Source organism: Zootoca vivipara, chromosome 2 (assembly GCF_965207765.1).
Source record: "Zootoca vivipara chromosome 2, rZooViv2.hap1.1, whole genome shotgun sequence".
NCBI classification, from domain to species: domain Eukaryota; kingdom Metazoa; phylum Chordata; class Lepidosauria; order Squamata; family Lacertidae; genus Zootoca; species Zootoca vivipara.
Genome location: NC_142584.1, coordinates 25487737 through 25549057, shown reverse-complemented (window position 1 = coordinate 25549057; position 61321 = coordinate 25487737). Strand labels below are relative to the sequence as shown.

General features: G+C 48.6%; 1 pseudogene; it reads left to right on the top strand.

Moving 5' to 3' along the window:
• Nucleotides 1–21080: 21080 nt before the first annotated feature.
• On the top strand, nucleotides 21081–21349 carry LOC118081468 (acyl-CoA-binding protein pseudogene; annotated as a pseudogene).
• Nucleotides 21350–61321: the final 39972 nt, after the last annotated feature.

Sequence of the window (61321 nt, the reverse complement as noted above, 5' to 3'; positions counted from 1 at the left end):
GAGATTGGCTTTAACGCTTACTTTAGGGCAGGGGTCCCCAGACTTACCGTGCGGCGGGCCGGTGCCCGCCGTGCCGACCGCACGGTGGGCCGGAGGGTAGGGGAGTGCGCGCGCAGCGGGCCGGAGGGCGGGGGAGTGCGCGCCCGTGCGCATGCGCACACGCACACGGGCGGGAAAAAAATCGCCGAAAATCGCTTGTGCGCATGCGTATGGGCCTCCCCCGACCCGGAAGTGCACCAGAAATGACCTCTTCCGGGTCGGGAGAGGCCCATACGCATGCGCACAAGCGATTTTTTGCCGATTTTTTAGATCGTCGCTGCGCCGCGCGCTGTGAGAGCGGGCGGCGGCAGCGGGCGGCGGGGGTCGTCGCGGGCCGGATTGGAAGGCCGATTGGGCCGCATCCGGCCCGGGGGCCGTAGTTTGGGGACCCCTGCTTTAGGGCCTCTTGGCATTTCAAAGTCCCCCAGGCCACAAGGGGCAGATGTTTTGCCTGCAAACTGCACAGCCTAGCAAACAAGGCATTTCACATTCTTATAGGGAGTGAGGGAATGAATAAAGAAAAGCAAGTTGGGGGTTGGATAAAAAGGCAGGCTACTACTGTAATACTGGGCCAGTTATTGCCAGCAATAAATATTTTCCATTTCTTCCAGAATGTATCTGTCCACGGATGGTAATTAACGTTTCACAGGCTCTCCCACACGTTTTGCTCCAAGGCCTGCGTCTTTAAGCCCACCCCCACCCCAATACCGAGCTGCAGGTTTTATTGCCAGAGGTCAGGGTGCTCTGCCCTGTTTTATTCCTTGTTTGTTTGAAATTATTACGTTGCTTCCTCAGCCCTATCTCCACCCCCTTCCCCCAACTGGGTGGCAGAGTGCGAAGGACCCTTATTGCGTGTGCAGACATTTCTGTGGATATTCCTCATATCCCTTCCATAAAGGGCTTGCTTATTGAGCTCATAAAAAAAGAAGACACGGCAAAACCTCTGGAGCCTTTCTTAAGGGTTGCATTAAACCTCTGAACAACACCCGGTCTTTGGGGCAGATAGGGTAGCTTCGTACCTCTCCCGTGAGCGAGGTTTGTGAGAGACAAGAACTCTTTGCTAGGGCCTTTTTCTGTGTGGTTTGGGAAGGAGGAGTCTCAACTGCAGGGGTCTTCAGAGTATCTTAAAGTCAAAAAAAGAGATGGATGGCAGAGCAGCAAGAAGAATCTGAAAGGGACAATACATGACTGGTCTTGCACATGGATTTGTTGCTTACCCTGAAAGGGGAGGGCTACAGTAATTGAATACAGGGGACCAATGAAACCCGTGTGCAGTTAGTTGCTTTGCTCCTGACTATTGACACTGACCCTCCAAGTGTCCCTATTCTCCAGGAACAGTCCCAGATTTACAGAAGTCAACCCGGTTTCTGATTTCATCTCGGAATGTCCCACTTTTCCTTAAAGGTAAAGGGGCCCCTGACCATTAGGTCCAGTTGTGACCAACTCTGGGGTTGCGGTGCCCATCTCACGTTACTGGCCGAGGGAGCCGGCGTACAACTTCCAGGTCATGTGGCCAGCATGACAAAGCCGCTTCTGGCAAACCAGAGCAGCGCACGGAGACGCCGTTTACCTTCCTGCTGTAGTGGTACCTATTTATCTACTTGCACTTTGAGGTGCTTTCGAACTGCTAGGTTGGCAGGAGCTGGGACCGAGCAACAGGAGCTCACCCCGTCGCGGGGATTCCAACCACCAACCTTCTGATCAGCAAGCCCTAGGCTCTGTGGTTTAACCCACAGCGCCCCCTGCGTCCCTCTCCCGCTTTTCCTTAAAAGGTAAAGGTAAAGGGACCCCTGACCATTAGGTCCAGTCGTGACCAATTCTGGGGTTGCGGCGCTCATATCGCGTTATTGGTCGAGGGAGCCGGCGTACAGCTTCCAGGTCATGTGGCCAGTATGACAAAGCCGCATCTGGTGAACCAGAGTAGCGCACGGAAACACCGTTTACCTTCCTGCTGTAGTGGTACCTATTTATCTACTTGCACTTTGAGGTGCTTCCGAACTGCTAGGTTGGCAGGAGCTGGGACCGAGCAACGGGAGCTCACCCCGTCGCGGGGATTCGAACCACCGAGCAGCTAGGTTGGCAGGGCCTTTTCCCGCTTTTCCTTAGGACGCCCCTATTTTCATCAAAGAAATGTTGGAGGGTATGGAATTGTGTGACCCCTGAGCCAAGGAGATAAGTAACTATACAACCTTTGGATGACATCTGAAGGCAGCCCTGTCTAGGAGAAGTTTTTAAATGTTTAATGTTTTATGGTGTTTTTATATGTGTTGGAAGCTGCCCAGAGTGAATGGGGCAACCCAGTCAGATGGGTGGAGCATAAATAACAAAATTATTGTCATTGCTATGGAATGTCCCTATTTTCATCAGAGAAATGTTGGAGGGCATAAACTTGGGCCACGTCGTTTTACAAAGGCAGCCCTCCTCTAGGAAGCAACAGGGCCTGGGTGCCGAATGCCACGTTATTCCGCACCATATAAGACAACCACAGGCCTGCAAGATGCCAAGCGTAGAGAACGCCAGATTTCCTGAGGGTGTCAATGGGGCTAAAAATTCAATGTTCCCTTAAAAAGGCGAAGAAGCTGGAACCCTGCATAATAAGGCATACTCTGAATGACAAAGATCTCCTGCACCCGGGCATGTAACCAGGACAATTAAACAAGACAATGGGAACCTGACTGCACCATACTGCTTTAGACCCACACCGTCAACAGGGACAAATAGGCTTGCCCAGATGGACAGGTAGACAAAGGGATGTCTAGCTGAGCCCACAAAGTGGTTGAAAGATTGCTTGGACTCTGGAAAGTCTTCTTAGGGCTGGTTCGCAGATGAGCATATATCACCTGATATCTCATCATTCAGTGACTTTCAGATGACCGAGTAACTGACTCTATTTAAATAGGTGATGTCAGACAGCATGAAAGCACTCTGGCTGTGATGTTTGATCTGAGATGGCTGCTTCACATTTGTAGGTCATCACTTGATTTTGCCGCTATCGAGTGATGAATAAGCGTGTGTAAGCTCATCCTGAGAGGAAGGCAGCTTTGGGAAGACTGTGCCACTCTTGGATCACAGATTTTCCCGCTCTGGAGGGGAGCCTGGGATCCGCTGCTTCTCATGTATTGATCCTTAACCTGAAACATTATACAGTGGTACCTTGGTTTTCAAACGTCTCCGTTGACGAACATTTCAGTAAACCTGGAAGTAAATGCTTCTGAACGCACCTCAGAAGTTGGAACATGAAACGCAGCTTCCGTATTGAGTTTTTCGTATTGAGTTTTCCATTTTGAGGCTTCCGTACTGAGTTGTGAATGTTTTGGAACTCTAACGGTCTTCTGGAATGGATTACGTTTGAAAACCGAGGTACCACTGTTTAGAAGAATTCTGCAAAACCTCATAAGCTCACAAGAAGAGCCCTGCAGCTGGATCAGACCCAAGGCTGACTTGGTCTTGTTTCACACGGTGGCCAGCCCTATGCCCCCAAGAATCTCATGAGCAAAACATGAGCCCCATTGTGTTCCCATGTTTGGATGCAAGCTGCTTCTGGTACTACAGGTAGCATATAGGCATCATGGCTAAGCAGCCCTTGATAGCTCAGTTGGTTAGTGTGTGGTACTGATAACACCAAGGTTGCAGGTTTGATCCCCGTAAGGGACAGTTGCCTATTCCTGCATTACAGCCCTACGATTCTATGATTTAGCTTTATCTTCCATCAACTTGTCTAATTCCCCTTTAAAGAAATGTTTATCGGGGTTTTCAATTAAGTATTAACAAAGCAGATAATGTAAGAAAACAATACCATAAACGTGCACATAAACTGAAACATAAATTAACACAAACATTTGTTTTGTGGGTGGCAAGATGGAAGAAAACAAAAGCAAACTTTCTGAGTTTCTTGTCCATGGTTTCTCCCAGCTTCAGAGGCGCTGATACATCTCCTCTGCAAAAATGTACAAATATGGAACTGAAGCCTAGATACACACTTTTCATCCAAGAGAAAGGGCAGGTGCAGGATTTAGGATTCCAGATTAAAACCATCAGTCCATTTTGGAGGGCATGTTGTAGCAATTGGTTTCCCCCCACGTTTTTCAGGAATGCCCAGAGATTCTACCAAGAGACTTTGTTTGGGTCTAACGCCTTCTGTTTTATAGGGGCTGGTGAGTGGATGGAAACATGAGCAAAGCCCCACCTGGAATTAAACGGAGAAAGAGAACAGGAAAGAAGATGTGGTGGAAAAGGTGAAATCTGACCTAGCCTTTCAACAAGGATCCTAAGGAACCATCCTAAGGGACCTCAGGGACAAGGCTCCCCAAAGCATCCGAGATGCGGGCATAATTGCTCTTAACATTAACTTGAAAACTGGATAAACAGTATAATCTCATAATAGTACAAAGGCAGAGACTCATTTATCACATCCCCTGCCCCTCCTGCTGACAGGAATTCTCTAGCGTAGCTTCTGATGGATTAAAATAATTGAAAGCTTTTAAATATTAGGCAGTATCGTGGCTTCTTCAACACCTCCACTGGCTGGGAAGGTGAGGCAGAGCCTCTGGGGGCATTAGTAGAAGAGAAAATGAAGGATATTTGAGTAACTGATGGAACCATCCAGCCAATCTCATCCTGTCCAGTTCTAAGCAGTTCCAGGACTCCTTGCTAGAAGGATGCTCCCTCTTTCGGTATCCTATACAGTTTCTCCGTGGGTCTCCTCCTTCCCTTTGAGCATTTCTCTTCCTGGACCTAGCAATCCATTAAGTTACCTCTTCTTTCATTCAGTCTCTAGTATTCTGCAATTGCACTGCGTACCCCATGAAAGTACTGTCATTCCATTCCTCCATTCCTTACCTGTCCTGAAACTAAACGGCAAAGAGATGGAAGTAAATGATGAAACACAATTTAGTTCTTGTTTTTTTTTAGGAGATGAACTGATTTCTGCTGCCTTCACCACTGATGCTCTAGGCCAGGGGTCGGCAATTTTTTTTAGCCGCGGGCGGGTCCACTATCGCTCAGACCTTGTGGTGGGCTGGAGAAGGGGCACCGGGGGAGGGGAGCTGGAAGAAGAGGTGAGGGAGGCAAGTAGTCCTCCTCCCCACCCCCCACTCCCAGCCGCTGCGCTTACCTTCCCAGGGGCTGCCGCCGCCACCACCACCACTGCTTCTTCTTCTCGTGGGTAGGCAGAGGGAGCTCGTTCGTTCCGCTCTCTGGCCCACAGGAGCACCAGGGCGGCGGTGGAGGAAAAATGAGTGGCACAAAAGGGCTGGCTCCAGAGAGGGACTGCTTAAAATGCCGCTCAGCCAGCTCAGCCCAGCCCCCTTCCTCCTCTAGGCAGGGCGGGGAGAAGCCAGGAAGACGGAGAGAGGGAGAAGGTGCCACTGCGGTGTTTGTGAGGGAGGGGGGGTTGGAATGGCGCAGGAAAAAAATGGCGCAACCCGGACGAACAGAATTCCCATGCCGATCCATGTACAGTCCAGGGGGCAGATCCTGAAGGCAATTGGGCCTGATCCAGCCCCCAGGGCCTTAGTTTGCCGACCCCTGCTCTAGGCTCAGGCAAGCATTTTGAAAGTCCAGGAAGAATGGATCAAAGATCAACTGATAGTCTAGTCAGAAACTTTATTGCCACCTGTTGCAAATGGCAAAATGGAAACTCAGGTGCTGCCGACAGTAATGTCACAGAGAAAGTCAGCGCATGTGGAGTCACTTAATGACTCAGAATGCATGAAGACATACTTAATAACAGCAGTGAGGCCACTGTGGAATCATAATCACAGCATTAGGGGCACATGTACAGCCTTCTCCCACAGATCAAGCTGGCGGGAAACCGATTCATCTGTTTTTTAGCATGATCTGACTGTGCTGAGCATGGATGGCTGTTGCGTTAATCACATGGCCGCTCCCCCTTCTCAGAGATGGCTGTGTACAGAGCTGATTTTATATATTTTGTTTATATATTTTTTGCCCCATTTCTTAGCCAAAAAAAGGCTTCCAAAGCAGCTCAAAATTAGGGGTGTATGAGGAAATAACAACCACAACAACCCAGGGCTTTTCTTGTATTTTCTTATTACCTTTCCAAGTTAATCAATTACCCATTATCCCAGTCCTCCGCCCCTCTTGCTACTTCTCAAACCTAGCGAACCTTATCTTGGATATTTATTGGTTGCTTTGCCCTTATCCTTTGCATATTCTGGGTTTCATGGAGTGCAAAAGAGCCACACCAAAAACGGTCTGGGCCAATGTAGCCTATGTGCCAATAAATACATGCAGCCTACCTGCAACTGGGGTTCTTTCTGCATATGAGACGTCTGGAACCTCTGGGAGGGATGCCGTGTTTGGGAATGAATCATTCACTCAGTGTCCTGGAAAAAGTTGAGGCCAATAGTTATGATATCGTTGACCAAGGTTTTGAGGGCAGCCTTTGTAGGTATGACGCCATCTCATGACATCATCCCTATTAGTAATGCCTACTCCTGTTTGCCCACAAATTGGTGCCCACCCCCAATTGCAGCTCCTTTATTTGTTTATTGGTGCTGTCACACAATTAGGGAAAAAAAATCAAAACTGATTAAGTGCATGAGTGTCGGTTGACTGATTGATTAAATGTGCATGCATTTACATAGGGGGGCGGGGATCACTCTAATATTCTAATACTGTTTACCATGCTTCTAAAAATAATGTTAACATTTTAAATATGCTGCCCGATTTATCGGAGGGCATCCTTTATAGCGCTTAAAATATTGCAATCAATTAATCCGGCTGATTAATCAATTGCAATATAGTACCTTGTAGTTTATGTTTTTGGTTTATATTCCACTCCGTGACAGCTTTTACTGTTGAGGATCACACTCTCTGGGAAGGTGGACTGCAGGCCAGATGTGGGCAGGGCCAAAGCCAAAATTGGGTGGAGCCACCCCTTTCTCTCTTTCCGTCCCATTGGTTGCTGAGAAAGAGGGACATAGAGGTAGAGAGATTACTATTGCCAGAGGTCTGAATTTACACAAATAAAAGCACCTTCTCCACTTACACAGGGGTTATGTTCCTGGGTACCGCACATATACATGAAATTGTGTATAGTGGGGAATATCATCTAAAAAGCCTGTAAACACCCTCTAAACCTCTGGAAACCCTTTAAAAACCCTTTTTTAAAAAAAAAAACCCGCAGTTTGAATTGATTTATTTAATTACTTCCCAGCGCCGCACGCATACATGGTCTTGCATGAAGTATAGGTGGGCTCCCATGAGGCATGACACAGTGATAACAGCAAGAACTTTTTGAACTAACAGAACTGGACAACAGGGGCAAAGCAACTGCTTATATACATTTCTGAAGGCCTGGGCCACTCCCACTCCCAACGTGATTGGCTGTCTCAACTTCCAAGCTGCGAATCATAACTCAGAGTTTAAGGGCCAGTGGCAGAGGCCCAAATCCTTCTGTGACTGGATATCAGAACACAGGGGCTCAGAATCCTGAGTCCAGACTCAAGCTCAGGCAAACACAGACCACTGAATACATAACAGTCCACATGTTGAACTATAAAATGGTGGTTATTTTTTTTTAGTCAAAATGAGAGTAACCCTAAACATTTTTTTAAGAAAAAAAGCATTGGTTGCAGTTCAAGGCGGACAACAAATTAAACACCTGTGGTTTCCACAAATTTTCCCCTCCCTCCCCACCCCCACCCCAACCCAGCATCACAAAATGGCTACCCTCCACTCCCTCAATAACGGCTCTGCACTGCAGTTTGCACAATTATTTCAGATGGAGATCGATAAAACAACAATGACGTGGTTTCTTTCACCAACCCTTGATCCTTTGCCCTTCTCTCACCACTTTTGCAGTCATAAGGCAGCGGACAGGTGTCTTTTGGAGGGAAGGGCCTTAAAAGCCAGTGCAGTTGAGCTGACAAGTGGGGGACTTCTCGCCAATATTTTTTCATCAACGTCAGAATGTTTTGGTCCTCTCGCAGGCATTTCCAGCTGAATCCTTCCCCTTGCAAAAGAGCTCTGCATATCATCAATATCCAGGGTCTCATATTGTTTTGCCACAGCAACTGGGCTCTGGCTCTAGTCCTCAGGGTCGACCACAACTGGAGACAAGATTAGTCTGACAAAAGCCGGCAGATGTAGTTTTTACTGTGGGGTTGGCTGATCATCCTATCTGGCATCAGGGAGGCATTTTCTTCCAAAACAGATTAGCAAAAGATCCCGTTTTGGCTTCTCTTTTAAGCATCGGCATCATCCTACCTACTTAGCATGAATAAAACACTTCTGAGTTTTTAAAGTATTTTGCAGATGTTATCTTGGCAGCTTTTGACAGTGCCCAATAAGGTAAGGCAGTGCTGTTATTATTTTCATCAAAATAATGAAGATGCAGGGCAGAGGCTGAGAGCAATCAACCTGCCCAAAAAGGACAGTTAAAGAGTTGGTGGATGAGAGGCGGGGAATTTGCCCATGTCTGTCACTTTCTCATTCTTCCAATCTTAAGTTCAGTTCTCCACAACTCTGCAGCATTTTTTTTAAAAAAAGATCCTCACAAAAATCCATCATTTCAGTACCAATTTCTCCTAAAAAACACATGTTTGTATGCAGTTTGGACTAACGTACACATTTCTGCAAGCAATTTCCTTGAATACAATGCATCTTTGTATGTCAACCTCAATAATATATTCATTTTTTCCCTGTGAACTTTCCCCTGATTTATGCATTTTGGTAAAGTTTGGTTGTAGACCTGCATTTCAAAATCTGGACAAGTGCCAGTTCCAAGGGACGACTGTACTTTGCTTCTCGTGCTGTTTCAGAACGTGCAGATTTGACTGATTCGACTTTAAATGTGAACTGAATAAAATTTCTCCTCCACCCCCTCCTGGGAACCTCCCAAGTCCTGCTCTTAGTGACTATCCAAAATAATAATAAAAAATTCCTTCCAGTAGCACCTTAGAGACCAACTTAGTTTGTCATTGGTATGAGCTTTCGTGTGCATGCACACTTCTTCAGATGTATCCCCAATGAGCCAGCCGGCTCTGCCAAGCAATGTGTTTCCAATCGCCTGCTCCCGAACCTTGCCGAAATCCAAACCACGTGCCACCTGCTCACCTGCAACTAATCAGCCCCGAGCTACTGAATAAATGTATCCCACGCCTCAGCCAGTACCGCACTCCTGTGTGCACAACCCTGCTCCAGTGGTGGCTCAGTACTCCTTCCTCACTCAGTTCATTTGTGCCTAGTGCCAACCATGGGCAGCTCCATTAAGTGGGTCCCACGGTTGGGTTTAGCAGAGGCCTCTCTGGAAGCCAGATCTGGGAAGGAAACCTCACTGGAAACATGGCTACCTCCCAAGTAAAGCAGCCTTCAAATGTTACAGGCATTCTGCAAAGTGGACAACCATCCAGTATTTTGCAATCTGACAGATGAAACTGTGTTGTGTAAAGAAATGGAAGGCTGAAGTCTTAAATGGCAGCGAACTCCAGAGGCTAGGCAGGGTCCAACCCTAATATACCATATTCTAACCTGATTCTGCCCACTAACCTCACCTCTCCAAAGGGGTGCATGCACATCATCATCAATTCTTCTTCATCATCATCATAGTTGTTGTTGTTGTTTTATTTGTACCCTGCCCATCTGACTGGCTTGCCTCAGCCACTATAGGTATAAGGTATAGGTAAAGGACCCCTGGATGGTTAAGTCCACTCAAAGGCGACTACAGGTTTGCAGCGCTCATCTTGCTTTCAGGTCGAGGCAGCCAACGTTTGTCCACAGACAGCTTTCCAGGTCATGTGGCCAGCATGACTAAACTGCTTATGGCGCACGGAGAGTGCACGGAAATGCCGTTTACCTTCCTGCCGCAGCGGTACCTATTTATCTCCTTGCACTGGCGTGCTTTCAAATTGATAGGTTGGCAGGAGCTGGGACACAGCAACGGGAACTCACTCCGTGACAGGGATTCGAACTGGCAACCTTCTGATTTGCAAGCCCAAGAGGCTCAGTGGTTTAGACCACAGCGCCACCTGCGTCCCTTTCCCTGCCACTATAGGCAGCTTCCAGCATACATAAAAACATAATACAAATTTAAACATTATAAACGTCCCTACACAGGGGTTCCTTCAGATGATTTCTAAAGGTTGTGTGGTTATCTCCTTGACATCTGATGGGAAGCCATTCCATAGGGCGGGCTCCACTACCGAGAAGGCCCTCTGCCTGGTTCCCTGTAGCCTCACTTCTCACAGTGAGGGAACCAATAGATGGCCCTCGGAGGTGGACCTCAGTGTCTGAGCTGTACAATTGGTTGTGAAGATGCTCGGGTATACTGGGCCAAGGCTGTTTAGGGCTTTAAAGGCCAGCACCAACACTTTGAATTGTGCTCAGAAACATACTGGAAGCCAATGTAGGTATTTCGTACATTTAAAGCACATGACTCCCCCCAAATAATCCTGGTAACTATAGTTTGTTAAGGGTGATGGGAACTGCAGGGGTAGATTACAGCTCTCAGGATCCTTGCATGCTTTGAATGTATGGTGTGCCCGCAGTCTCCGCCAATCAAAACGTGTACTGCACAGATCGCTAATGATCCACACAACTTCTTATGATATACAGTGAAATGTGGCTTGGCTCGACGCGTGTATGCCAGTTCAAACTGTGATGAAGCAGTCAAGTGACTTGCTATGGCCAATCTGCTTTCTGAAACTCCGCTGTGAAAGCAGTTTCTGTGGCAGCGCAGTGCGAATCTGGCTTCATGCTGAAGTAACAGGTCAACATCTTTGCAATGAGAAGATTTAATCCATGTTTCACGGCATGAAAAAAGGGTGAAGCAGATCCATCCTGGCCGTGGGGCACACTGGCATCAATGCGATATAACAAATAAAGGGTTTATATCTGAAATGGCAGCAATTGTGTTTCACTCCCCCAACCCAAATTATTGTGCATGTATAGTTGATCACAAACATGCACCCAATCCTTACTTGTGTCAGTGTATATAACTCATATGTATGTATATATCCTGTATGTACATCCACTGATCTCATGCATATACATATACACATACACAGTATCCCATCTCTCTCTGCCTCCGTTCCTGAGACTGAAACAAGAGAATACTTTTTTACTCTAATAATTCCACAAACACCTCCTCGAAGAAGTGTTGAGCCAAAACAGGCACCCCCAAACTTCGGCCCTCCAGATGTTTTGGACTACAATTCCCACCATCCCTGACCACTGGGTCCTGTTAGCTAGGGATGATGGGAGTTGTAGGCCAAAACATCTGGAGGGCCGAAGTTTGGGGGTGCCTGAGCCAAAAGGAAAAGGCTTCTGCTGATTTCAGTCTGGGCATAACTACAAACACAACTACCAACCAACAGAATGGAAAGTGAAACTAAATTAAAGCAACTGCTTTGCATCAAGGGCCATTTCAAAATTACTATGTATGCGCACAGGGAGGGAACATCCCCATATTTCCCAATGCCAACAAGAGATATTTCTTGTGACGTAACACATGCAACATGACATTGGGAGACTTGAGAGTGTTAGAGGCAGTTTTACTAGTTCAACATACTGTTTTCATGTGGAATCAAGCTCTTCCTTTTTTAAAAGGGTTGTGTGAGTTTTCAGCATGATGGAGCTGCCTGTAACAATAGTAGTAACAACAACAACAACAACAACAACAAAATTATTTATACCCCGCCCTCCCCAGTCAAAACCGGGCTCAGGGCGGCTGACACAGTAAAATTACAATAAGACATAAAAGGAAAAAAAACAAATTAATTAAAATACAGGTTAAAATACAATTTAAAATTTAAAAAATGCAGCCTCAATTTAAAATAGCTGTAGAGGGTACCTATTGCCTAGCACCTGTGTCATCACAATGCCATCCCCCCTATTCCCAAAACAGTTTTGCAATTCTTTTAAACATAGTTTCTAATTGTTTTAGAAATGGTTTGCAGTTCTTTTAGAAATAGACTGTATCTATTCATGAAACATTCTTTCTTAACCTTTTTTAAAAAGCAATGATTAACTCATAACGCCCCCCCCCCCCGGTCAATTCTGCCTTCAATTCCATCATCAATTTCCGGTGATGTCCGGGAAAACCCAGACGTTTGGCAACCCTACATACAGTTGGTACGTTAAATATTTTTAAAAGGTTAGACAGTCCACCTGAAGCAAGACTGATGGCTGAACCAGTGTCTGACTCACTGGTGTCTGGCATGTAAACTGAATAACTAAGCTCACATTGCAGGTGAAGAATCTGCTGTGGCTTCTCTGTTTATATTACATCTATCTTCACCCTAACAGAGCTGAAGACAGGAATGGTACTTGCAGTATAGAATACAGTGCACTCATTCTTGTGCCCCCTCTGATTCAGCTGGGTTGTTGTATTTGTTGTGTTGTTGTTGTTGTTGTTGTTGTTGTTGTTGTTGTTGTTGTACTAACTAACTAACTTTCGAATACCCACAAATACCTGTCTGGCCAGATGTGACAGTAAGACAAAGGTATACCATAAAAGGTGATGCCTCTCTCAGGTTACTTTAAGCTCTCTTAAAAACTATTGTAGGGGGATTCTGGTTGTGGAAGGACCCAATTGCCAAAGCCAAACCGCTCACATCTGTAACCAATAAAGTCGTGGCCTTATTTATCCCATTAACCCAATATACTTGTGTTTGTGTATTTATTTCGGGGGGGGGGAGGGAGCTCGGGGGTCTGGGGCCTCGCCACGCAAAGGAACCCACCTGGCCTTGTAAAACTTCACTCCTCCTCAGCTGGATGCAAGTTCCCTGCAAGGAGATGAGGGTGGACCCTTACTGGAATCCTTTGTATTACAGTACTTCAGTTCCCAGGCCTCGTAGTGAAAACATCCTGAGGGAGAGAACCAGCCTAATGCATCTCTCATCATCCCTGCTTTCTTCTCTGCTTTCTTTTTAGAAAATTGATTCTGTGGTCTCTTTAGAGATGTTTCCTCCCTCCCCTCCCTCCCCTCCCCTCCCCTCAATCCTCTTCTAGGTATCATCTCCCCAGATACTTATTCTGGAAGAGCATCATCTCCAGGTGTATGAATAAGTAACTTCGATCCCGCTATGCTGTGTGCAAAGACAGGCTCAGGGGAGGAATAGTGGATCCAACGGTCAAGAAGGAGGTTTCTGCACTTGCTGTAGAGGAAAGTAAGGGGCAGGTGGGGATGGTCAGCCTGCGAAGGTAGGCAACCCATCTGGGAGAAGGAAGGGCTAAGAAGTAAACCCTACACACATTCAGAGTGGAGTCCTTAAGTCGGGTTTTCCAAACTAAGGCCCAGGGGCCGGATGCGGCCCAATTGCCTTCTCAATAGAGGAGGGTGAAAGGTTGTTTTCTGCTGCTCCAGAGAGGCAGACACGGAGCAATGGATTCAAACTACAAGAAAGAAGATTCCACCTAAACATTAGGAAGAACTTCATGACAGTAAGAGCTGTTCGGCAGTGGAATTTGCTACCAAGGAGTGTGGTGGAGTCTCCTTCTTTGGAGGTCTTTAAGCGGAGGCTTGACAGCCATCTGTCAGGAATGCTTTGATGGTGTTTCCTGCTTGGCAGGGGGTTGAACTGGATGGCCCTTGTGGTCTCTTCCTACTCTATGATTCTATGATCCTATGATTCAATCCGGCCCGCAGACGGTCCGGGAGTCAGCATGTTTTTACATGAGTAGAATGTCCTTTTATTTAAAATGCATCTCTGGGTTATTTGTGGGGCATAGAAACTCGTTCATTCCCCCCCCCAAAAAAATAGTCTGGCCCCCCACAAGGTCTGAGGGACAGTGGACCGGACCCCTGCTGAAAAAGTTTGCTGACCCCTGCCTTAAGTGTTGTAATGTTCCATTCCACCTTAAGAGAGGGGGGGGGTCATGTGACTGTGTGTCAGTTGGTGTCGGTTATTTCTGTCAGAAGTGAAGTTTGTGTGTGCCTCTGATAACTTCTATGAAGAAGTCAGCTCTTTTGCTGTTTGTTAAATAAATGTTTTGTTTTAACCGTTCATGCCAGCCTCTGTAGTGCCACTTCAGCTGCTAGCTACTCCAGGGTGGTGAGAGAGCCAACTGTGGGGAAGTCAGTTGCACTAGTCTCCCTCTAAAACAGGGGTCCCCAAACTACGGCCCCCGGGCCGGATGTGGCCCAATCGGCCTTCCAATCCGGCCTGCGACGACCCCCGCCGCCCGCTGCCGCCGCCCGCTCTCACGGCGTGCGGCGCAGCGACGATCTAAAAAATCGGCAAAAAATCGCCGAAAATCCTTTGTGCGCATGCGTATGGGCCTCTCCCGACCCGGAAGAGGTCATTTCTGGTGCACTTCCGGGTCGGGGGAGGCCCATACGCATGCGCACAAGCGATTTTCGGCGATTTTCCCCCCGCCCGTGTGCGTGTGCGCATGCGCACGGGCGCGCACTCCCCCGCCCTCCGGCCCGCTGCGCGCGCACTCCCCTGCCCTCCGGCCCGCCACACGGTAAGTCTGGGGACCCCTGCTCTAAAATATCAATAACATTTAGATGGTTGGATGGCATCTTGTACATCTCCTTCCTACAACTCCAGCAGCCAAGCTGGTGCCAAACCATGGGTGTAGCCAACAGGATTTATATTGGGGGGAGGGGAGAGAAAACCTCAGTTAGTTAAGTATATTTATTGATTTACTTGATTTGGGGGAGGACAGCTGCTCCCCCCTGGCTACGCCCATGTGCCAAACGTATTGCTCTGCTTTCCTTTGGGCTGTATCAGTGAGGCCAAGGGGGGGGGGTCTTGCCATCACCCAAGACCTCCATACACAGCATAAAGAGTCTCCCACCAACAGACTCGTAACAGGACCAGTGGAACTGCAGCAAAGTGTTGCAGTGTGGGTTGGGGAGTGCTGCTGTTCAATAATAATCCAGCCAATCATGCCCTCTTCCAGGATATTCCATTCCTCCTCTCCTCATTTTTCAGGGTCCTCTCACACCAGACATTCAGTATTTCACTAGGAATGCTCACTCCTCCTTGGTGATGGCAACCACCCTTTCTCTTCCTCTCCTCCAGCTTAACTTTTTATTGTTTTCGTTGTTTTGCACCAGTTTAGCAGCTGCAGCCTCTCCTCCTTGCTGACATTTTTTCCCCCTTTTGCTGCTGCTTTAGTGGTGCCAACACCTGCAAGGCCACTACAGCCATGGCCCCTATTCTCTCCCTCTCCCTCTCCCTCTCCCTCTCCCTCTCCCTCTCCCCCTCCCCCTCCCCCTCCTTCTCTCTCTCTCTCTCTCTCTCTCTCTCTCTCTCTCTCTCTCTCACACACACACACACACACACACACAAGAATGGCCCTGTGTGAACCCTTGGGAAATTACTGCTAGTCAGATTAGACAATACTATACTGTTCTAAGACAGACTAGCAGCTGAATAGTATAGCAGCTCCAAAATCTCACTGTTCCTCGCTGTCTATAGAACAGAGACTGGAGACAAGGGAAAGGTATAAACCCAGGCATCTGTCTCAGGGATACCAGTGTCTTTGGCTAGGGAGAGAGAGAGAGAGAGAGAGAGAGAGGACTAAAAATCCTGATCATTGATTCCTTTAGCAAGGAGGTACATTGACCCAACACAGTTCATGCTTTCCTCTCAACAAAGAGAGCTGTCCCTCTCATTGTCTCATTCTGAAGGGTTGATTTTTTAAAATAAAATAAATCCTCGATCCATTACTACAACAAGGAATCAGCCATTGTTAACAGCTTCCGGTGAAGTTTTTGCAGGATTGTTAAACAAATCAAGTGGTAGCTTCTAATTCCTTTGTTTTAATGAGAGAGGGAAATGGGGTTTTATTAATCATTTGGGGCTTTCAGAAATTGCCTTTAAGTGCCTCACTTTGTTAAGGGGGGGGGAATCAATAAAGAAAAGAAAAGCGAAGTTTGTAAATGGACACAAGTGACAAAAAAACGACCAATTACCCCCTCCCCCAAAACGAGGCACTTGCTGAGCTTCCATTAACTCAATTATAGTTTCAAAAGCCTCCCCAACCATCCACTCCCCTCCCCCAATTTGCATCATTTTAACATCTAACTCAAGAACCATTAACTTGCACAAAGTTATGTATTGGGCGGGGTGGGGGTGTGTGCTAATGCTTCCTTTTGCATTCTGACTGGAAGGGTGGGCTGCTTATCCCAGGCTGCTGTACTGGCTTGGTTTGGAAAGGCCGCTGACCACAATCAAAGTGACAGTGACCACTCTCACATAACCTACTTCTTGGCTTAGGGGAGCCTTTGCCAACCTGCCAGCCCCTGGGTGTTCTGGACTACAACTCCCATCTGCCCCAACCAGCAGGTGCTGATGGGATTTGTAGTCCAAAACTTCCAGAGGCTGGCAGGTTTAAGGCCATGCTCCCTGGAAGGAGGAGAGGCTGCTGGGAGTACTTTTGGAGAAGTATGCACCTGAATTTGGAAAGTGGGTATATTTCCCCCATTGCACATCAAAAAGAATAATAGAATTGTTGAGTTGGAAGGGAACCCAAGGGTCATCTAGACCAGGCATCCCTACAATTCCCATCTTCCCTGACCACTGGTCCTGTTAGCTAGGGATCATGGGAGTTGTAGGCCAAAACATCTGGAGGGCCGCAGTTTGGGGATGCCTGATCTAGACCAACCCCCCGCAATGTAGGAATTCTGCCCACAGCTATCCCTGGGTGGGCTCGAACCACCTACCTTCTGGTTGACAGCCAGACACACTGACCCATTGGACCACAAAGAGGGTGCATGGGGCTTTTGTGCTGCACTTCAACCCACAGAGAGAGAGATTCAGCCACCACAGCAGTCTCTTCATTCATCTATTGACTATAGCTCCTTCCAGGAGAGTCACAGGGTGGAGCAGGCATGCTCAGTGCACACAAGGACACTGGGGGCTGTCCTGTCTGCTCCTCTCCCCGCCTCCCTATTTTACATCCCTCACACTTTCTTTTGAATGCTTGAATACAGCTGAAGACTGCGTATGTTTTAAGCACTCTTTGAATTCCCCCAAAGGATCCTGTGGACTGTAGCTTACTCCTATGGGATGTACAATTCTCAGCATCCTTAGGAAACTAGAGTTTCCAGATAGTCTGTCATCCAGGCACTGCCCAGCGCGGGTGGCGCTGTCGTCTAAACCACCGAGCCTCTTGGACTTGCCGATCAGAAGGTCGGTGGTTCGAATCCCCGCGACGGGATGATCTCCCATTGCTCTGACCCAGCTCCTGCCAACCTAAGAGTTCAAGAGCATGCCAGTCCGAGTAGATAGTTACCGCTGCGGCAGGAAGGTAAACGGCGTTTCCGTGTGCTCTGGTTTCCTTCACGGTGTTCCGTTGCGCCAGAAGCGGTTTAGTCACACTGGCCACATGACCTGGAAAGCTGTCTGTGGACAAACGCCGGCTCCCTCTGCCTAAAGCAATAAGAGCGCCACAATCCCATAGTCGTCTTTGACTGAGTCCATTAAGCACCAAGCAGCACCCTTGCTTCAGAGCCCAGAGCCTGGGTAATTTTCTCCATCCAAAGAAGAAAGTCTGGGTGGCCTAGCCCTAGAGAGAAGTATTTCATTTTGCACAAAACATGCATGGCATAATAAAACATGCAGAAACAGCTCCAAACTGGAGCAGATATACAAAACAGCTTCAGCCTGGTGCTGCATGTACAGGAGGACTTTGTAAGCAAAAGGTTTGTGGTCAACATTTCATTCTGCCGGAGTCAGAAGCAGAATAATGGTCCTCTTTTGCAGTCTATTTCTTTACAACACCATCTATCCTCCGGGACTCAGTTCAGTTGGTTAGAAGGCAGGCTTTGGCAGAATCCCCAGTAAGGACTGTGGCTGTGTGACATGAAGGTACAAACAGAAGCAGGAGAAGACAGGCAGGGGAGTGAATCCTTCCCAGGCCACAACCCTGAATACCCAGGGCTCTGAATGATAGTAGCACAACTGCTTTATACTGAGCCAGGTAAAAGGTAAAGATAAAGGACCCCTGGACGGTTAAGTCCAGTCAAAGGTGACTCTGAGGTGGTGGCGCTCATCTCGCTTTTCAGGCTGAGGGAGCCGGCGTTTGTCCACAGGCAGCTTTCCAGGTCATGTGGCCAGTATGACTAAACCGCTTCTGGTGCAACGGGACACCGTGACGGAAACCAGAGCGCACGGAAACGCTGTTTACCTTCCTGCCGCAGCAGTACCTATTTATCTACTTGCACTGACGTGCTTTCAAACTGCTAGGTTGGCAGGAGCTGGGACAGAGCAACGGGAGCTCACCCCGTCGCAGGGATTCGAACCGCAGACCTTCTGATCGGCAAGCCCAAGAGACTCGGTGGTTTAGACCACAGCGCCACCCATGACCCACTGAGCCAGATAGACCAGTATTGTCTACACATAGGCAAGCGCCGGTCCTCCAGATGTTTGGGACTACAATTCCCATCATCCCTAGCTAACAGGACCAGTGTTCAGGGATGATGGGAATTGTAGTCCGAAATATCTGGAAGGGCTGGAGTTTGCCTATGCCTGGTCTACACCAGGCACCCCCAAAGTTCGACCCTCCAGATGTTTTGGACTACAATTCCCATCTTCCCCGACCACCGGTCCTGTTAGCTAGGGATCTTGGGAGTTGTAGGCCAAAACATCTGGAGGGCTGGAGTTTGCCTATGCCTGGTCTACACTGACTGGCCTGGGCTGACAGGCTACCTTCCCAGCCCTACCTGCCAGGGATTGAACTGGAAACCTTCTTGGCCTTATTGGGTCTGCCTCAGGCTCTTTCCCTCTCAGGAAGCGAGAGATGCCGCATTGCCTGGGGTTTCCTACAGCATGGATGTTTTGTTTACGGTCCTTGTGATGTGCTTAAAATTGTATGAAGTGCAGTACAAGAAATAAAAACGAGGCAAGTGCCTGCCAAAAGAGCTTATGCAGTCTGGAAGAAATGGGGAAAATAACGGCAACTGACTGCTCTTCAGTATGGTATTTAGCGTACTTGCCTCCCCTTGCCCTCAAAGGTGCATCTCTCATACACATACATGCACAACATATGTCAGACAAGAACAGAAATGCATCACAAGCACACAGTACTAGGCTGCACCAGCGCTAATGGTGCAATAGGTAGTCTCCTTGCAATGGTTAAGCTTTGGTGTGGTTTATCTTCTAGAAAAAGATGTGCCAGAACTCACCATGACGCCTCCCTTGTTCTCTTAGAATGGCGAGGGCACTATCAGTTCCAGTAAATTCCGGCTGAAAAAATCCCCTGGATAAGCTTCTTTCGAGGGGTATCTGTGCTGGGGAGACTTCACCCACCCCTTCCCTTTTCAAAAAATTATTTATCATTTTCAATTTTACAAATCTGCGCAAATCAAACAAAAACAATCCACACTTTAATTGTCGACTTCCCTCCCCCTCCCCTTCCATAGTTCATTTCAATTTTCCTTTTCTGCTGGCTATTCTGATTATTCCTTATTCTTTCTCTACCATTTTTTCCTCCATTTATTATTTTACTGCTGGATTTATTCTAATCCTGCTATTGTTTGGAGTTGCTTACGATTATTTTTCAAGTACTCTGCAAACTTTTTCCAGTCCTCTCTAATGACTCTTTCTCCCTGCTCTCTTATTCCTCCAGTTCAATTAACCATTTCTGCATATTCCATCACTTCCATCTGCCATTTACCCTTTGTTGGTACTGTGCCCTCCTTCCATTAATGAGCGTATACCATTCGGGCTGCCATTCTTGCGTACATGACAATATTTTTCTGATCTCTAAGTATATCTGAACCCATTTTTCCTAAAAGAAAGATCTTTTCAACATTTTTTTCATTTCATTATAAATCATCTCCCAGAAACCTTTTTTGACACCTTCCCTCTTTTTTAATCCGCACTTTCCCTGTAAGAAGGATCCACCTCCGCCATTACTTCTCCAGAAAGAAGGAAAGTCACTCTGCTGGGGGAACTTACCCCTTCCTTTCCCTCCAACTTTTTCTATCTGGAGCTCTCCTCAAGCCACAACCCTCACTGGCCCATCCTTTGCAGCCACCGTGAAACAATAGGTTAGCCTAAATGTGACACCAAGCGATGTGGTCATGTGGCTGGCTCTGCAAACCCCCAAACAGGATTCCTGCTTGTTTGGCTCTTTGTCCCAAACTGACAGGCACAGAGAGAACAAGCTCTTAGGGTGCAGTCAAGTCGATCGGTATCTAAGGAGAAAGCCATCTGAGCCAGTCTCTCGAAATGCAGAAAATTGGGCAGACTTGGGCATTACATTGATTAAATTAGCACGACTTACCTACATCCCCCCCCCCCTCCACCGCACAAATACTCACAGCAGATGCCTCTTGCATACAGGACCATAGAGCATTCCCCATGGAGAGACCAGGTGCTTGCTGAAAAAAGGCATTCCTCTGGGGATATCAAGTTGAGAGGTGGGCAAACGGAAACATTTTTGGGGTGTGAGTTTGTGGCTAGAGGCGCCAATCAGTATAGAGGACCACACACACACACACACACACACACACACACACACCTTATTTCACGAGGAAGGCAGCCAAGTTTAAGCTGCTACTATTATTATTGGGCACCACAGTTCAAGAAGGATACTGACAAGCTGGACCGGGTCCAGAGGAGGGCAACCAAAATGATCAAAGGCCTGGAAACAATGCCTTATAAAGAACAGTTTAGGGAGCTGGGCATGTTTAGCCTGGAGAAGAGAAGGTTAAGGGGTGATATGATAGCCATGTTCAAATATATTAAAGGATGCCATATAGAGGAGGGAGGAAGGTTGTTTTCTGCTGCTCCAGAGAAGCGGACACGGAGCAATGGATTCAAGCTACAAGAAAGAAGATTCCACCTAAACATTAGGAAGAACTTCCTGGCAGTAAGAGCTGTTCGACAGTGGAATTTGCTGCCAAGGAGTGTGTGGAGTCTCCTTCTTTGGAGGTCTTTAAGCAGAGGCTTGACAGCTTTGATGGTGTTTCCTGCTTGGCAGGGGGTTGGACTAGATGGCCCTAGTGGTCTCTTCCAACTGTATGATTCTATGATCTTGGGACCAGACTCCACCAGAGCAGGCGCAGTTCACCCTTTTGTTGCATCAGGAAGAGGTCGCTGCGCGCTTCGGCAACTATGACACAGGCGGAGTTTGAAAAAGCTGCAGAAGAAGTCAAGGAGCTGAAGACCCAGCCAACAGATCAAGAAATTCTGGATGTCTATAGCCATTACAAGCAGGCCACAGTTAGAGATGTAAATACAGGCCATCCTGGGATGCTTGATTTCAAAGGCGGGCGCCAAGTGGGACGCCTGGAATTCCTTGAAAGGAATGTCCAAAGAAGATGCAATGAAAGCATATATTTAAAAAGTGGAAGAGCTGAAGGAAAAATATGGAATGCAATAAAGCGCTTCCTGCATGCCTTTCAATGGATTCATGCCTTACTACTCTACTAACTTAAACTGTGTTACACAGTATGCAAGACCTGATGCCACTTTCTATGATTAATAGCTGTGTAAATTTACTTCTAATGGTTTGTATAATAAACACACCAAAAACAACAACAACCCATATTGGGACCAGTTTAGCAGGATTGCTTGACCCATACAGTACATGCTGGCTTGGCCATTTCTATCTGGGGGGATGTGCATTTCTACAAGTGCCATACAATGCTTTTTTTCTGCCTCTGTGAGAAATCAGTCTTTCACTGTGGCAGCTCTGAAGCTCTGGAACTGCTGGACTGTTAACACCAGACAGGTGCCCTCGCTGCCCTGTTTTAGACACCTACTAAAAACTCTTGTTTCCATTTGGCAATTATTACCCAGACATGCAATTATTATGCATGTTTCTTTTTAAATTCTATCAGCCTTATTTGTATTTTTGATCATTCTATTATTGTGGCACTTGCTTTAAAATTTCATTGATTATATATGTGTGTGTGTGTGTGTGTGTGTATTTTACACTATGTCATATAGCCCATTTAAGCGGTTTATAAATTTTGTCAGATAAATAAAAACAAACAAATCAATTAGGGCTGAAGCAGATATTCAGAGTGGGGAAAACGCACACTGGAATGACCGCATCTGACTGGGGTTTTTTTTAAAAAAATTGATATATGCTGTTCAATAATCAATAATTCTGTAATTTGAGATTGGTTAGTGGGTGTCACATGGCCCAGGGCATGTCACAATTTATCATTTATATAGCACACTTAATGCACACCACGCTTTACCATATTTATCTCTTGCTCATCCTCACAACTCTGAGAGGCGTCAGGTCATTATCCTTCCCACTTTATAGATGGGAAATTGAGGCTGAGAGATAGTAAATTGCCCAAGGCCACCCACTGAGCTCCTGGCTGACCTGGGGATGTGAACCGAGGTCTGCCATTCTGTCTCCAGCACTCTATCTGCTGAAGCACAGCTGGCTTTCTGATGTCATTGGTCTGGATGAATGAATTTTAGCACATCGTGTTGACAAATAAGCACTAAACTTATCAGGCCAATCAATACTGAAGGCCAGGTAATCCTGTTAACAAGAATAAACCGTTCTGCAAATATTCACGTTTCACTCCAGCTTGCACTCCTAAGCCCCAGCTGACTTAGGCCAGAGTTTTAAAAACTCATAAGGTATTTGTAGTTTTTGGCTGAACTCTTTAAAAATTGGACAGCTTCCTGCTAGTGGGACCAAAAAGGTTTGTCTTCTGTTCTGATTGCATTTGCATGTCCCAGACTCACTCTGGTCTGAGCCAAAAGAATATATTCAGAGCATGATGGGACACAGAGCTTTCGAGAGGTGTGGAATCGTGGGGACAGTTGCAGCGATTCTAGTTTGTCTCATGAATGCCCCCTTCTCTTGCTTTCTCAGGGACTCTCAGTTGTTGGGTGTGGAGCATTTGTGGTTGAGGTCCCAAGTCAAGATACTTATAGAGCACCCAAGGGGAACCTGTGGCCCTCCAGATGTTGTTGGACTACAACTCCAATTACAGTGGTACCTTGGTTCTCAAACTTAATCCGTTCCAGAAGTCCGTTCCAAAACCAAAGCGTTCCAAAACCAAAGCGTTCCAAAACCAAGGCGCGCTTTCCCATAGAAAGTAATGCAAAATGGATTTATCCGTTCCAGACTTTTTAAAACAACCCCGAAAACAGCAATTTAACATGAACTTTACTATCTAACGAGACCATTGATCCATAAAATGAAAGCAATAAACAATGTACTGCAGTCACACAATCAATCAATCTGTAGCTGAGCTGGGTTCCACACAGTCACAAAAAACAAAACAAAAAGAGCCACAAAAACAAAAACGCAAAATACCGGTAAATAGCAGAAACAGACAGACCTCAGCAGCGTAACACTCAAAACGGAAGTGTGGCACTCAGAACAGAGCACGATCGACTTCTGAAAAAAGTTTGCAAACTGGAACACTTACTTCCGGGTTTGCAGTGTTTGGGTTCCAAGTTGTTTGAGTACCAAGGCGTTTGAGAACCAAGGTACCACTGTATCCCTCAATTTTGGCCACACTGGCTCATGGGAGTTGGAGTCAAATTACACCCAGAGGACCATAGCTTCCTCAACCCTGCTGAGGAGGTTCTAGGAAAAGAAGCTGCTTCCCTGTTGAAATACAGACACCTACTGAAGACTATTTCCCCCCTCATTCCTGCAGGCATTTTATCTGAAGTCTGATTTTTGAATTTTAACCGATTCACTGTATTTCTTGTACACCGCTTAGAGACGACTGCAGTTAAGTGATATGTAAATTCTTTAAATAAAGGAGATGTTAGCAATGTCCTCAAGTTTGCATGGGAAGTCTGCATCGTGGAAAGTGCTTCCCTTCTCGTGCAAAGTATTCTTTCTTCAGAGTTCTCCTTTTTGAAACTTCCCTCACTTCTTTTTATATTTTTTATGAGTAAGAAACTAGACGGCATGATTCTGAATATTTGTGTGCAAGGTTGCAGCTATGATATTTGTGTGTATGGGCGTAGCCAGTGCTTTTTCTCTTGAGGGGGGGTACGCAGGGGTACGCATACCCCTAAACATTTTGTGAATCTAAGTTTGGCATCATTGAGGGGCACTATTTCAATATGAGTAGGAAAATTAGAGTAACCCTAAGCATTTTTTAGGGGGGGCACTGGGCATAGCCAGGGGGGCAAGGGGCAGCGTTCCCGTCCCCCCAGATCAAGTAAAACAATAAAAATACCTAACTGAGGGTTCTGCCCCCCCAACATAAATCCAGGCTACACCCATGTTTGTGTGTGTGTGTGTGTGTGAGAGAGAGAAAGAGAGAGGAATAAGAGTCACATTTGACCTAAGTTGCACACTGGAAAATGTGAAACACCTATGGTACTTTTAAAAAATCAAAAAAAATCTAGGCAGTTACACTTATTTTCTGCAGTACTGGACAGACGGTCAATCAGGGCCGGCTCTAGGTAGACCCCCGGTGGCGCCGGCCCGCCAGGAGGGCGCCGCGAGCTGCGCCCGCCTGCTGGCCGGCCGGTCTGCTGGTTCGACAACTGCGCTGTGCCTGCCCGCTAGGAAACGGGGCGGGGGGGGGCGCCGGAGTGATCCGTCGCTCCACGGCGCCAGGGGCGCTTAAGACGGTCCTGCTGTCAATCAACAAATTTACCTAATAATAATAATAATAATAATAATAATAATAATAATAGCAGTGAAATGACTATTTTCCTGCAATACAGCTATACTCTCTTCCAGCAAGTTTACTGCCTCCCCTCCATTGCATGGCAAGAATTCTGTCACTCCTGTGGGCTTAGCACTATTTTAGGGCTATGGAGGGGGGGGTGGGGGGGTGGCAAAGGCCTTCACTACAGGAGCAAGAATCTAATCTGTCCTTGACAGGACCTTAATATATTGTGACTGAAAGATGGGGAAAGTGGGAAATATTAGTGGGAGGAGGGCGTGTGTGCTTCCTACCCTGCCCTGCCCTTTGGCCATCTCTCATGAGGTCAGACGATCAGAGCACATCACTCTGATTTTATCAGCTGCATTTGTTACCTGCCTTTTTCTAGCCCCAATTTATAGTGCTGGTGCCCCAAATTTAAATCCCTAAATGTTCGAACAGCATTAGCTCAAAAATAACTTCGCCCCTCATGGAGTTGCCTAGATTTTGAGAGAAATGTAAGAAGCCTTGTTTCCCGTCCCACTTTAGAACAGGCAAGCAGGGCCTTCCCAGTGGTGGCTCCAAAACTGTGCAATACCTTCCTGGTGGAGAACTGCCAGGCCCTCTCCCCTTTCGATTTTAGATGTCTATCAAGGACAATTTCCCCCCCCCAAAAAGGTTTTTAATGTTCAGTATTCTGCTAATTTATTTCTGCCTGCTGCTTTTAAGTCATTTTATGGCTGCTATTATTGCTGCTTTTAAGTTTTACTGCTGATTTTTTAATGTGCTGTTTAGTTTTTTTTAAGTGCTGTTTTGGTTATTTGTTTTTATTGTTTAATCTTCTGTCAGCCACTTTTGAGTGCTGTGCAGAACGGCAGGTTATAAACACGTGGCAATATGAATGTATGTTTAGTTAAAAATAACTTCTGGGGAGTTCAAGGGAACTTACTCCCTAGTAAAAGTCTTTACATTTGCGTCCAGCCGGCATGACCCTATGCAGAAGCATGTCTCACTCAGCTCACTGGGGTTTATCACTCTCAAGTAAGTAGGGTGCAATCCTATGTATGTTTATTTAAGGGTAAAATCCCGTTGTGCTCAGTATGCTTTATTCCAAGGTAACTGTATGTAGGATTGCAGAGCATGACCATGTCTACTCAAAAGGAAACTGCTGTTGAATTCAATAGGGCTTATTCTCAAGTAAGTGGGGTTCAGGTTGTAGCCTTAACAGCATAGCTGCCAAGTCTCCCATTTTTTGTGGGAAACCCCCAGATTTTAATCCGTTTCTCACTGTTATCCCAAATAGAAAAAAATCCCGTAAATCCCCCAATTTCCTACCTGCCAGGGAGGCTCCATTTCGGGTGCCGCTCTGCCCATGTCTGGGCACCGGAAATCGAGCAGAGTGGCACCGGAAGTTGCTTCTACGCATGTCTGGACATCCGAAATCGGTGTCTGGGCATCGGAAATCGGGCAGCGCCAGCACCAGAAGTTGCTTCTACGCATGTCTGGACATGCGTAGAAGCGACTTCCGGTGCTGCTCTGCCCATGTCTGGGTACCGGAAATTGGGCAGTGCCGACACTGGAAGTCGCTTCTGCGCATGTCCAGACATGCGTAGAAGTGACTTCTGGTGCCGCGCCGCTGCTGATCCCAGATTTTTCAACGGGAGACTTGGCAGCTGTGCTTAACAGGTCTGCCAACTTGAACCCGCATAATCAATCACATGATGGGGCGCACACACACCATATGAATGGCAATGTCCATCCACTTGGGAGAGCATCCTCCTCAAATATTTTATTGGGGGGAAGAGAAGGGACCTTGGCCCCTAGGAGTTACTTTCCTGTGGATTGCAAACTTTAACCATATTCATTTAGGCTCTGTGTGTGTGTGTGTGTGTGTGCGCGCGCACACACACACACACACACACACACACACACTCACTATACATTTAAAAGCACATTTAAAGTACATGACTCCCCCCTCCAAGAATCCTGGGAAACGTGGTTTAAGGGTGCTGCTGGGAACTATAGCTCTCTGGGAGGTGAGTTATCACACACTAAAAGAGGAGCCCTAACCGGTGCCAGCCGACTTCTCCCCTTCCTCCTCAGCTCCCTTTCCGTCCTCCTGCTGCATTTTCCTCTCCATCCCTCTCTCCTCCAATCCCTGCTTCTCTGTTCAAATGCAACCTCCACTGGTGAAGGTTAAGGAAGATGTCCCAGAGAGCTTCCACCTTCCCATCTCCGCGCCAGCAGGCAAACTTGTCCGCGGCGCTCCAAGGACACCTGCGCTATGCGCGTCCACCAATTGCACAGCATAAGAGGGATGAGGTTATGGAGAGGTTACCCTCTATGGTTCAAGGGGGCGGCGGCGGGAGATTAAATTAAAGAAAGGCCCTATAACTGTCTGCTGACAGGATCGCTGGTCTTCATCTGTTTTATTGTCTTATTTGCTGCTACAGCTGTGCCACGGCTGTGCGCAAAGAGGCCCGTCCGCCCCTTGGAAAGAGGCCTGTTAAATGCCTCGCCTCCCTCGGCGGTGCATTGTGGGGATGGGCGCACGTCCCCCCGGCTCTCTCTCTCTCTCTCTCTCCCCCTGGCCAGGAGCGGGCATCGCCCCATGGATTTCCAGAGAGGGCGCGCGCAGATGTCTGGGGAAGGCAGGCGTGATCTCATTGTCCATCTATTCCCTTGACAGGTCAATTTTCTCTTGTGTTTTACAGGGGCTTTTGGGTGCACCGGAAATTTGATCTCCTCCTGGTTGATTTATTCGCCTTACCTGCTCTTTGTTTAAAAGGGGCTTGCTTTGTTGCCACTTTGCCTGGGCACATAGAAAGAGGAGGTCCCCTTTCAAGAGGCCTCCTGTCTCGGGCAGGTGGGGAGGGGGGCAAGATCTCTTTCAGAAGGGCCCCCAAGCCTGATCTCCAGTGCGCATCTCTCTGCCATCTCCCGCTTTGTTTTATCAGCCCTGGGTGTACAGTGTAAGCATAGCCGGGGGTGGGGTGGGGTTGGGGCACCTGTCTCCCCCCCGCCCTCCCCATTAAGTAAATAAATAAAAATACTGTACTTAACTAAAAGTAGAAATGGGCCGTGCTTACTGAGTGTGCACAGAAAAACTACATTGGAAAAAGGAGGAATTTGAAAGAGAAGTGCTGAAAAGGTTTTCAGGAAATCCAAGAAAATTTGTTTCAGTTTAGATTTTGTTTTTTAAAAAAGGTGAAAACAAAGGTTTTTTAAATAATTTTTTGGGGGGAAGAGTTATTAACCGCATGGAAGGTACTCCCTGATGTTACTTTTTAAAAATTTAATTTCCTAGTTTTCAAATGACTGAAGATTTTTTACAGATTTTTTTTCGGAGCACTTGGGGTCAAAAGAAAGTGATTTAGAACAACTGTTGTTGAGACATTTCATTTGGAATCTGCTAGACAGAGCCAGACGGAGGATGGTGACAGGTGAGTGTCCTGCTCCTCCACCTCTACATAAATCCTGGCTATGCCCATGCCAGGGTGCCTTGGGTGGAAAGGGGCACTTGGCTCTAGCAGTTGCTGAAAGAACAGCATGTTGGCTGAGCACCCACGTTGCACCAGCTAGGTGCTTGGATGGTGGACTGCTTCTGCGTGTACAGCTGCCAACTCCCCACAGGGAGTGAGATGGATATCTTAAAGTCAGGAACTCTCAGGAGGCGGGGCTCAGTATCTGGCCATAGATTCTCCACAGCCACACCCCCTCTTCACAGGCCACGCCCCTCACTGGCCCTGCTCCACTCTCTCGTTGAATGCTTATGTCTGGCTGGAAGGAGCTCTGATCATGCCTCTTCCTTGCTCGGATAGAGGGCAGGGTATGTGTGTGGAAACTACCCTACTGTAAAAAGGCAAAAGCCACATTCATTGTCCTTGCCTACTTTGGGCTTTGGCTCCACCCACTACTGGCATGTGGCCCTGGGGAAGGGAATGTGGCTCCCCTGAGGCTGAACACAGCTCCCCGCCCCTGTTTTAAGAGCATGTGGTGACAGCAAAGCAACACCCACTACACCTCTTTCCCCATCCCTTCACTGGAGGCACGGCAGCTGCACTCCCTAGATGTGTGTTGTTATTATCCCATTGTCCTCCAGTGGTTAAAATGGGGCTATCCCAGTATAAGTAGTTAAATAGTCTGAGAGAGAGTGACTGGCAGATTTGAACGAAGATCTTCTTCCCAGAATGGCATTTCCTGACAATCTGTTTATTGAGCATTCATCCTGATTTTTTATTTTTATTTTTACATGGAGGTTAGATGCTGTTGTGTCAAAGCAAGTGTTTTCCATTTCCCTGTCACAAAAGTCTGCTTTTGGGATGGGGTGGAGTGGGGAGGGGAAGCAGGTTTCTCTGCACAAGACCTCCCAGTTAACTGCTATTGGGCAACCTGAATTTCTGGTGCGTTACTGAATCCCACTTGAAACCAGCAACAGTTTCTGTAAACCAGCCTTCTGCAACTAGCACCCGCGAGATGTTTCGGACTAAAACTCTCCTTCGCCTCAGCTGCCATGGCCAGTGCTCAGGGATGACAGACACTGTAGTCCAAAATACCTGGAAGGTATTGGGTTGAGAAGACTATCCTGTACTACACTAAGGCTGTGATTTAGGGATGGGGAACCCTTAGCCCTCCAGATCTTGTACTCCATCAGCCCCAGTTAGCAGGGCTCATGGTCAGGGATGATGGAACAAACTGAGGGCCACAGATTTCCTATGTCTGTTCTCAGGGCCGGCGCGTCCATTTAGGCGAACTAGGCAGTTGCCTAGGGCGCCAAAATGGAGGGGGCGCTGGCCAGCCTGCCGGGGGGGGGGAGGAAGCCTGCTCTTGCAAGAGGCGGCGGCGGGATGAGTGCCCTGAAAGGAGCGCTTTCGAGGCGCTGATCCTGGCGCCACCTCTCGCAGGGGCGGGCGGCCGTGTCTCCCTTCTCCCCGGCTCACTGTGGGGCGAGGGGGGGAAGCGGCCCAGATGGAGCCCTCCCTCGCTGCTCGCCCCAAAGCAAGCGGGCGGCGAGGAAGGGCTCCGTCTGGGCCACTTTCCCTCCCCCCACCCCACAGTGAGCCGGGGAGAAGGGAGACACGGCCACTGCTGCGAGAGGTGGCGACAGGATCAGCACCCCGAAAGCGCTCCTTTCAGGGCACTCATCCTGCCGCCGCCTCTCGCAAGAGCAGGCTTCCTCCCCCCCTCTTTTTCTCTCTCCCTTCTTTCTCTCTCTCTCTCTTACCCACCCCTTCCTTCCTTCTCTCTCTCTCTTCCCGCTCTCGCTATTTCCCTCTCACCCCCTGGGGGGCACCAGAAGGTGATCAGCCTAGGGTGCAAAAAACCCTAGCACTGGCCCTGTCTGTTCTGATGGTATGGGAACTATCTCTGGGTGAAGACCTGGCACCCTTTGCTACAAAATGTTCCATATGGAGCCCTCCCATCCAAAGGGGATCTTTAAAATGCACTTGATTAAGTGTGTGTGTGTTCAGCTTGCACGCAGAGCAGGGCATTTCCTGCCGTGATCCCCCAAAGTGTGGAACAGTTTGTCCAGGGTGACATTGCAGACTGTTTATTTTTAGTCAGGCACTTCAGAAGTATTAAAAAAAAAGTGACATTTTTTGTAATGTGTTCTGCAGCACTTATATCAATTAGCTGGCTTGCTTATGCAGGATTTTAAAGTACTGTATTGCAAAGGCAAGAGGGACCTGCAACAAAGTATTGCATTGTTGTGGAGTACCGTTCTAGCCTGCCAGCCATGCCCTTTTCCAGAAGACTCCATTGTATTAGTCCCCTACCTGGTTTTCACCACACACACACACACACGCACACGCACACGCACACACACCCGACAGCCAGTCAGCATTCAATAGCCACTGAACATTATCAGTGTGCATTCAAGTGTAGGTTTGTACAACCTGGTTGTAATGCTAGCACTTCTGTCTCTATTTCTTACATTCTGTTCATACTGCAGGGCATAGAGTATTAACAGAATTAAGTGACGCCCTGTCATTCATTCATGATCAGGTGCTGGGACCTCCATTTTAAGGACTCCTTTGGAGCAACTGACCTTTGTCAACCTTTTGGTACTTTTGATATTTCAATCGTCCACAGAAAAGTGTTTTGGCTTTTTGTTGTGGTTTCAATCAAGTTTTCTCAGCGATGGTTATCAGCGCATCCTATGGCCCTTCTAACAATCCAATCCAGCAGTCAGTCTGTATTTATTGATTTTGTTTATTTGCAATGGATATATACTTGCCCAATAACAAAAGGTCACCCCGGGCAGTTTACAGCAAAAGTTAAAATCGCACAAATGAAACATAAGCATCAAATCCGAAACAGAATAAGCAGCGGCGGAATGAAACAAAAGTAAAGCCAGCAACAGGGAATATCAGTAGTGGAAAACAAAATAATATAAAAAAATATATAAATACATAAGTAAATACTCAGCTTTTTGAAAGACTGAAAGACCTGGGGAAATTAAAAAGTTCTCCACCTGGTGCCAAAGAGATACAATGCAGGGGCCAAGCCGCCCTCTCTGGGGAGAGCATTCCAAGAGTGAGCTACTACAGCAAAGGAATCCCTCCTGCTAGCAGCCAATCCTCATTCCTTGGGAAGATGCAGGAAAATTGCTCTTGGCTCCCAGCCTCCTGTTTCTAGTGAATCTCACTATTTACACCACCCTTTTGCACTCACAGCCAGAGTGATTACAGACTGCAGGGGAGAGGGGAGGTGGTGTTTCCCCCCTCTCACCACACCCCTTTTTATTGGGATGAAATGAAGGTCAAATATGTGCTAGGCTATCCTTTCCAGAAGCTTGAGGGTGGGGTAAGGAAGCTGTAAAGATAAGGTAAAGAGACCCCTGACCATTAGGTCTAGTCACGGACGACTCTGGGGTTGCGCGCTCATCTCGCGTTATTGGCTGAGGGAGCCGGCGTACAGCTTCCAGGTCATGTGGCCAGCATGACAAAGCCACTTCTGGTGAACCAGAGCAGCACACGGAAACGCCGTTTACCTTCCCGCTGTAGCGGTTCCTATTTATCTACTTGCATTTTGACATGCTTTCGAACTGCTAGGTTGGCAGGAGAGCAACAGGAGTTCACCCCGTCACAGGGATTCGAACCACTGACCTTCTGATCAGCAAGCCCTAGGCTCAGTGGTTTAACCCACAGCGCCACCTGGGGTCCCCTGCATGTGTGGTCTACCGGAGCACAAAAGCAACTCATTGGGTAGGGTAGAACTGCTACACAAGCTTCTCAGGAGGTGGGATACTGCCACTTATTGAGGGCGGAGGAGTTGAAGTGGTGGGAAGGCTGAGGTGGGGCAGTTCTTTTTAAAATGGGGGGGGACATGTGGAGAGAGGCTTTAGTTCAGGCAGTAGGCAAAAACATTCCTCTTTACCCAGGACTTTGGCCATTAAATAATCTATGGACTGTTAAAGCTTGGGGGAGGGGGCTGTTGTTATTATGGTGATTTTATGATCATGCTGTCTGTTGTTATGCTTTTTATTACGTTTTTGTTATTGATGCTCTGTAATGTGTTTTTAATGTTGTACGCTTCCCTGAGATCTTTTGATAAAGGGTGGTATATAAATTGAATTAATAATAATGATAATGTGCTTAAGTAAGTAAATACTTGCACAGGTACCCACGATGGATCTCAGGTTTATGGGACTTCCATTGGGCAGGGAATGTCATTTTCATCCTTTGCCCTGCCCTGGCTGAGCAAGAACGATGGAAACCATTTGCAGTGACCAGAGAGCACTGTTGGGAGTAGGATAACAACTCCAGCAGGCCTCTATTGCAACCCTGCCTGTTGTGTAATGACTACTTTGAGGTTCACTGTAGCCAGCCAAGGTACCTATCTCATGAAGCAACACAGGGAAGGAGGTGTATGTCTTCTCAGTGGTACCAAATCTTTCTAAAACTGGGTTCTTCCCGTCTCCTAAGTTGGAGCATCCAGGAGGTAGCCTCTCTTCTGAAATTAATTCATACCACCCCATAGCTGCCAAGTCTCCCGTATTCCCTGGGAAACCCCCGTTTTCCCAGCTGTTCTCAGCCGAAATAACGGATTTTTTTGTTTCCCCCCGTTTTATTCTGGCGCGGTGGCCATTTTGGAACTGGGCGGAGCATGCTCAGAAGTGACTTTTGATGCTGCTCTGCCCAGTTCCAAAATGGCTGCAGCGTGACTTCTGGTGCGACGGCCATTTTGGAACTGGGCACAGCAGCATCAAAAGTCACTTCTGAGCATGTTCCGCCCAGTTCCAAAATAGCGGCAGCGCTACTTCCGGTCTGCTACTTCCGGTCCGGTCCCTTATTTCTCGGGCAGAAACTTGGCAGGTATGTACCACCCCCATTGATCGTGACCTCTCTTTCCCTGCCATAACCTTCCCTTAGAGCTCCTGCTCACAAGCTATCCCTCTTTTGCTGCAGAGGTTGGACACTTTTGGGGCATTATCTGAAAACACACCAAGGAAACGGCGGTTCACTGTGTTAATGGGTGGAGCTTGTTGGGGTGAAATGCTGAATTGTTCCATGTAACTGGGAGACTTGCCTTTTATACTCCTTATTAAAGATAATTGTTATGTATTACGTTAACTGCAGTACTCCTTCTGGCCACCGTGGCTGCAGTTCTTACCCTGCCCACTGTGGCTGCAGTTCTCACTCAGGTCCACAACATGCAAATGAAGGATTGAGAGTGCTGTTCATGGATTGGGTAGCTAGGGGAAGTTTGTTATCGTTGCAAGTTACTGAGTACTAAATAAGCCAGTCGGCTAAGCTACTGTTCAGTCCAGGACTCAGAGCTGAAATAAAGAGCTGGTTGTTTTAAGAGCTGTGTCTTCATACATCTTTCCCACTACTCAACAATAATATTTAATAAAAATATAAACTGAAAGTGCTGAAGTGTGGACAAAAGCGCACATGGAAAAATCAGATCTCTGCAACCCATGTGCATGTTCTAATGTGTGGCCTTCTCACCTTTGATTGGGTTCCTTCTTCATGCTGGCAATTCAAACTGCAAAACCTCTGTGCAACATCGCTTGCATTTCCAACAGAACATGAAAGCGTGCAACTCAGCTGGCTGAAGATCTTATATTAAAATCAAATGTGTTTTGTAGGTTGAACCTATGCAGTCACTAGTTCAGCGGAGCTTCCCCCCTTGAGTAACTATGCATAGGTTTGCAGTCATGCCACGTGACGGATCGGGTCTCTCCACTCAAGCTCCATTACCCTAACTAACCATAGCACCACATTTACCGGCTCACTATTCAATGATTGTCTGCAGATCCTTTTAAAAAAAGTATATTCTGCTATGTATAGCAGCTCTTTGGGGGGCATGTCTACCTACCTACCTACCTACCTACCTACCTACCGGTATATATGATGAATCAACACAGCAGCCTACATGTTTGGACACTTTCTGCGGGTATGGATATGGATTCTCTCTGGGAGTGTAGCCTGTTCTTCAGAATTTACCTGTGCTGTGCACTAGAGTTCTTCAGGTATCGGCCTTTCACTTAGGTCTCTAGACGATGGGTCGGCAAACTAAGCCCCACGGCCCAGATCAGGCCCAATTGCCTTCTGGATCCAGCTCGCAGACGGTCCGGGAATCACCACATGGATTGCCAGCACGCACGTTTTCCCTCCCTCCCTCCTCCTGGCTTCTCCCCGCCCTGTCTAGAGGAGGAAGGGGGCTGGGCTTTGTTGGTGCCAGCAGCAGCAGCGCTCAAGCGGCCACCATTTTAAGCAGCTCCTCTCTGGACAAGACACAGGTAAGCATCCACCCCCCAATATATATATATATAGTCCGGCCCCCCACAAGGTCTACAGTGGACCGGCCCCCTGCTGAAAAAAATTGCTGACCCCTGCTCTAGACCTTAAATATATTAGCAAGAGGCAGATGTATCTTGACCCTTGTAGCCATGCATGTAAAAATGCAAATACACACACTCACCAAATGCTGGCACGCTGCTTCCGTTCCCTTCTTCCCTGTAAACACCTGTCCAAATAATAAATGTTGCTAAACACGTTTGATTTACTGCAGTTTTATAAGTACAGTCAGATCCTTTGTGAGATTAGATGTTTTAATAAACATTGTTAAATTGCGTTGTTGATTTAAAGGAACTTTTATAGTCAGCATACAGCACACCTTGCTTCAGGTACTGCTCAGGTCAGGCCAAAGGATCTACGCTGGCTCCCAGTATGTTTCCGAGCACAATTCAAAGTGTTGGTGCTGACCTTTAAAGCCCTGAAGGAGCGTCTCCACCTCCGTCGTTCAGCCCGGACACTGAGATCCAGCTCCGAGAGCTTTCTGGCAGTTCCCTCACTGCGAGAAGTGAAACCACATGGAACCAGGCAGAGGGCCTTCTCAACAGTGGCACCCTCCCTATAGAACACCCTCCATCAAGGAAATAAAGAAATACACAACTTTTAGAAGACATCTGAATGTCTTCTATGTTTTGATGTTTTGGTATGTGTTGGAAGCCACCTAGAGTGGCTTGGGGGGGGGGGGCAATAAATAAAATAACTGTTGTTTTTGTTAACACAGAGTAAATGAACAGGACTTATGCGAGCAGAGAGGAGCAGCATTACAGATACTTGGTGTGAGAATAGTATTATAGATACACTTTGAACTCATTCTCAGTGCATGTAGCCGAAACAGCACCATCCACAACACAAGAGAGTGCTGTTGGTTGTCTTGGGGATCCCCAAACTCGGCCCTCCAGATGTTTGGGGACTACAACTCCTATCATCCCTAGCCAAGAGGACCAGTGGTCAGGGATGGTGGGAATTGTAGTACCAAAACATCTCGAGGGCCGAGTTTGGGGGTGCCTGCCCTACAGTTTGCAGAACAACATCGTTTTCGTGGGAAGAGTCTTCAATCAATCAATCAATCAATCAGATTTTATTCGGCCGTCAGTCAGAAATAAACATTTATCCATACAAAAATTAAAACATCTAAACATCTAAAGGAACTTAAAACTGAAACCGACAATAAGAAGTAGTAGGCTACATATTAAGACCCATGTCAATGCTGTCAATTTTGACTTTACGACGCTTAAGGGCCAGAAAAAGAAAATTTGGCCACCAAGGAGGCTGTTGTTCCAGTAAACTTGTTCAGCAGAAACAAAACCTGTCTTTCTCTGGCTACAGGGCTAAGTTGGCCTAGGAGTGGAGCTATGAGTTTTTGTCTAAGATCTGCATAGGATGGGCAGATCAAAATAATATGTTTAGTTAAATCAACCACTCTCGGGGCACAATGACAAAATCTCTGGGCGTATGGGACTCCCCTGTACCTTCCCAACAAAACCTCCGATTCCAGGACATTTAACCTAGCAGCAGTGAGGAGTCTACGATATTCTACGTAGTGGATTTCCGCAAGATAAGGGGCTGGTGTAATCTGAAATATCTGATCCCCCAAGAACATCCCAGGTTTCACAAGGGCAATGTCCTCTTGTCTAGCAGTGTCACTCAGTCTTTGAGAGATCACAGCTCTGGCTTGAATAAATGTCATAGACTCCAGGAAAAGATGTAACAATCCGCAGGCCTGCACTTCCATTTATGATCTCCTTTAGTGGGAAGAATCTTACGAGGCAATAATCCCCCCACCCTTGGAAAAACAAGGGCTGGGGAAGAGGGAATGGAATATCATGGAAGGAGACATGATAGCTGTTTGGAAATCCATGCTGCAAAATTTTGTTGCAGGTTTCACTTGTGCACATCCCTGCTTTCATCCGCAAATGATTGAAGGATATGTCTTTGGCATCACCAGCAAAGTTGCACATGTGAAAGGCCCAACACCGGTCATGGGTATGTTTGCGCGTGCGCACACATTACGAAAGCGAATGCACAGCCCCCCCCCCCGACTGAGCGCCTTGGCTGGCAGATACTTCAAGCAACGGAACAGATGAAATCTCTTACGGAGCACAGATGCTGTTTTCTGGCACGGCATCTTTCAGCGGTAAAGCAGCTTAGGAAAGCACCGCATGCATATGAAGAAATTCAGCTTTATGAGATGGGAGGTAACCAGCAAGGTGCCCCAAGGATCTTCGCCGGGGAGTAGATTACTTGTGAGCATTTTGTTTACTAATATACCGTAAAAGGGGAGGCGGGAGATGAAATTGCGTGGAAAGGAGAGGGCTCTTCAGGTCAGATCGCAAAGAGTGCCAGCAGGTCTGTGGAAAAACGAAAGTGGGTAACCAAGTGGCAAATGGGACTCTGTGTTTCTGTGCATACAATGGTACCAGCGGTTACGAACTTAATTCGTTCCGGACGTCCGTTCTTAACCTGAAACCGTTCTTAACCTGAAGTACCACTTTAGCTAATGGGGTCTCCCGCTGCCGCCACGCGATTTCTGTTCTCATCCTGAGGTAAATCTCTTAACCCGAGGTACTACTTCTGGGTTAGCAGAGTCCGTAACCCGAAGTGTTTGTAACCCGAGGTGTTTGTAACCCGAGGTACCACTGTAGTAAGATGAGATGGAGGTATAAAGCTTTTAAAAAATCCATAGCGGCCAGTTCATGAAACAAAGATTTCAAAGAATGATTATAGATTGTTCTCTTTAACTGTGCAATCCTATCCATGTCTATTGAGAAGTAAGTCCCATTGTGTTTCATGACTTTTCAGAGAAACGTGTGGATGATTGTGGACTAAAACCACCAAGCGACCACCACCACACTGGAGCAACCAGCTATGTTTGGGGTTTGGCAGGAAGAGAGATTTTAATTTTTTCCCCAGGGGAACAGATGGGAATGAAGAGGAAGCACAACTCCCTCAAGAGTCAAACAAAAAAAGAAAGAAAAGACTCTCCAGAGATCGGAGGGAACGAAATGCCAAAGAATGACAGGATAAAAGAAAGGGCCTTGCATAAATTTATCCACACCTTGAATGTATTACAGCAGGCCTGATTGCCCCATTTCCAATACAATACCAAAAAGGTATTGTACAAAAAAATAATTCCCCCCAAAATATAATACAATACTGTCAGAGGTTGTTACGGCTACTCCTGAGTAACGACTTTCCACATACTTGTCTTTCAAAAGTCTTTATTGGTGCACATTATTTACAGTGTAGTGAGCTGTCGGTTTCATGTCTTCTCATTCCGTCTCAGAATCCGGCACTGCCCCCTTACGCGTCTTGGACCAACATAAAAGCCTCGGGACAGTGAATCTCCTCCCCTTTCTCCTCCTCCTTAATTCCGGTGCCGGGGGGGAAAAGGGCTACGATCAATTTTTCCCCCTGTCTACCCTTCCCGCCTCTCTCTCTTCCCGCCTGAGGAGTAGGGGCTCTCCCATGCTGCCAGAGACCTGGCACTCCCTCTCCGTTTCCTGACTAGCCCCTTCAGACCCTGCGCTTTTGTGGCTGCTTGGGGATGGACTGCTCCTGATGAGAGGGGGAGGTTCTCTATATTCACTCCCCCTTACAAATACCGAAAAGGGAATGCATGTGATAAAAGTAATGAAACAGACCATTACCTCCAGAGCATCACCTATTATTCTGGGAGAGCCTCCATCCCAACCCCAGTTGGGACTGCATTCGCACGACACCCTTAAAGCACAGTCAAAACATATTCCCCCACACCCTCAAAGAGTTCTGGGTGCTCTAGTTTGTCAAGGATTTCTGGGAATTGTAACTCTTTGAGGGCGAACCACCCCATCAAGGCCCCTTACGAGTGATGCGGAAGCAAAGGAGAGACTGCTGCATGTTGCTCTCATCATACGTTTCGTATAAATTAATTTCCCATCGGCATCTCTTCTTATTTGCTTTCAGGTGCCTGAACCTTTGATGCCGTTTCGCTTCCAAGTTTTCCATGCTGCCAGGGTTTATCAGCATGTTTCTTTTTCTTTAAAAAAAAAAATAGGAGGAAGAAAAAAAAACAGATGGAGGAGAAACAAAGAAGAAATAACGTCCTTGAGTGATATTTGGGGAAATGACCCAAAATCTGAAACCCCTCCCTTCAGGATGATGTCCAGTCCCATGCATGTTTTACTCAGAAGTAAGCTGTGCATGGGCGTAGGCAGGGGGGCAGGAGGGGGCAATTGCCCCCCTAGAAGCAGGGCCGCTGGCCAGCCTGCCCCGCTGCCCACCCGGTGCCGTCTCCCTTCTCCCTGGCTGGCTGTGGAGCGGGCGGAGGGAAAGCCAGGCAACCGCTTTGCGCGGCTCTGGGGCTTTCCCTCCACCTGCCCGGCGATTGCAGAGGAGGAGGAGGGGATCGGAGCAGCCCGATTTCAGGCTGATCCTGGCTCCCCCTAGCCCCTGCCGATCGCGGAGGGGGAGGAGGGAGTTGGAGCAGCCCGAAATCGAAAGCCCCGCCCCTTGCCCCCCCTGATTTTCATCCTGGCTACGCCCCTGAAGCTGTGTTCAGTAGGGCTCACTCTCACAGCAGCTTTATTCACCTGAGATATTGTAGCCTTGCCTTGCTAGAGGAATAAGCATGTTGGCTGCAGGCATTGGAACAGTTAGGTAATTTTAGACTCTGGATTTACCGGTCTTGCAGAGGGGCCTTCGTTAGCTGGTACCGTGTACTGCTTCACTTGCTTGAAAATGTGGTTAGCCACCCATCTATGTTTGGGGGTGCTCCTACTCATTTTGCTAAGTGGGGAGCCAGGACCTCTGTCCCAAATTCCTGTCCAAATACCGTTGGTTGCAGGAAGATTCGCTGCATTCAGGTAAATTTATTTAGTTAACAAAATGAATATGATTGTAACATGACCTCTCAGTGGTTTACATTTTTTAAAAAAATTATCAATGCAGAAAACAGTTTAAGACAATTTGAAACATTCAAATATAATTAAAATAAACACTGGGATAGATTAAAACTTGTAAACATAGGCACGTCCGGGTAGGTTTGCTTTAACAAAAATGTTTAAAGCAGGCATTCAAAAGAGTACATGGAATGTGCCTCTATCTATCTATCTATCTATCTATCTATCTATCTATCTATCTTAGAATCATAAAGTTGGAAGAAACCACAAGGGCCATCCAGTCCAACCCCCTGCCAAGCAGGAAACACAATCAAAGCTGTCACACAATGCTCCCCGCACTCCTCCCAAGGCTGGAAAGGGGTTAGTTAAACCTCTGGTTTGGTAGTAAAACTGAATTAAAGGGACCCTTGACCATGAGGTCCAGTCATGACAGACTCTGGGGTTGCGGTGCTCATGTCGCACTATTGGCCGAGGGAGCCGGCGTACAGCTTCCAGGTCATGTGTGCCAGCATGACTAAGCCACTTCTGGTGAACCAGAGCAGTGCACGGAAACGCCGTTTACCTTCCCGCTGTAGCGGTTCCTATTTATCTACTTGCAGTTTGACGTGCTTTCGAACTGCTAGGTTGGCAGGAGCTGGGACCGAGCAACGGGAACTCAATTACTGTGTCGCAAAATGATGCATGTCTAAAAAGTGTGTCACCATCATGAAAAGTTTGGAATGCTCTGGTTTAATGTTTTATTATGTATTCATATATGTTGGAAGCTGCTCAGAGTGGCTGGGGCAACCCAGTCAGACGGGCAGGGTATAAATAATAAAATTATTATTATTATTATTATTATTATTATTATTATTATTATGGAATAGGACGTCCCTATTTTCACCAGAGAAAAGTTGGAGGGTATGACTTCATTCTCTCTTTAGCATGCCTGTCTCTTTTTAATGTGCATAATGATGTTCACTGCAAGAGACAAGTCCCAATTTACGAATGCAGCACCCACTGACGCTTTAAGCATCGGGACAAATTTGGGTCAGTTCTGTCACCTCTGCCAAAAGCGCCATCATTGAAAGATGTTCAGAATGCCAAATCTGCCTCACTTAAAGGAACAGGCCGCTCCCCGCCGCTCCCTGTTGTATGGGATACGCACCGCCCCTGCTTCTATCACCCAGCTGTTTTTATCAGCTTTATTATGTGGCTCTGACTGCATCTGTCTGACCTGCAGCTGGAGAGCTACAAAAGGACTTTGTCAGTTTCTTTCAAACACATTGCATAGGCATGTCCCTGTAGGCTTCGGGAGCCAGCTATTGTTCGAAAGGAGGCAGGGAGAGGCTGGTGCGGCCAGTTTTATATGATCGGTTCCAGGCGGTGCATTCTGCACTTACGGTGGGGAATGGAGGTGGGTGGGAAGAGAACATAATAAAGCAGTGAGGTCAAGACGAATACTTGCTGAGCGTCCAAGGTTTCTTCAGATCAGAGGGTGCTTACCGAAACGAGGAGTCTCGCTTGGTTTCGGATAGGCGGCTGTTATCCTTCTCTAAGAAACAGCTGGTCCCACCATCTGCAAGATGCACACAGTGGCCAGGCCAGGCATACAAAACGGTGCGCTCGCTGCGTGCAACCAAACGCACCGCACACGGGGCAAATGTATAAGAGAGTGTGCAGCACAGACATTTGTAAGCGGGCACCAGACCCAGATGTGACCGGCTGGAGTGTTATGCTGAGAAAGGGCCTGTATATTGCAGGGACCACCCCGCGGCTATTAATGAAGTTCCTCTCTGCAAAGTCTTTGGCATAATCACTCAGTCCCATTCTGCATCATGACGATATCTAGCTACGTGCAATTGAAATAAAATGCACATTCTGTTTAGCCCTGCCTCCGTCTCCCTACCTCTGCTGGTCGAGCTTCAAGCAGCAGAAACATTGGGAAAGGGACGGAAATAATATTAATATATGACTAATATTGAAGATATGCCTGTTGTCTTTGTCCATGGAGTTTTCTTGGCAGGGATACTGGAGTGGCTTGCCAGTTCCTTCTCCAGGTGGATCACGTTTAGTCAAAACTCTCCACTATGACCTGTCCATCTTGGGTGGCCCTGCATGGCATAGCTCATAGCTTCTCTGAGTTATTCAAGCCCCTTCGCCACGACAAGGCATTGATCCATGAAGAGATTTTACTTTCTTGGGCTCCTTGATCACTGCAGATGGTGACAGCAGTCACGAAATTAAAAGACGCCTGCTTCTTGGGAGAAAAGCAATGACAAACCTAGACAGCATCTTAAAAAGCAGAGACATCACCTTGCCGACAAAGGTCCGTATAGTTAAAGCTATGGTTTTCCCAGTAGTGATGTATGGAAGTGAGAGCTGGACCATCAAGAAGGCTGATCGCCGACGAATTGATGCTTTTGAATTATGGTGCTGGAGGAGACTCTTGAGAGTCCCATGGACTGCAAGAAGATCAAACCTATCCATTCTTAAGGAAATCAGCCCTGAGTGCTCACTGGAAGAACAGATCGTGAAGCTGAGGCTCCAATACTTTGGCCACCTCATGAGAAGAGAAGAATCCTTGGAAAAGACCCTGATGTTGGGAAAGATTGAGGGCACTAGGAGAAGGGGACGACAGAGGACAAGATGGTTGGACAGTGTTCTCGAAGCTACGAACATGAGTTTGACCAAACTGCGGGAGGCAGTGCAAGACAGGAGTGCCTGGCGTGCTCTGGTCCATGGGGTCACGAAGAGTCGGACACGACTAAACGACTAAACAACAACAACAACAAATATTGAAGATGGCTTGCAGAGTTCAGCTCTTGCTAAGGCAGAACCCTGATCTCAAAAACATACTTCAGATTAAGGCCCGGGTGGGGGAGCAGTCTTTCTCAAATGGTGTGTATTGGCAAGGAGGGAGGTTTCACACGAGCAGGTTTATTACATTTCTATATCCCACCTTTCCTCCAAGGAGCTCAAAGTGCCATACATAGTTCCTCTGCCCATCCTGGCTTCACAACAGCCCTGTGAGGTAGGTGAGTCTGAGAGGCAGTGACTGGCCCAAGGTCACCCAGGGAGCTTTGTGTGGCTGAGTGGGGATTTGAACCCTGGTCTCCCAGGTTTTAGTCCAATGCTCGAACCGTTACACTGTGCTGATAGCCTAACGTCTCACAATAATTCCCAGGAAGTAAAGGTAAAGGTAAAGGTACCCCTGACCGTTAAGTCCAGTTGCAAACGACTCTGGGGTTGCAGCGCTCATCTCGCTTTACTGGCCAAGGGAGCCGGCACACGGAAACGCCATTTACCTTCCCACCGGAGAGGTATCTATTTATCTACTTGCACTTTGATGTGCTTTCGAACTGCTAGGTGGGCAGCAGCTGGGACCAATCAACGGGAGCTCACTCTGTCGTGGGGATTTGAACCACTGACCTTCTGATCAGCAAGCCCTAGACTCTGTGGTTTAGACCACAGTGCCACCCGCGTCCCTTCCCAGGAAGTATCCGCCCCTAAATAACTACCGTAGGTAAGGATCTTAGCACACAGCACTGATTAACCATGGAATTGGCAGCCTATCTCTCAGTGCGTTGTTCTGGAAGTTATAGCACTTAAAATAAAAATAAAGAAATCCCAGCTGTCACTCAAGTTAGTATACAACCAAATACCCTTAATTTAACGACTGTCTTCAAGATCAAACTAGAATAACACAGAATTTGGCCCATCTTGTCTGATCCTGAGATTTCTTTGCCTCTCAGCTAACCATCAGTGTGGGCTTGACAAACATTTGCTAACTCCCCAATGCCCCACCAACCTTCCTGGACCCCCCCCCACTCCACACAAATTATTTCTACTGTCTCTGGCTGACCCCCCTCATGGGTGCTTCCTGCTAGGAAGCTTTTGCAGTGTGCACTAAGTCCCCCACCCCAATTTGAATAAGTGTTGCATCCATAGCCATCCCTCCTGGTACCTGAACTCCATTTGTGGTCACGCTATTCAGATTTCAGATCTGGAAGCTAAATAGTGCTTTTATGGCTCTGCCTGGCACATCTCCAAAGCTGAATGTAGAGACCTAGTATTTACGCCATTCATGGCAGAGGAAATATGACAGTTTGAGGAGAGGGGCTTAGGAGGCAGCTCACAAAACTGTCTTTAATAAACTTGGGCTTAATGCCATTATCCCCGGAGGGTCCAAAAATCACAGGGTTGGTTTAACAATCGCAAGAGTTCAAGCATACCTTGGGTTCTGTGTCTGCGCTCTCTGTTTCCCAGTTCTTGAGGTCATGTTGCAATTATCCCAAAATGGACTGTGAAGTCAGGAGGGTTAGAAACTTCCTTTTAAAAAAAAATCCACCTTTATCCGGCTTTTCCTTCCCAAGCTTGCAAATAAGTGGCAGGCTTGGGAGCAATTGCTCATGGCCTTTCCATATTTTCAGCACAAACAAAGCAAGCTAGAATGAGAGCAAGCCATGGGCTAACTTTAAGCAGTCAGGGTTACCAACAGCCTCTGTCCTCCACGCAGCCCTCTGATCGATTCACCTCTTTCTTTCCAATGAAGGTGGCTGCAGCAGCCTGCAGAATAGGGGACACAACACAGCAGCTTGCCTGTTGAGTACAGATGCTGGAAGCAAAGAGTCAGTTCAAAACCTGGGCAGTTGTGAAAAATCCCAAGGCCAAGCCATTCTTCCGTTGTCTGCAGACTGTCACTGTTCAGCAAGAGGGATCGGAATGCTTATCAGACATTTCAGTCTGCACAGTCAAAGTGGGGCATACACACCCTCCACTGTCCCGAGAAAACATCTAATCCCGATTTTATTTTATTCTTTGGGGCAGCAAAGATGCTGGCATTGGAAAAATGGCTGTGTGGTTCTGCCCCACCACACTGGCCAAAGGACACATGAAAGGCCAGTGCGTATTACCAGAGATATTAAGCTGACCCTTCACAGACAGCATCTGCACCGTTATACCTCTTCGACACTCATCATGGCTTCACCCAAAGAACTCTGGGAAGTGTAGTCTGTTAAGGATGCTGAGGAGACCCCCTGTTCCCCTCACAGACCTAGTCTTCCTGGGGAACTCTGTAAAAGGTAAAGGTAAAGGGACCCCTGACCATGAGGTCCAGTCGTGACCGACTCTGTGGTTGCGGCGCTCATCTCGCGTTATTGGCCGAGGGAGCCATGTTCAAATATATAAAAGGATGTCATAAAGAGGAGGGTGAAAGGTTGTTTTCTGCTGCTCCAGAGAAGTGGACACGGAGCAATGGATTCAAACTACAAGAAAGAAGATTCCACCTAAACATTAGAAAGAACTTCCTGACAGTAAGAGCTGTTCGGCAGTGGAATTTGCTACCAAGGAGTGTGGTGGAGTCTCCTTCTTTGGAGGTCTTTAAGCGGAGGCTTGACAGGCATATGTCAAAGATGCTTTGATGGTGTTTCCTGCTCGGCAGGAGGTTGGACTGGATGGCCCTTGTGGTCTCTTCCAACTCTATGATTCTATTATTCTATGAGCCGGCGTACAGCTTCCAGGTCATGTGGCCAGCACAACTAAGCTGCTTCTGGCAAACCAGAGCAGCACATGGAAACGCCGTTTACCTTCCCACTATCTACCTGCACTGGTGTGCTTTCAAACTGCTAGGTTGGCAGGAGCTGGGACTGAGCAACGGGAGCTCACCCCGTCGCAGGGATTCGAACCACCGACCTTCTGATCAGCAAGCTCTAGGCTCCAGGATGCTGCTGCTAATGTGGTGTTAATAGTGCTTTACATGTGAAGTGCAGATGCGACTACAGAGTCTGCAGTAAGGCAGGGATAGCTCTACCATTAGGTGAGTGAGACAGCATTCTGAGGCATGAATGCAAATTGCTGTTTAACTTTCTTCTTTTTTAAATGACAGGAAGTAGGAGAGTTCTGCATCAGGTGCCAGTTTAATTTGACTGCCCTTGGCGACTCTGAACCTCGACTTGAGGAGCAGGAACGAGGCATTTGCCACCCCGCCTCAAGCAGCACCATGCCTTGGGCCAGCTCTCATAATGGTACCCGGGTTGGTTTTGATTATAGCAGGTGCTGCGAACGGATGGCTCTCCAGAATTCTGGGAACTGTAGCTTGCCTCTCACAGAACTATCATTTCCTCAACAGTTCCCAGAAACCTTTAGGGGGCGGGGAGTCATATGCTCTAAATATATGATGTGCGTGTGACCAGAAAGAAAGAAACAGGCCTCTCCTGTTCCTTCTTCCAGCAATGGATGTTTAAGCATCCCTTGCTACACACTGATATAGATGGAAACTTAGATTCAGCCCAGGCAAACCCGGTTCAAGACCATTGTCTGCAAGTCTGCTTGAGTCGGATTGCTTGCCAACGGCCAATTCCTTTCTCCTTGTGTTTCTTGCCACTGCCCCAGCCAATGGGCATGCAAAGGATATGGGTGGAAGGGGGAAGCAAGAGGTTGCCCAACTTCTGTCTCATTCCTTTCATTAGATCGTGTGTGTGTGTTTGCTGAAGTGACAGAGTAGGCAAAGCGACTTGTACCCCTTTGTCCTATGTGCTCCATTCATTCCTCAATTTTTTTATTTTTACTTTATGACATCCTTCCTCCAAAGAGCTCAAAGGCAACAGACACACTTCTCTTCCACCAACCTCTCCCCCCAGACCCCGGCGATTTTACCTTCACACAGCATAACAAACTTGTGAGGTTGGCTGAGTTGAAATAATAATAATAATAATAATAATAATAATAATAATAATAATAATAATACCTCGCCCATCTGGCTGGGTTTCCCCAGCCACTCTGGGCGGCTTCCAACAGAAAAAGAAAACACAATAATCTATTAAACATTAAAAGCCTCCCTGAACAGGGCTGCCTTCAGATGTCTTCTAAAAGTCTGGTAGTTGTTTTCCTCTTTGACATCTGGTGGGAGGGCGTTCCACAGGGCGGGTGCCACTACCGAGAAGGCCCTCTGCCTGGTTCCCTGTAACTTGGCCTCTCGCAACGAGGGAACCGCCAGAAGGCCCTCGGCGCTGGACCTCAGTGTCCGGGCAGAACGATGGGGGTGGAGACGCTCCTTCAGGTATACTGGACCGAGGCACTTTTTGGCCAAGGTCATCCGGATTCATTCCATCCTGGTTGGACACCCATAGTTCAAAGTAGGTGGGAGAAGTGGGTGCTGGCCAATTGCTCAGGCCCCTTCCCATTACCATCTTATAAAATCTCATTCTGGGAGCTAACCCAGGGTAGCCTCAAATTCAACATGCACTCATGGTGAACTCCAAAGGCAGAGGTTGGTGGAAAGAAGACAGAGAGAAGATCTAGCGCAGTTAGGAGAGTTCAGATTGGGCATCTTGGATGTTTGGCGCACTGGTCCAGGACTGCACAGCCCAGGCTATACTGATAAACAGGAGAGGAGTGCATTATTAATCACTACCATCATTATTTTCCCAACCTCTAAGTGCAGAGATTCTCACTTTAGCTCACAATACCAGATGCAAATACCGCAGGTCTCCACAGGGAGCTTCTGTGCCTTTTTCCCTCCATCATTAGCATTCAGACTTAAATCATCTCAAATAAACTGACACACACTAAGTGGTATTACTGTAGTGCTAAAACGAGCAAATCAGTTGACTTTGTGGATATCTGCTGACAAAATATGTTAAATTTTACTTTCATCACAAGAATGATCAATTTTTAATTTGTTTAAAATCGCGTTCGTGGGCCTACACTACAGGCAGCCCTGCAGAGTTCTCGATTTCCGCCTTTCACTCTGCAGCAGCACATCCTCCATCTGGCCACCTGGTAGAAGCACTGCCCACAAAGGAGGTTTCCTCGGCATGAACAGTGCGAGACCTGGACACCTCAAGGGACACTGCAGCCCTGCAATAACATGAATGAATCAAAGAACACAAGAATGGAGGGCACCAGAAATTCCACTTAAGATGTTCAAGAAGCAACATCACCACCACCATCACGTCCAGATATAGAGCCCAAATCAGAACAGCAGGTGAGAACAAGGGTGAACAAGAGGCATAGAAAAACAGAACCTGCCCTCTGTACCCCATCTTTTCCTACATTAAAGGACCATTTAAATGAAAGGCGGAGATTGTGAAGCAAAAAACCACTTAGCCATGCAGATTTCCACATGACCCACTTTCCCTGTGCTTGCTAGAATCACATGCCAGTAATTTTCAACCTGGGTAGAAGCTGCATTGATGTGTGACACCCACAAAAGTTAAGGTCAGGCACACATCTTCAGGCTGCTTCCAGATGGGTGGTTCTTAGCACTACTCTGTCATTATATACCCTCACATACTGACATAGTTCAGTTGGTAGAGCATGAGACTCTTAATCTCAGGGTTGTGGGTTCAAGCCCCAAGTTGGGTGAAAGATTCCTGCATTGCAGCGGGTTGGACTAGATGACCCTCGTGGTCCCTTCCAACTCTATGATGCTATGATTGTTCCATCCAGAGTACAGAGCACAGAATAATATTTAGCATGGATGGGGCCATTTAGAGCTCAGCACAAATCCACTACAACCCTTGTGGTGGGGCCCTAATTTATAGTCCACATCTACTTTTTGGAAGAAGAAGAAAAAAAAGATGTTTGACTTAGGGTTAAAAAGTATAACAATGTAATGCTATAATGTTGTTGTTTTTAAATAAATAAATAAAAGAAGACTTGGAACAAATATCTGCAAATATTCCAGGGTCACAATGTTACCTTTCCAAGGGAGATATTTCAAAGCCAAATTCACATACACGTTTTTAAAAATGCGAAATTTTAAACTCAGCGTTTGACATTTAAGTGTTTGGGATGTGTTGCTATAGGCTTGATTGTTTTGATGTCAACAGGTTTCAGATACAAATTTTCACAAGCTGCATGCTATAAATTGCTATTGCCAAAGGCTATAAGTTTAAAAGGCTGTAAGGTTTTTGTCACAGTGGCCGGAGTGGGCTACTTCAGAGTAACGACGCTACGCAGCTCTGCATTTTATTCTTTTATTGGTGCTGCGTATTTACAGTGCTGAAGTCATTGCTATTTACACGGAGTGATGTGGTCAGTCGGTTTCAGAACCTCCGAATGGCTTTTGGCGCGTCTTTCTCCAACACAAAAGCTTTGGCAGACCCATCCTCTTTCCCCTCCTCTTTCTCCGTAATTCCAGAGTTGGGGGGATGGGTCTCCCCCCCTTATTCGCCCCTTCCTGTCCCACCTGGGACCCTGGCTCCTCTACCTTGCCTGAGCCTCGGCCCCGACTTCCTGCTTCCCCACTGGCATCGGAACTCTCTCTGCTTTCCCCTGTGCTCGGGGATGGGCTTGAACTCAGGAGGGGAGGGACTTCGCGATATCCCCTGTCCCTCACATCCACCCCCCTCCCAAGCTCTCCTTCACCCCTCCCCAGGTCCCCCCCAGGTGTCGGTGACGACTGGAAGCCTAAGAACTCAGTACCTTCCGAGCCCGTTGGTGTGAACACCTCCCCCCAGTCCTGCGAGCCCCCCCCTTCCGCCTGGGAGGACGGGAATCCCAAAAAGTCCGTGGCGTCAGAGCTGGTAGGGGTAAAAATGTTCTGCCAATCTGCTCCTTCCTCTGACTGGGTGGATCTCGGTGACACCCATACCTCATCCTCTGGTTCCTCAAACTCCGCTTCCCAGCGCCATGGTGAACTGCTCTCCCGTGCTTCCTCCCCCTCCCCCTCCCTTTCCATGTGCCAGGGCTTGGGTCTATGGGGAAAGAGGGCGTGAAATTCTTCTACCAGGAATTCCTCCTGTATCTGAGTGGCTGGGACCCATTCATTCTGCGACGGTGGAGCATCCTCCCATGCCATGAGGTACTCCAGGCCCCCCACCCCCCACCTTGAGTCCAGGATGGCCGTGGCCTCATTGAGTTGCTCCCTGCCTTCCCTCTCCCCCCCTCCCTCAGGGGTTTGTTCGCTGCCTCGGAGCCTGCTACTTTCCCTGTACGGCGACAGCAGCGATCTATGAAACACTGGGTGCACCCTCATGTCCTCTGGCAGTGCCAGCCTGTATGCCACCGGGTTGACCTGTTGCGTGACCGTGAAGGGGCCCAACCTTCTGGGCGCCAGCTTTTTGCACCTCCCTCTGATGGGAAGGCCCTCCGAGGACAACCAAACTTTGTCCCCCACCCTAATGACCTCCCCCGGTCGCCTGTGGCGATCTGCCCCCTTCTTGTACGCTTCCTTGGCTCTCTCCAAGTGTTCTCTGAGCTGCTGGTGCACCGTCTCCAGTTCCTCTGCCCAATCCTCAGCCTGTGGGCCCTCCTCCTCCTCCTCCCCCTCCCTCTCTGGGAAAGATCTGAGGTCGCGCCCGTAATTGGCCTTAAAGGGCGACACCCCTGTGGAGACGTGCACCGCATTGTTGTAGGCAAATTCTGCCAGTGGCAGGCGATCCACCCAGTCCGTTTGCCGCTGGCTGACGTAGCATCTCAGGTACTGCTGCAGAATGGCGTTGACCCTCTCCGCCTGTCCATTGGTCTGCGGGTGTCTGGCCGTCGACAAGCTGACCTCCACCTGCAGGAGGTTCATGAGCCGCCGCCAGAACCTGGAAACAAATTGGCGGCCACGATCCGAAATAACCCTTAAAGGTAATCCATGCAGTCGGAATACGTGGTCAACAAACAGTTTGGCTGTCTCTTCTGCAGAGACCGCCCTGGCACACGGTATAAAGTGGCACATTTTGGACATGAGGTCCACCACCACCAACACTGCGGTCTTGCCCCTGGAAGAAGGCAGATCTGTGATGAAGTCCATGGACACCACTTCCCACGGCCTGTGTGGTGTGGCTAAGGGCTCCAGCAATCCTGCTGGCGGTGCTCTGACCACCTTTGCCCGCTGGCAGGTGTCACAGCCCCGTACATAGTCTCGAACATCTTCCCGCACCCCTGGCCACCAGAAGTGTCGCATGACTAGGTGAGCGGTTTTGTCCCTCCCAAAATGACCCGCCGTTGGGTTGTCGTGCATCTGCTTGAGGACCGTACGTCTAAGCTGGGTGGTGGGCAGGTACAGTGCACCCTTGTAGAAAAGCAGCCCCCTGCGTGTTGCAAAGTCTTTTGCCTGCTCCCCCCCCTCTCAGTTCTCTGAAGATGCGGTTGGCAAATTCATCCGCTGCCGTCAGTGCTGTGAGTTCTGCCTCGCTCACCACTGCTGCTCCGCAGGACCATGCTGACGGGGGGAAAATGTGCCTGGGTGCCGGTGGCGCCTCCTCCTCCATGTACTCCGGTTTGCGGGAGAGGGCATCCGCCCTGACATTCTGCTCCCCCGGGATGTAGTGGATGGAGAAGTTGAAGTTCGCGAAGAACTCTGCCCACCGTATCTGCCGCTGGTTGAGCACCCTGGCAGTTCTCCAGAACTCCAGGTTTTTGTGGTCCATGCACACCTGGATGGGGTGCTTGGCGCCCACCAGGAAGTGTCTCCAGTGCTGGAACGCAGCGTGGATCGCAAGAAGTTCCCGATCAAACACCGTGTAGTTTCGCTCTGGCTGGGTCAACTTCCTGGAGAAGAAGGCACAGGGTCTCCACTCTCTGTTGGCGTCCAGTTGCAACAAAATGGCGCCCACAGCTTTATCAGAAGCATCTGTCTCCACGCGTAGGGGCGCGTCCTGAACCACGTGGAACAGGTTCTGGTCTGAGGCGAACACCCTCTTGAGGCTTTCGAACGCTGCTTGTGCCTCTGGTGTCCACCTGAACTTCTGCTTGCCTCTCAGGCAGTCAGTGATGGGAGCCGTAACGCGAGAGAAGTTCTTGATGAACTTCCTGTAGAAGTTGGCGAAGCCTAGTAGGCGTTGGGCATCTTTGCGCGTCCTGGGGCTGTGCCAGTCCAGGATGGCCTGCACCTTGTCCTTGTCCATCGCCAGCCCCTTGTCTGACAGCTTGTAGCCCAGGAAGTCCACCTCCTTGGTGTGAAACTTGCACTTCTCCAGCTTCACATACAGGTGGTTCTCCTTCAGGCGCTGCAACACCTCCCTGACATCTTTCACATGCTGCACTGGGTCATCAGAATAGATAAGGATGTCATCCAGGAAGACCAAGCATTTCCTGAAGAGGAGGGACCCCAGGACGTGGTGCATGAAGGCCTGGAAGCATGCTGAGCCCCCTTGCAACCCGAAGGGCATCACCAGATATTCAAAAGAGCCCAGAGGCGTGAACATCGTGGTTTTCCATTCATCGCCTTCCCGGATCCTGATCAAGTTGTACGCCCCCCTCAGGTCTAGCTTGGTGAAAATCTTGCCCCTGCGTGCCGCTGTCAGGAGATCATCCACTCTGGGCATGGGGAAAGCCACTGGCTCTGTCACTGAATTCAGTCGTCTAAAATCCACCACAAGACGGCGCTGTTGCGTGTCTTTCTTGTCCACCCAGAAGACCGGGCTGCCCCCTGCTGCCTTGCTTTCTCTGATGAACCCCCGCTTGAGGTTCTTGTCGATGAAAGCGCGCAGATCCTCCAGTTCCTGGTCTGACATGGCGTACAGCTTGGCTGGGGGTATAGTTGCCCCTGGCACCAGGTTGATCTGGCAGTCAAAAGGCCTGTGCGGGGGTAGGTGGTCTGACTCCGCTTCGCTGAAGACCTCCTGCAGGTCCCAGTACGGCTTGGGTATCGCCTCACCCCCTTTGACGTGCATGGTGGCCACCGTGGCTATTGGAGGCCCCTCCCCTGGTTGGTGCTGCATGCAATGTTCCAGACAAAAGTCCGACCCAAACGTGATGCATCTCTGGTGCCAACTGATGGAGGGGTCGTGGCGCGCCAGCCAGCTCATGCCCAAGACGATGGGGGGGTCTGAGATGGTGGTGACGTTGAATGCCAGTGTCTCTGAGTGCCTTCCCACCGTCATTCTCATGGGGGGGGGTTTGATGAGTGATGGCCCCTCCCAGCAGCTCTCTGCCGTCAATGGTTGCCACGTGCAGAGGAAAATCCAGCTGCAGAAGCTGGATCTGGTGCTCTTCTGCAAAGTTTCTCGAGAAGAAGTTCGCTGACGCCCCACTGTCAATTAGGGCGAGGACCGTCAGGGGATAGCCATTTGGGAGCGTGAGCGTCACTTCTAGAACCACTCCTGCTCTGGGACGGGTGGGCTGGCTCTGCTTCTCTCTGTGCGGGTGGGTGGGCTGGGGCTGTTGTCTGCTGACTGTGCCTGGCTGCTGCCCCTTGTCTCCTGCAGCCAGGCTTTCCCGTTTCCCTGCTGTGGTACTGCGTCAGTGGGGGAGGGCACAACCGTTCCCGCCTTTCCTTGCCACTCCCTGCGATGTGGGCAGTCTCTGACGAGATGCTGGGGGGAGTTGCAGAGAAAGCAATTCCCACCCCTTCCCTCCTTGCGTCTTGGCGCCGCTGGGGTTTGAAAAGCCCGCGCGCGCGCGCTATCAATCTGCATGGGTTCCTGGTCCTGGCTGGCCCCAGGCGTGGCTTGAAAGGGTTGTTGGGGGAGTGGCTTCTCCTGCGACCGTGGGAACCAAGCCCGCTTTGCGCGCGTTGCTTGCTTGTCGCTCCACCGGGATTCCTGTCTCACCCCCACCGCCAGAGCCGCTTTGCTCAGCTGATCCATATTACTGGGCTTTGGACCTCTCGAGAGCTCATCCTTCACCTCCTCATGCAACCCCAAGTAGAACGCCGCTTGCATTGGGGGTGACTCTAGTTCCCACCCCAATCTGTGCACCAGCATGGTGAATTTCGCCCAATACGCGCGAACTGTCATATTTCCTTGGCGTAAATTATGAAGTTCCTCCTTAGTCTGGTCCATATGACTATCGGACGAATACATCATTTTCAAACCTTCTAGAAAAAGTTTGACATTCTTCATGCAAGGATTCTTTGTTGCGATTAACGGTCTTAGCCACTCCCTGGCTGCCCCGGTAAGGTGCTCCACAATAAACGCTACCCGGTGCTCATCATCAGGGAACTCATCGTGGTGCAGCTCAAGAGCATACACAATCTCAGTCTCAAAGCCCTGATATTCCCTCGGGTCTCCATTGAACTTGCTTACTAGGGTCCCGGCTCTCCTTCCTGGCAGCACTTGGACTTGGGGTGCCCCTCCCGCCTTGTTTTTCTCTGCATCCAGCTTGTTTTGGAGGTCTACCGCCACCGCCCTTAATTCCTGCTCTCTTTCCTGTAGCGCTCTCACCTGTTCCGCAAGTTGTAGCCGGTCGTCCTGGACCTTCTTAGTCTCTTCTTTAGCTGCCTTCAATTCCCCCTGCGCCTGCAGCGACAGCTGCTGCAGTTCTTGCTGGGCTTGCTCCGCGATCTGCCGCCATCTCTCCGCCTCTGACACGCTCATCCCGGCAATTCCAAAGTAGCCCAAAAAAGGATTCGGAGGTTGCTGTCACAGTGGCCGGAGTGGGCTACTTCAGAGTAACGACGCTACGCAGCTCTGCATTTTATTCTTTTATTGGTGCTGCGTATTTACAGTGCTGAAGTCATTGCTATTTACACGGAGTGATGTGGTCAGTCGGTTTCAGAACCTCCGAATGGCTTTTGGCGCGTCTTTCTCCAACACAAAAGCTTTGGCAGACCCATCCTCTTTCCCCTCCTCTTTCTCCGTAATTCCGGAGTTGGGGGGATGGGTCTCCCCCCCTTATTCGCCCCTTCCTGTCCCACCTGGGACCCTGGCTCCTCTACCTTGCCTGAGCCTCGGCCCCGACTTCCTGCTTCCCCACTGGCATCGGAACTCTCTCTGCTTTCCCCTGTGCTCGGGGATGGGCTTGAACTCAGGAGGGGAGGGACTTCGCGATATCCCCTGTCCCTCACAGTTTTAAAAAAGCAAACAAATAAACAAACAACTCATTACATGTCTACTCTCAAATATAACCGTGCATTAAATATTGCTGCCAACCATCACATATGGAATGCCCTTTTCACTCTTATCTTCTGGGGAACGCTGAGTTCTGGGGAAGCTCCTCAGCAGTCCTAGGCCCCCTTGTGCCCTGGGCAAGATGTACTGGTGCCTCTGAAACTAAGAGAGATCATGGACCAGAAACTCCAATAGTTTGCTTTTTGACACCTTCCACGCTCTGGCAGTGACGTCCTCCATGGCCACTGGGATGGGGTCTGCTCTATTTCTCCTCCTCACCTCCCTCCCTCCCTCCTTCCTTCTACTCCACGGGTGTCAAACACAAGGCCCGGGGGCCAAATCCGGCCCGCCAGACCTCGTCATGTGGCCCGCCGAGCGCCCCAGCCAGCGGGACCCAGCAGCGGGACCTTGCTGCTGAAGCGCCGTGCCGACAAAGCGCCGACAAACAGCTGGGGCCGAGGGGGTAGAAAGGCGGCCGGAGCAGCGCTGCGTGGAGCGCCCCGAGCCACAGCAGGAGAAGGAGGAGGCAGCTTGCTGGGTCAGCACCCAGCAGCGCCGCACGGAGAGTCCCGAGCCTCTGTGACGCAGCAGTGCTCTGTAGCACTTTGAATCCTCCTCCTCCTGCCACGGCTCGGCGCTTGGAAACGGCAGCTGCTGCTTCTTCTGCTGCTGCTGAAGCACAGACAAAGCACCCAGCAGCGCCGTGTGGAGGAGGAGGAGGATTCAAAGTGCTACAGAGCACTGCTGCGTCCCAGAGGCTCGGGACTCTCCGCACGGCGCTGCCGGGCACCGACCCGGCAAGCCGCCGCCTCTGCCTCCTCTTGCCTCACCTCCTCCTCCTCCTGCCGCGGGTCAGCCTCATGAACGTGAGCTCAGCAGCGGCTCAGCCTCACGAATGTGCAACTCTGAGGCTTTACGCACTTCTCCTAAAACGGACACCCGCTGCCTCACGCTGCACAGGAAATGCTTTTTGCCCCTGGGTCCCTTCGTGCTCTTTTCTGGCGCTGAATCAAGGCAGCAACCCCCCCCTTCCCTTTCTTTCTTCCTCTCTCTCGTTCTTATTCTTTCTTTCCCTCTCTTTCCTTCCTTCTTTATCTCTGTCTTCTCTCCCTCTTTCTTTTTATTTCCTTCTTTATTCCTTCTTTCCTACTCTTCTTTCACCTCTTTCCTTCCTCTCTCCCTCCTGCTCCCTCTTTTCTTTCTTTCTTTCTTTCTTTCTTTCTTTCTTCCTTCCTTCCTTCCGTCCTTCCCATCTATCTTCCTCTCCCTCATTCTTATTCTTTCTTTCCCTCTACTTCCTTCCTTCTTTCTCCCTTTCTGTCTTCTCTCCCTCTTTCTTTCTTTTTCTTTCCTTCTTTATTCCCTTCCTTATTTCCTACTCTTCTTTCTCTCCCCTCTTTCCTTCCTTCCTCTCTCCCTCCCACTCCCTCTTTTCTTCCTTCCTTCCTTCCTCCCTCCCTCCCTCCCTCCCTCCCCTCCCTCTCCCTCTCCCTCTCCTCAGAAACATAGGATGCTGCTTTATACTTCTGGCCCTTAAACCCTGGAACCAGGAGAGCAGCTCCAGTGAGTCAACCTCAGCCAGTCCCTTTGGTGAAGGGTGGTGGCTCACTGGCAGAACATCTGTCCTGCATGCAGAAGGACCCCAGCATCTCCAGGTACTAGTAGCTCTGCAAAGGTCCTGCATGAAACCCTAGCGAGCCTCCACCACCCAGTGCAGTTACCAAAAATCATTTTTCAATAAATTGTACAATAATTGTACATTTGAATATCTACTTGCCATTATTCTGACTATGTTTCTGCTTTCAGAGCTAGTTATTACTTACATTATTACAAAAAACAGTAATAATTGAATGCAGTGACAATAATTTATGATAATAAAGAGTGGACACATAGTCCTACAGATACAACCGGCCCTTTGAGGGTGACCAAACTGCTGATGCGGCCCCCGATGAATTTGAGTTTGACACCCCTGTTCTACTCATTGCAGGAGAAGAGTTTGACCAACGTTACTGATCTTCTACCACACACACTCACCAAACTTGTTAGAGTCTAGGCCAGGCACCCCCAAACTCGGCCCTCCAGCTGTTTTGGTACTACAACTCCCATCATCTCTAGGTAACATGACCAGTGGCCAGGGATGATGGGAATTGTAGTCCCAAAACATCTGGAGGGCCGGGTTTGGGGGTGCCTGGTCTAGGCAGTGCTTTCCTTCTAGGGGAAAAAAAAAGAGGTGCTTGTACTCAACATGAAGTTGTAACAGTAAGTGCCACACTTTGAACTGGTGATTTTCTTCTAGGGGAAAAAAAAGGTGCTGTACCCCTCAGTTCTTAGCAAGGGGGAAACTCTGTCCCATGCGAAATGTGTGTGTGTGTGTGTGTGTGTGTGTGTGTGTGTGTGTGTCTAGGGTGGAAGGCTGAGGTTGGTGGGCAGCAAATCACTGCACAAAGCTGGAGCTGGCACAGATGCCATCAAATAATGGCTATAGGGCAGAACAGGGAACTCCTGGCTGGAGGGGTGACTCAGGCATCAATCCATAGGTGGAGAACAGTTGCAGGGCAGGTCAGAGTTGTCCAAATGCCCCCCAGCCAAGCCCAGAACAAAGTGGTGGGGCCCTAATTTATAGTCCACATCTACTTTTTGGAAGAAGAAATAATAATAATAATAATAATAATAATAATAATAATAATAATAATAATAATAATCCCATCTGACTGGGTTGCTCCAGACATTCAGGGCACAATTAAACATTAAAGCTTAAAAAGCTTCCCTATACAGGGCTGCCTTCAGATGTTTCCTAAATGCTCTATAATTACTCATCTTAACATGTGATGGGAGGGCATTCCACTGGGTGGGTGCCACTACTGAGAAGGCCCTCTGCCTGGAGAGGGGGTTGGTGAAATCCAAGGCTATCGATAGCTGTTAGTCGTGATGGATCTATGCTACCTTCAGGATCGGAGGCAGCCTGCCTCTGGATATCAGCCATTGAGAAATTACAGCAGGAAAAGGCTGTTGCTTGTGGGCTTCCAGTTGACGTCTCATAGAATCATAGAGTTGGAAGGGACCTGCAGTAAAATGCAGCCGTCCCTTATGGGGATCGAACCTGTGACCTTGGCATTATCAGCACCACGCTCCAACCAGCTGAGCTATCCAGCCCTACCAGTGTGGGAAACAGGACATTGGGGTAGGTAGGCCATTGGTCTGATGCGGCACAACTCTCTTTCTGTTCGTTGTGATACAGCAGTGAGCAACAGCTATCAATACTGCTGCACGCTAAATACTATTCCTTGTCAGCTATTGAATATTGCATAGTCAAATATGGGAGTCAAATATCATTTGACGCCCAATCCCAGATATTGTGAGCACTCAGAAAATACCTAGAGAATATTCTTGTGTAACATGCAGTACCGAAATTGTTCCCAAAGCTGCCTCCAATATAAAAACAATGTTACATTATTTGCCTCAAGGTGAACAGTTCTGTCTTCCTCTCTGAACTGCCAGAGATATGCAATACATTCACACATGCCTGTGTGGTGTAGGGCTCAGAGTGCTGGTCTAGGACCTGGGAGACTAGAGTTCGAATCCTGAATAGGCCATGAACCTCCCTAGGTGATTTTGAACTAGCTGCTGTTGAGCTAGCAGCCTAACCTACCTCACAGGGTTGTTGGGAGTATAAAATGGGGAGGAGGAAAACTATGTATGCCGTCTTGAGCTCCTTGGAGGAAACAGGGGATAGAAACATAAAAAAATTAATAAAATACACATTGGCTTGTTATATCAGAAGTATGATTTAAATGTTTTGGGAACCCCAAGGGAGGCATGATTTTTTGTGGTTTCATCATTCCTTGACTGCGGGCAATTCCTTTAATTGTTACATAAGCTTCGTAGGCTGAACCGCCCTGGGAAAGCAGCAGTTCCCATTTTTAAGTGGCACAATTCTCTTAGCAAACTTTTGTTTGTTCGTCCCACAGCACAGGAAATACAGAACCGGCATAAGAGCATCCCTTGGAACAACACATGAGAGAAATTAGTTTCTGGATTCTTCTCCATAATGGGACCCACAGATTTAGGCTAGCCTTGAAACCATTTACCTTCCCGCTGTAGCGATACCTATTTATCTACTTGCACTTTGACCTGCTTTCGAACTGCTAGGTGGGCAGGAGCTGGGACGGAGCAACGGGAGCTCACCCCGTTGCGGGGATTCGAACCGCCGACCTTCTGATCGGCAAGCCCTAGGCTCTGTGGTTTAACCCACAGCGCCGTATAAATTTAATAAATAAAATAAAATATAGGCGCGAGGCGAAAACGTTCCCCTTCGATCAGGTTTTTGGCTGGTTATTAACCAACAGCCCTTTAAATGAGGCTGTTGGATGGGGAGGGATTTTGTTGTTTTGGTTTAATTATTTACTTGTGTTTTATCTTGTATTTTATTCAGTGAACTGCCTTGAGATCTTTTGATGAAGGACAGTAAAGTAATTAAATAAACAAGCCAATTTAGTGGGGATGGGGAGGCTGCAGAAGGGAGGGGAAAAGATGGCCAAATATAGCATCCCCCCCTCGACTTGCCCCATGCTGTTAACAGAAGTCTTACACCAGCTGAGCAGAATCACTGGCTACAAACTGATTTGCTGAGATTGTATCAGGAAAGCCTACTTTAAAAAAAAAAAAGCAAAACTGTGCCATAGAATCTGAAAGCGCATCTCCACCTCCATCGTTCAGCCCAGACACTGAGATCCAGCTCTGAGGGCCTTCTGGCAGTTCTGTCACGGAGAGAAGTGAAGTTACAGGGAACCAGGCACAGGGCCTTCTCGGTAGTGGCGCCCACCCCGTGGAAAACCTTCCCATCAGATGTCAAAGAGATAAACAATCATACAGCCTTCCTTAGACATCTGAAGGCAGCCCTGTATCAGGAAGTTTTTAATATCTGATGTGTCATGTGTTTTTTTTTCCTATTCTGTTGGAAGCCTCCCAGAGAATGGCTGAGGCAACTCAGTCAGAGAGTAATAAATCACTGTTATTAAATTATTATTGGGAACAGAAATTACTGAGAAGGGGTGAGCAATACATGTAAAAGGTAAGGTTCACACACACATACACACAACTCCTTTTGCCCTGATTATTTTCATGGATGAAAACTCAGCATAGGCTTAGGTTTAAAAGCAGGACTTTGTTCAGTTGATTCCATGCTGTCTGGCCTTGATGGGAAGATCAGATTACTCAAGGCCCCAGAAACAACTGGGGTAGGGCGAGAGATCAGCAAGAAGTGTAAGATATTCCAAGAAAATTCACCCTCACTATCTGTTGTTTACTAGAGGCCAGGGTTAAGGTGACCTGAACAGAATATCATTTTATATATTCCTGTACGCATACCACCACCACCAAATCTGGAAATCGAACCCTTCTTTTAGAGGCAGATGGAAGATTTCAAGTATTTTGCGACTTCCTGGCTTACAGTGTGCAGAAGAAAACCATGGACAGCATCCTATTAAGGATCCAGAACTACAAAACCAGCTGCTCTGGACTTCCTATGTAATGGTATCTCTTGAAGGAAGCGCCACAGCCTCATTGCAGGGCTTGTGTTTGTAGGGAGCTCTCTGTGTGTGTGCGTGCGCGTGGCCACGAGCAGGGCACCACCTGTACTGCACACCAGACAGAAATCCAACAGGTGTGGATTTTCCTGGCAGAGAAACGACGTAACGGGCGAAGCTTTTTTTGCACCAAGATCCCTGCCTGCCATGCAGCTGTTTTCAGGTTCAGAGCCCCCGCCAAGAAAGGTGGCCGTGGCTCCTTGCTCGATTTAAACCCACTCGCCAGTTAATTCGATAAAGGGCGCTCCGCGGATTGCGAGGGAGAACGACATCTGCAAATTATATTCGCATACAGTATAGGCTGGGCTTCTGCGTGCGTCTGAGACACAGAGAGCTGCCTCCCTTTTTCTCCGCTCTGCTACAACTTGCTTACACATCGCGCGTATCCATGCGGGCAAATCGCCTACACAGCATCGCGCGGGGGGCTGGGGGAGAGGGCGGGCACCGACTCTGCCCGCTCCCGCACCGCGCGGACCGTGCGCACGACGCTTGCTAATGGGGATCTAATGCTTAGGCTGGTTATCTGCGCCTAAGACGTGCGCCTGGACAAGCCCTCCCGCCTCTGAGCAAGGCAGCCCCGGGCAGCGGCGAGGTTCTCACGAGAGCTCTCGGTGGAACGAATCGGGAGCGGAAAGACGTGTCCGTTTCTCCCTCCCTCCCTCCCTCGCTGCACAACCCGTCCAAGCAGGCAAGGGAGGAGCCCCCGCCTCCACCGCGCACGGATCTGGCCGCCCCCTCGGGGGCATCCCGCGCTGCAAGGTCTCTGCGCCTTTAAATATCCCGAGCTACGGCTAAGCAGGCACCTTCTCCAAACATTTAGGCCCATTAACATTGTTAAGCAGTGAGTTAGGGAGTGTCAGAAATGTGCTATTTTCACACGCAGGCTGATTGATGAAGGGCGACGCGCGCAGGGCCCCGGGTTGGCAGCGAGACAGGCTTGAACAATGAGGGGGCCCCCAGCCAGCCAATAAATACCAGCCTCTAATCTCATTCCCCCCACGTGGGGACGGACAGGCAGCCCGGCCGCGGCAGCCATTGGGCAGCTCGCAGCCAACCAGTGTGCGCCAAAAAGAAGCTTCGCGCTCCCGTTGGCTAGCCGCGTCCCCTTTTGTCCCCACCTCGGCGGGGGTTTAACCCTTCCTTCTCCCTTCCCCCACGCCGAAAAGGGGGCCGGAAAGCTGAGGAGGCGGAGAGGAGGCGCCAGCTTGCATCGCAGTGCGGGAGAGGCTGCAAAGAGACGGGCAGGGAGAGGGATGGCATGCTTCTGTGGGGCGGTACGAGCCTCAGGATAAGGATCGTCGCGAGCATAGCGTTTTACTAGCCACCCACCCCACTCCCCACGCGCCTTTCTACCAGCGCTGTGTAGGGTGTCTCCAGTGTGGCTCCCAGCGCTCTGTGGCGCAAGCAAATCTGTTTTGCATGCAAAAGGTCCCAGGTAACCAGATTCAATCCCCAACGTTTGCAGCTAGGGTTGGGCAAGCTCCGTTTTCTGAAACCCTGAAGAGTCGCTGCCCGTCAAGGTAGACTGCACTGAGTTAGAGAGGATCTACAGTATGGGTATAAGGCAGCTTCCTAGGGTCCGGGTGCCCTTTTGGAGGTCTCTCCACACATGCATCCCGCCCCGATCTTCCTCTTCTGTTGCAAAGGGACGAGTGTCGTGTGGCACTACGAAACGAAGGGAGCATTAGCAAAGTAGCAACCCCGCCCCAAGGCAAAAAGCAGAGGCAGGGCCACGTCCCGCAGCCCTCAA